The 71,564-nt window shown below is 38.7% G+C and overlaps 4 protein-coding genes across 10 annotated transcripts; 1 reads left to right on the top strand and 3 right to left on the bottom strand.

Moving 5' to 3' along the window:
- Positions 1-2,541: 2,541 nt before the first annotated feature.
- On the top strand, positions 2,542-16,358 carry LOC122043066 (ubinuclein-1-like). Of its 5 annotated transcripts, none has more exons than XM_042603517.1 (14): positions 2,542-3,087; positions 3,365-3,448; positions 3,573-3,662; positions 5,928-6,004; positions 7,050-7,445; positions 7,536-7,632; positions 8,949-9,045; positions 9,146-9,255; positions 11,016-11,102; positions 12,882-13,007; positions 13,240-13,377; positions 13,884-13,931; positions 14,185-14,286; positions 15,587-16,358. In XM_042603517.1, exons 1-14 carry the CDS (start codon positions 2,746-2,748, stop codon positions 16,067-16,069), a joined length of 2,277 nt encoding a protein of 758 aa, XP_042459451.1. In that variant the 5' UTR covers positions 2,542-2,745; the 3' UTR covers positions 16,070-16,358. The 5 variants fall into 5 exon arrangements, 4 of the variants coding, with proteins under 4 accessions (XP_042459451.1, XP_042459450.1, XP_042459448.1 ...); XM_042603516.1 differs by having other exon boundaries at positions 8,946-9,045; XM_042603514.1 differs by having other exon boundaries at positions 7,050-7,632.
- A 9,767-nt stretch (positions 16,359-26,125) lies between these two features.
- Positions 26,126-28,986, bottom strand: LOC122043065 (BTB/POZ domain-containing protein At4g08455-like). Its single transcript, XM_042603512.1, has 2 exons — positions 28,610-28,986; positions 26,126-26,776 (listed from the first exon to the last, which is right to left on the bottom strand). Exons 1-2 carry the CDS (start codon positions 28,874-28,876, stop codon positions 26,318-26,320), a joined length of 726 nt encoding a protein of 241 aa, XP_042459446.1. The 5' UTR covers positions 28,877-28,986; the 3' UTR covers positions 26,126-26,317.
- Positions 28,987-29,873: 887 nt separating this feature from the next.
- Positions 29,874-36,334, bottom strand: LOC122043063 (probable methyltransferase PMT26). Its single transcript, XM_042603511.1, has 9 exons — positions 36,140-36,334; positions 34,379-35,440; positions 34,146-34,295; positions 33,352-33,622; positions 33,167-33,277; positions 32,577-32,751; positions 32,200-32,472; positions 31,255-31,449; positions 29,874-30,193 (listed from the first exon to the last, which is right to left on the bottom strand). Exons 2-9 carry the CDS (start codon positions 35,393-35,395, stop codon positions 29,995-29,997), a joined length of 2,391 nt encoding a protein of 796 aa, XP_042459445.1. The 5' UTR covers positions 35,396-35,440; positions 36,140-36,334; the 3' UTR covers positions 29,874-29,994.
- A 2,076-nt stretch (positions 36,335-38,410) lies between these two features.
- Positions 38,411-44,028, bottom strand: LOC122043062 (receptor homology region, transmembrane domain- and RING domain-containing protein 1-like). 3 transcript variants are annotated; one of them, XM_042603508.1, is made up of 4 exons: positions 43,329-44,028; positions 43,017-43,241; positions 41,102-41,515; positions 38,411-39,140 (listed from the first exon to the last, which is right to left on the bottom strand). In XM_042603508.1, the coding sequence occupies exons 1-4, from the start codon at positions 43,474-43,476 to the stop codon at positions 38,527-38,529; spliced, it is 1,401 nt and encodes a 466-aa protein (XP_042459442.1). In that variant the 5' UTR covers positions 43,477-44,028; the 3' UTR covers positions 38,411-38,526. The 3 variants fall into 3 exon arrangements, with proteins under 3 accessions (XP_042459442.1, XP_042459444.1, XP_042459443.1); XM_042603510.1 differs by having other exon boundaries at positions 41,102-41,500; XM_042603509.1 differs by having other exon boundaries at positions 41,102-41,506; positions 43,329-44,027.
- Between the last annotated feature and the right edge of the window lie 27,536 nt (positions 44,029-71,564).

Genomic DNA, 71,564 nt, shown 5'->3' with positions numbered 1-71,564 from the left:
ACAACTCAAATGGGGAAAACTTAAAAAAATAGGTGCGTTTGGTACGTACATTTTTCATTTTCATTTTTATTTTTTGAAAAATGTACGTTTTCTAAAAAATGATGTTTGGTTTACGTTTTTTTTTTTACTGTTTTCTAAAAAAATAAATAGCGTTTTTTTAGAAAAACAGAGAATAACAAAAAATGATTTTCTGTTTTCTAGAAAACGCGCGTTTTTTTAAAAATGAAAATGAAAAACGTGCATTTTTCTTGATTCCAGATTTAACAATTTTTTTATCAAAAATATCTATCAATATTTATATTTTGGGATAAAATATTCCTAAAATTTTTATAACGAAAATTTTATTTTAAATTATAAAAACTAATTAAAAATAAAAATATGTAATATTTTATTTTAAAAAAGTTGTAATTTTAAAAATATTATTATTTATTATTATTATTATTATTATTATTATTAGGAAAGTAAAAAAATACTAAAAAATATTTAAAAAAATAAATTTTAAAAGAAAATAATAATATATATTATTAGTTTTGTAACTGAGAGTACTATAATAAAATATTAAATTATATTATATATTAAAATTTTAAAAAATAATTTATTATGAATCAAATTAAATAAAATAATATTAAGTTATCCAAATAAAATAAAATTGGCAGATCATATACATTTATTATAAAAGATACGCAAATAATTATAATTATAATGTCATTGTCGGCTTGTCTAAATCAAATTATATTATTTTTAATGAACAGATTTTCTTTTGTTTACAAATATCTAATGGTTTTTTATCACTCCACATTTCTTTATTTACCCTAATGAACCTTTTAATTTTAAAACTAAAAAAAAACATAACACTAAAAATAATATTATTCTCTTCGTTACGTAAACCTCCTAAATTCTCTCTCTCGTTATTTTCTAATGTCCATATCAGTCTCATGATAGATTTAATATTTTTCTATATCAAACCTACTATAAGTCTGATATAATCCAATATCAAGTTGGTCATATTTTTTCATATTAGGTATAATCTGAGTCTAATATTTTCTATATTAAGTTCATACTGGGCCTAATATTTTCCCATATCATATATGTTGAACTTGATATAATCTAATATCAGACCCAATATAGGTCTGATATTTTCCCATATCAGACTCATACATTGAAAAACACAACGTGAGATTTAAGAAGTTGGCGGGAGGGATAGAACGAAAATAATAATATTATTTGATCCCGTGGTAAGGACGGGCCGAGGACCCTCGTTGGCGGAAGGTCAATGACACGTGGAGGTCAAAGGTCAAGAGATTCAACCCTGAAACCTGACCGATCGGACTGAGAGGGCCGACCGGCCACCCGACCGACCGGACTGAGAAGGCCGACCGACCGGGAATCCCCCGAGTCGAATGAAAGACAACCCGACTAGGGGTCGGGTTTCCGATGCTCAAGGTAAAAATGTTTCATGGCCAAGCGGGTTGTCCGTTCGGCCGGGGCACAAGGCAACAAATACAGGCAGGAGCAATTTCATCCGAGCATACGACTGGAAGTCCTCTCAGTCGGACCGATACCTACAACCGGGGCAGAAGTGATATGACTGCCGAGCAGCCGAACCGCTCGGCCCTGGAACAGACAGGAAGCGCATGAGGACAAAGGAGACAGGGGATAACATCATCCTCGAGACGTCTGCCGCCGACAGTGGCAGGGTTGGCGACTGAGCCGTACACAGGATCATACGGTGGAAGTTTCCACCGTCACATTCGGGATATGCTTGGACGATTGCGGAATGGCGTCAGGGGTACTTTCCCTGACATGGGCTCGTTAAGGTATGTTTGAGGGAAGCGTGCACGCATTGAGAAGAGTGCCACGCCTCCCCGGGGTCATATATAAGGACCTCCAAACGTCAACGAAGGTAGGCACAATCCTCATTGTAGTTACAGTTACGCTGCCTCTCTCATTTCTCGTTGTCTGACTTGAGCGTCGAAGGGCCGCCGCTGGGAAATCCCTCCCGACTCGACTTCTTTGCAAGTTCGTCAAAGATCTACACCAACAGTCGAAGACAGTGGAGTGTGCCACGTCCCTAGTATCCGTCGACTCAACGTTCAAAAAGGATCATTATTATTGATACATTCTAAAAAATTCATAGAACTAGAAGAACTATTCCAATTGAATGAAATGATAAAAGAATATCCCGAAAATACATATACAAAAACTTCATATAAAAATATACAAGGAAATATGCAATGAAAGTTTTGAAATTAAGGTAAATAAGCTTGTTTTTTATTTTTTTTAATTTTATTTTTGTAAAAAGCCATATCTATCTAAATTATTTTTGCCAAAATATAAAATAACTTACAAGATGTGAATAAGTTAAAATACTAAATAAAATACAAAGATAATTTTTTTTCACGAATTAAATTAACACCAAACCTTCTAGTAATTTACTGATATTATGAATCAATATAATTATATAATTAAAAGTATGCCTAAATTTAATAAATAAATAAATAAAAATAAAAAGGTTTAAATTATGGAGAACTAAATGAAAGGTCCTCGTTATACTCAATTCGGGAGAAGGACAGTCGGGTTCGCTTCACGCGCAGCCGAAGGTCGGCTATTTAAGGCCTCCGGCGTCTGCTCTGCTCAATCCTCCCGATCGCCGATCTCCGATCTCCTCTTTGATCTCACTCCCAACCCTAATCGCCTTCTCGCTCTCTCTCTCTTCCGATGCCGTAGCAATCCCCTGCTCCTGCCATGGATGCCGCCGCTAGGGCTTCTGCCGCTGCCTTCCCCGCGGCGCCTTCCACTTCTGCTGCTGCCTCCGCCGCTCCGCCTCCGCTAGCGCCATCGCTGCCGACGCCGCCCCCGGCTGCGTCGGTGGCCCCGTCCTCTTCCGCTGCCGTCTCCCTGCAGAAAGAGCCGCCGCCTGCTGGCGGGGACCAGAGGCTTCGGTTCTCGGTGACCCTCAAGCCTGGGGAGACCACCATTGTGTCCTGGAAGCGGTTGCTTAAGGAAAACGGTAAGGGGCAAGGAGATCCTCCCGTTGCTGGTCCTGCTGACCGGCCACCTGCTGCGCAGCCCGGAGAAGTCGCTGCTGTAGGGTTTCCTTGATCTCACTACTACTTTCCATGTGCTGCTTCTCGGGCGAATTATCCTGCTTAGGGTTTGCCTGGTTTGCGAATTGCTTTCCTCGCTGTTGTGATTTATGCTTTTGGTTTTTGCCGACAAGAGAGCTCAATTAGTTTGCAATGCGCTACTTTCAACTGTGACGTGCATTTTATCCAGTTTAAATTTGTTCGAAAATTTGGATGTTTGTTACTTATTTAATATTTAATTATGTATAAATTTAGTTTATTGTTTGTGGGATAATCAGCCTTCAGCGGAAGAGCCAAAAGATGCAGTTCCGCCTCCGAATCGTTTTAGTGCGGTTATAGAGAAGATTGAACGCCTTTACGTGGTATGAAGTGCTTCTTACATTCAAGTTCCTTCTTGTGTGGTTTGTTTAGATTTTAATGAAATCATATTCTCCATTCTGTTACACTCTGGTTAATGGCTTGATAAATGTAAGTTTGTTGACCTAGGGAAATGAAAGCAGTGATGAAGAACTTGATGATATGCCAGATGATGATCAATATGACACGGAGGATTCCTTTATTGATGATACGGAATTGGTTAGTGACACTTATCTATCTAAAAATGCTATTTCCATAGTTAGCAATGAGATCCCACCATCACTTCTTTTCATTCCTATCTTTGTTATTTTTCAAATAATTGTTGCACCATGAATACGTGAAAAATTTCTCTTTTTTGTTTTTGTTTTCATTCTGTTGTATAATTGAATAACTGGATTTTTTTTATATAAAACCAGTAGATTTTGGTTCTAATTTAATTTCTTATAGTTTGAATCCAAATTTAATATAGTCTAGGCGATCTAACGCACCAGCTAGTATTGGTATTGGCTATTTTTCCATTGAACAAGTGTCATGCCATCCTCAAAGTAATTGTACGGGGAAAATATATGGAGGCTATCATGTTCAATTACATGTTTTAAGAAGTGGTCTATGCTACTGTATATGCACTTGAAAGAAATAATAATTGGATTGAGATTGATAGATCTAATTTAGGAAAAATAAAAAAAAAACTTCCTGAGCTAAGGTAACCAAGGAGGGACTCCCTCTAGAAGACTAACAATTATGCATATGAGCATATAAAGTTTGAACCATTACCACTCTTTGTTCCATCTCTCGGAACATTGTATTACATATGTGGACCTTATTTCCATTTTGTTACCGATTATGTGCTTGGTGTGCATAAGCCCTTAAAGATTTCTGAAATTATATCAGAATATGCACAATTAGTGTCAAATCTTATTAATGTACTCTATGATTTTATAGTCCTCATCTGCATATCTTCTAAAGCATTGCTACAAAAGTCATATATTAGATGATTAATGTCTAAATTGAGAGATATTAGTTTATAAAAATATGTGGAACTGCCACAGCGCCCTCCCCCCTAATTTGTTTTATGATTTTATTGATTGATTTGAAGTTTACCCCAGACCCTTCCCTCTATGTTATCCTTCAAGATCTATTTTCAAGTGCTAAAGTACTTAGTTGAAATCTGAATTAATATGTTCTATGATGTGAAAAAGCACAATTTTTTTTGTTAGTGATTCTCTTCAGTAACATTTCTGCAAATATCAAGATGAATGCAGTCCACCATTGCTTGGGATCAAGTTGGTGTCGCCAAAGATTGACGCTTATAATACCCACTTATAGTAGTAGCTTGTCTCGATGCTGAGATGATAGCAAAAATTCCTTATACTAGGTTGATTAGTCTGGTTCAAGTCAAATTTCAATTTTTCTAATTTTACTAGAATATATACTAATTTTTCTAGAATTCATAAAAACACATGTCTATGAAAAAAAATGATGATCTCGACTAATCGTATCAGAGTTTGTGAGAAGGAACATTTCTTGAGATTGACATTTAATGATAAGCTATGTATATTTCAAGTCATGTTTGTGTATGTCTTATGAACATGCCATTAGAGTAGACTATCAACCTTTTCCTATAAAGGATCTTAGATTCATTGCGCTTATTAATGTGTTTAGAGCGTTTGAGACTCACGAATTCGAAGGGAAGCACTACCCATTCATACAACTCTGATAATGTTCTAAAAACATCTTCCATTTGTCATTAATCTTCATTTTGATTGGTTGATCTATCGGAGAGCCGTTGTGATTCTACCATTAGAACTATGAAGTCTAGGTAGTGAATGTTCACTTTTGTTGATAGCTCTATTGTCGATGCACATTGTCCTTAAATCATCCTATTTTGGGTTCAATGGTACCAAAACAACACGAGCCCTTCCCTCAAGTCATTTGTCTTGTGATTTAATTTTAACTAGTTCTTGTAGGTTTATTTGAATGTTTAATACTTGCAAACCTGAAACAATATCTATTGCATGTTGAACCATTCAAAAAGAAGTAGGACATTAGGCAACTGATAGGGGGACCGAACTGGTCAACATCTTAGACACTGCACATACTAAGTGCTCATCTAAACTGTGACCACTTGCACCTGGTCAATGCGATGTTCAACCAACCATCTATCTTCTCGATTGTGATTGATGGCAATTCTCAGCCTATGATGAATGAGTCCCAACATGATCGACATATGTTTGTCTTTCCATTTATTAGGAGGCCCTGACTGGCAGCATATATCCTGAGCAGAAATTGAGCTAGCACCTACCTAACGTCTGGCAGCCAAGTTGTGTTTGTATGCATTGCTTGTTCCCTTTAAGTTCTGGATCGGAAGGTGCATCAAAGATTGTCTTCCATCTTGCATTTGATTAATGATGCCTTTAATTCTGTTTTCTTTTTTTTTGCTGGTTTAACATTGAAAGATTATATTGAATATGCTGTTTTTTGCAGGATGAATATTTTCAAGTAGACAAAATGTCAACAAAACATAATGGATATTTTGTAAACAAAGGAAAATTAGAGCAAATGTAAGCTTCTGCCACATAATTCGTTTTTCCTTGGTATTTGTTTACTTTATTTGCCATATTTAAAACAACTGTTTTGTTTTATGTTCTCTAAATATATCTTTTATTTAAAGTCATCTCAGGTGTTACTGCTGTTGTCTATAATTTCAATCAAGTATTATAGTTTTTGGCCATTGTGTTATCTGCAGCAATGAAATCCGAAATTGCAACTTTAACCAACATTCTTTATATATATATATATATATATAAACTTATTTATTCTTAACTGATGCAATAACAAAACAAACCCTCAAATTACATTGAAAATTGAGACAAAATTGATGAAGCACTGGAAAGCAGAGTACAAAAAATGTCACAATAATCCTAAACTGAAATATTAACATGGATATGTATAGAATGTTGGATATAATCCTAAACTGAAATATCAATGCAGGACTGAACTTGCTACACCATAATTCTATTAATACTAATACTTCTTAACAGTTATACTTAAGCATTTGAATATAATTTAGAATCTACAACTAGTTAGCTTTTCGTGAATTTCCTTGGTATGGTTGACTGCATAATATTGGCAGCTGCTTTGAACTATTGTAGTATGTCTTTAAAATGGAAATGTTTTCAAATCTGTGAACGTTGCTGCTGCAAACTCTTTTCTAATTTGTAAGCCTCTTGTCATTTTTTTTATGCTTGTCTTGGGACAATTTTTATATTATTGCATTATCCTTTTTAAGGGAGGCTGCTAAAAGTGACGTTAATCCAACATGTGGTGGTTTTTTTAGCTAAGATATTATGGCTTTCTGATTTATCTGCTCTTTTCTTGGGTGTTACCTTTGTTAGCCATTTATCTCAAGAAACACAGAAAATGGTAGAATATATTCCTAAAATGGTCTCTTCTATCAGAAATTTCTTGAAACTTGAATTATGAAGTGACAGTATAATTCATTGGCTTTGTTGCCTATAGTGAAATTCAATGAATGTTTAAGTTTTCTGGCTCGTAAATTAAATAATAATTTCACAAGATTTTTGCTATGATTTTCTCTGCAAACAGTGAGTCTAGCTTGTCGCCTAAAGAGGTGCCCAAAAAAAGGAGAAGAAAAGATACTCCCAAGCTGCATGGTGATGGTAGTCATGCCATTGTTTCTGATAACCCACCAAATGCTGGCAATGTGCGAGCTAAAGATGCTGCTAGGAGTGGTTCAGTGGTGGGAAGGAAATTAAATCCTGCAAAAGTTTATTCATCATATGGTGGACATTACAATGAGGAAGGAAGATCTTTAAAATATAGATCAAAAGCCACTACAGCTGTCAGTAAAAGGAAATCTGCTGATTTCACCATGTCAGAAGAACAATCAACCATGAGACTACCATACAAAGACATTTTGTCTACACCTTCTGAGTTGAAGGATTTTGATAAGCATAAAGCAGGCGCTGGAGCTACTCACAGGTCGAGAACCAGTGATTCATTAGATCAAGCATTTCGTGACAAAGTTCAAGTAGATTTTCACTCAAAAAAGCTGCTCAATGGTGAAACTAGGGAAGCATCTACAAAGGTTAGGCGTGTTGATAGATACAGTACCAGCGATGCCTTTTCCATGAATTCCCCTGGGAGTTCATATCCTGTACATTCAACGGTTAGTTCTCTGCTTTGGTGTTTGTTGTATTAGATAATGAACATCATTTCAACTTTCGATGACTTAGGTTTATCTGACTTTTATATTTGCCATGAACCTTCACATCTGATCTGAATCTGAACCCGGTTCACAGTGATCCTATGGGCAGAAGGGAGTGTCTCCTACAAAATAAAACTGTTGGTAGTTTTGTTTTTTTTTTGAAAAAAAAAACATTGAGCCTTTGTAAAGTACGACCTCCTAATCTTTTGGTAATGCATCTGCTAACATTTGGTAATTTTAAGAGCATGTCCATTTGACTTAGCAATCTACCTATTTCAAAACTAGTTTTTTTTTTAAACAAAAATTTCCTTTTAAAAAAAATGAAAAGTTAATGCTCTGATATATTAAAGAAAAATGATTTAAATTCACATTCTAAACCATAGGATTTGTAGAATTGAAAGTTGAAATTTATTATCTTGGTGGAGTACACCAAGTGAAATTTGCATGGTGAAATCAGCAGATGAAAATGTTGATTGTTCTTCTGACATGGTAGATGAACATTCACGCTCAATCAACCATGAGACTACCATATAAAGAGATGTTCACCATATTCAGAAGAACAATCAACCATGAGTCTACCATATAAATCTGCTAACATTTCTCTCTACACAAACATGGACATGGTGAAATCTGCACTTAAGAGCATTTGTTCTAACTGGTTCTTTAAGATGGAGTAACGATTTTCATCTTTTACACAAACGATCCCGAAACTAGTTTTCTGTGGGAATTAACTTGACATTTATGAATTGGTAAATTAGTTACATGATTAGTTGTTATTATGTAGTTAGAATACCACTTACTGGATGAAGAACTCTAGAGTATCTCTATCTGCTGTAAAAGTTTGGTGAATCAGCGAGTTAGGGAAAGATAAGCAGATAAATGCCTTAATTTTTTTTTGCTACCTTCTTTCCCCATTAAAGGATCACGGGCTTGCTAAGATCTCGTTAAATATATATTCATAGTGAACAAAATTTCTTAAAGATTAATTATGTTGCACACCAGCAATTCCAATAAGTGATCATGCTGCCAATGGATCTTCACCTTTAGTTTCAGTAAAAAAATTGTCTCATTTGCAACTGGTTACTAGTTATCTTTTACATTGTTTCAGTGCATCTTTACTGATGCAATTACTTAAGACTAGTTGAAGATATTTGAGTTTTGATTGTGGTTATTGTCCCTGCTGCTATTCTGTAGAGTGTCTGCTATGTGTTATTTGTGGCTGGAAATATATCTAATTCATTTTCTTTGCTTTGCTATTTGTTGATGTATTGCAGCAGCAATCATCCTCAAGGGCAAGAGAAGGTTCTTCTGTTAGACCTAAAGGTACAACACTTGAAAGGGCTATTCGCGACCTCGAAATGATAGTGGCTGAATGTAAATCTTCTGAACCCTATATTGCTTTTTTTTTTTGAACTTCAAGAAGCCTTCTTTCCATTATTTTTGTTTTGATAATTGGTTTGAAAACTCTCTGTAGGTAGACCACCAACCCTTCTTGTTCAAGATGCAGATCCTGCGTTCCAAAGCATCAAGAGGAGGCTTCCCCAGCCAGTCAAACAGAAGCTTGCTAAAGTAGCTCGATTATCGGTATTATTGTTGAATGAACTTATTTTCATTACCTTGTAGATGTCTCCACTGCTACTTAAGATAAAAACATCAACATACAGCTGCTTTTCTATGTATGTGGAACTTATACTGAGATTTTACAAAATTTTGTTTAATATGTTTTGATTTTTGAGTGGGCATATGGGATTTAGTGGTTTTTGGCTAGGAGAATGGGACTTCTCTAAATTCCGTAGTTCATATACCAAATCTAAATTCCGTAGTTCATTTACCAAATGTGGTTCTGTATCGAAAAGAACATAGTTCAATATATGTGTTAAATGCTAATAGGACAGTAAATGTTTTTTTTCCCTTTTCTGTAAGATAATTTATGGCTTTGCTAGAAAACACAAAAGTATTGTCATATAAACTTTGGTTATTTAATAGTTATGATCAGAGTTTTAAATACCTTTATGTGGCACACACAACCAGACACCATGTAGCATTATGGCCAATCTCCAAGACATGGAACACCTTGGGATGGCCGGCTCTAGCTCTAAAACAATGATGGAACTTCTTCCAACAAGCCATACCATGTGGCAATCTACCACCCAAATACCAACTCGGCTCCAACAATCCATACCAACACTTGGTATGGGTGTTGACATTGAAACCAATATTGTTTCAGCCATTCATCAATTTTGGCACTTAAACCAATATCATTTTGTCCATTCACCAAAATTGGCAGCTGAACCAATATCATTTTGTCCATTCAACAATATTGGCACCTAAACTGACATCATGATGGCCATTCACCAACATGCCACCTAAATTTTGGCTGTGACTGCTAGCCATCATAGTTCTTAATTGCTCTTTAATGCTTTATATAATAGTATTATTGTTAGGAATGCCCAGTAATGTTTCTTTGTCTTTTATAAGCTGCAAAGCTACCAAAAGATTGTTCATGGAACATGAAGGGATAAATTACAATGCCCAGTAATGTTTCCTCTTCATGCAGTATTGTTTTCTTCCTCTTCCTATCTTCATTTGCATTGCCAGTAGACTCAAAATCAGAAACAAGTAGTAGTCAGCATTAAATTTCTTATTGTCTATCTTACAGTGTATTTCAAATCTAATGATCACACTTTTTGCTTGTGATCTGAACCTTTTTTTGTTCATGAATAATGATCACACTTCATTTATATTTTGCTATTAAACAGTAATTATTTAATGTTACATATTTAAGATGAACAAACTATTTTGAGTTGGAATTTTAACCTATTTTATAACTTTTAATTTATTCTTCTGATTTAAACAATGATTCATGATAATCATTATTAAATGAGGCTTGGTCGTGTTTGTCTCAATTATATGGTTTGGACTATATATTGATTTCATCCATCCCTTGAGCTATTTGCAAAGCTATATCATCACAACCATTACAGATATGTTTCATGATACAGACTAACATTAGATAACCTTGAGTAACTGGAAGAAGAAAAAGGTTTCTTGCAATTTTTTGATGATACAATATTTGTGGGTCTGACTAAATTGATGCTTACCAAATGTTTCATGATACCTATTGTTGTTTTCTTTATAAAACTGATGAGCCAATTGGTACCAGCCACATCTGCTAACACATGATTGAATACCAACATACGAACAACATTTTGGCACTTTTCTCTGACTCTTATGCATTTCTTTTCTTGTTTACCTATGAATTATATGAAATGCTAAGTTATGCTTACCAAATTCTTTTTCACATCTGTATTAGCAGTAACCAAAAAAAATTTACCTTTTCTTAGGCAAGCCAAGGTAAAATCTCGGAAGATGAGTTGGTGGATCGACTTATGGGCATTCTAGGTCACCTAATGCAGCGCAAGACATTGAAGGTAACTTCTCTGAGAATTTAAATTATACTATTGGGTACTGTCAGGTACTATGATCCCCTTCATTTTTTCTTATCCTTGTTTGTAGTCATGAGGGCTGATCTCACATATTTTTCAATTATACCAACATGCTATAGGGTGATGATAAATTGGCGATTCTAATTATTTCTTTTAATGTGTCTCCTGAAATTTGTTGGGATTTTCTGTGCTCATTATTCTCACTTTTCTTGATGCTTCAACCAGTTCAATGGAGCGGAAAATTAGTTCTGTTGTGTTGATGGAGTATGAGTCTATGACTTACTATTTACCTAGTGTACTGAGATACCTTTTATTAAATTAAAATAATGACTTCAAATTTCAGTACTTGTGCGATAACCATAAGCTTATTAATAACACATTCCATGCTAGAATTTCGATCTTTTGCTAGAATAATATAGTTCCAATATTGTGGACACCCGTCACTCTTTTCATTATTCTTAGTAGACACTCCAACCAATTCAGTGGAGTAGAAAATAGTTATGCCGCTCTTTGTTGACTGAACATAGATATGATTTATGATTTCCCTAGTCTAATGATATAGTTATGCCACTCTATGTTGACTAGATATAGTTATGACATTATTTCCCTAGTCCAATGATATACCTTTTATTAATTGAATATAATGGCTTTAAATTGCAGTACTTGTGTCATAACTACAAAAGGTAAAGTATCATTTTTTGCTGAAGTTTCAATCAAATAAGCTGAAATAGTGTAGTTTCAATATCATGTCATGCTTCAGCATGTTTCAAAGTGTGCTGAGATTAACTCAAACGTCTTTTAATTTTGTAATGTACTTCTTCTTAATTGTTTGCCTCTAAATATTAATGAATAACAATTAGATTGTGAATTGGAGCAATAAGGGATAAGCATTTAAGCAAGTATCTGACAATGCCTTACAAATACCACAATGAATATAGATTTGAGCTTTGGTTCTTGTAGCATCCTATTGAATTCAACTCTAATTTTCTAAGACCTGGATGAAGTAATGCTCCTATGATATCATATCTCGATTAATCATCAGGAGTTAGAATTGGGAGATTAAGCTGGACTCACAAAGTTGGAACTGGAGCATGCACAATATGAGATGGATGCATGCCAGTCTCTTTGATTCAAATGTCACTCTTCATTATTATTGTTGTTGGTTCTCCAATTGGTGATTTTTTTTTTACTTCTGTTCCCCCTCTTTCTATAGTGTTTAATCTTTTCCTCATGACTAGCTGATGAAATAAAAGGTTGTCATGAGAAGAGTGCTCTTGTCTTGGTCATTCAAAATGATACTGGACAAGGTAGACCCTATCTTTATTGGTACATCAAAACTATATCGACACGTACATCACATTAACATACACATGCTGACACAATAACAGTATGGGTTAACAGTTGAAACAACACATTTTGGCTGTGCCGACTGATATGGATTAACATTTGAAATAATGGATAGCCAAGACTATGCAAAATGATGAATAAATCAAGGCTCACAGTTGCAATAAACTACTACATGAATTTCTCATGGCTAGAAATTGTAATCGCAGCTATTTCGTGCTTCAATAACTAATCAATTCTGCTTCCATCTTAATATTTTGTTATTGGTTGGGAAGAGATTTATTCTGTAAATCAATAGTTTTATGGATGAATTCTTGTTAATGTCTTTTTTTAATACATTTTCTCTTTTTGATTGGTGGATATTTTTTTGTGGTATATGTGCTGTAATGTTAATTCTTTTTCTTTCTAACATTTTATTAGAAAAATATGAGAACAATGGTTGAGGTAGGCAATTCAGCAAAACAGCAGAAAGCCGATAGATTCCAGCAAATAAAAAGGGAGGTTAATGAGATGGTCAGAGCACGTGTTTCTCAGTTGAGGCCCCAGGTAATAGTTAATTGATGGGCATGCAAATTTCTGAGATTGCATTTCATTTTTTATTATTCCATAGAGTTCATTGTGGGACAGATCCATAACCCCAAATTGTTGGGATTGGTGGCTTGTTATTGTTGCCTGTCATACTTTATCATCAACCTGTGAGGCGAGAAATTTGTCATATTATCAATGAATTTATTTCAGCTATTGCCTTTTCAGTTCTTATGTTGCATTTGCCTTTCAGTTGGCTGAGCAACAAGAAGGCTCATCGATTGACTTTAAGGAAATCAATAATGATGAAAAAAGAGCCCTGAAAGGAAAATACAGTATGGATTCCGCACTAGAAGACAAGATCTGCGAACTCTATGATTTGTATGTAGAGGTACTGATCGCTGCTGATGTTTTGTTTCTTTTTATGATGAGATACAAGTTTTGGTACAAAATTTCTCTAATATACTAGGACAGAAATAGATAGTCTGACTCTGAGGGGACTACTTTAAGATTAGATATTGTCGGTGTCAGTTTTAGAGGACTTTTTAAAAACCTGTGCTAGTAAGATTATGAACATATTGTTACATTATCCAGAGCAAGTTGAATACTCTAATAATCCATTTTTAGTCTGCACAAGGTTCGGGGTCTCAGTTTTGTGCCAGTGTGGTATTTCACTGGACAGAGAGTTCAAAGTTCCTACAAGTATACAAACAGTATGGGTTGTCACAGGTCTTTCCTGACCCGACCCATTCTGCCATGTCAATCTGGGCCCACACATGACCTTACACTCGAACCAGTACATGCTGCAGATCTTGGGTTGCACAACTAGGATTCCAAGCTCCAAGTCAGGTATTGGATGTTGGGTTAATTGATAGTTTTTGACATTATTCATTTCAGGGAATGGACGAGGACAAAGGCCCTCAAAGCAGGAAGCTTTATTTAGAGGTAGTACTGAATGGTTACAATGACCGCTTGATTAGTTACTGGCTTGTTGATATTTCTTATTAGAAGTCTCTATATTTGTTGCTATTTTTAATTGTTATTTTTATGTGCATCTTTATTCTAGGGAAGAGCTAATTATTGCATAAAATTTCTACATATATCCTTGTCATCTTGTTTCACCTTTGATGACTTTGATAATTATTATTATTATTATTATTATTATTATTATTATTGAAATGTTTGTTCTGCATCCCAGCTTGCAGAATTGTGGCCTAATGGTTACATGGATAATGTAGGCATTAAAGATGCCATTTACAGATCCAAAGAAAGGAAAAGAGCACTTTACAGGCATCATAAGGTCTTAATATTCCACCTATCTGTGACCTTACTTTTGCAAATTCTTTCATTAGCTGAACCATTTCTTAATTGAAAAATGATATGCTCAAGGAAAAAAACTCAAGGAAAAGTTCAAGGATAGACACATAAATGATGGGACCCACAAAAAGTGAAATGGTGGGCCATGACTTTATGTGTCTATCCTTGAGCTTTTCCTTGAGTTTTTTTTCCTTGAGCATATCATTGCTCTTCTTAATTTATTAGAATGTTATTTTCTCTAACGAGCATGATTATGTTTCATTTAACACTTTGTATCCAAGTGTTATTACTTTGTAAATCCTTTTTTTTTTTTTAAAAAAAAAAGAATGTTAGTAGATTTGGTAATATGCAGTTGTTTATTGATTTAGAGTCGCTGAAGCTGATATTCCCTTTGCCTGGAATTTATGATTAATTTTAGTGAAAATAAATATAAATTGAGAATAATGAATCTATCTTGAAGCTCAGTTCATTTGTTTCTTTCTAATTTTGATTCTTCAATAAGTACTGCTGTGTATGAAGTCATATGTTCGGTGAATCACATTTGTTAATTTGGATTAACCAGGTTAATTCCACTTTATTGGTCCACATCTCGGACAAGATAAACTGAATTACACCATCCTATTGCAATTCTATTAGTATCCAGTTATAGAAAAGCTGGCTTCAGCTATTATTTTTTAATTCGTTCACTGATTAAGGGACATCAAAGTGCATCCTTCCAATACATTTTGTCGTTGCCAAATGCTGGTCATAGGGATGAAGATGTTTTTGTTTGATCCATACATAAGATTCTCTTAGGTTCTGCAGTTGCTAGCAAATAGAGCTGCCGATTCACAGCGTAGTTAGTGCCATGTGGTAATGTCTATGATAATTGAAAACATATCGGTTGAACACATATGCTTGTAAATATTATCAATGTCCTTGTTATTGAAGTTTCTGAAGTTTGATTAAGATTATGAAAAACTCTTGCCCACAACCGAGCGCAAGTAATAAATAGTTTATAGGCAAGAATTGCCTGCTTAAATTTACCGGCTGAAGAGCAGGAGGATATTTTTTGCCTTGATATGCATTGTGAAAATTCATGTTTATAGATAGATCATTTGATTACACCCACTGACTGTTTCGAAATCAATATAAATCTAATAACTAGACAGTAATATAATAAATTATTAGAAATAGCATTGTTTGTGCTTGCATCATTTCAATCCTACTCTTTCTGTTCCTATTGTACTTTTTTTGTTTTAAGCATGTGCCTAAAAATTGACATTCTTTCGCATTCTGCTCAGGTTCGCGACGAAGAGAGGATCAAAAGAAAAAAGTTGGCTTCTGCAATGAGAGCAGACGAGTCTAATCCAGCCTCAGCTTCTCAATTACGGAGTGTGCAAGAGAGGACACCTCCAGCCACTGATTCAGCTGCGAAGTACCTCCCGCCCACCAAGCTTGTTCCCAATCAAGTTGTCAGTTCAACCAGCGCATTTGTGGATTCGGCACAACCTTATACCGATCCTATCCAACCTGTATCGAAAAATCCTGACAAGACTAGAGGTGTTGACATGAGAACGAACCCTGAGGATGCGAAGAAAAAGCTAAAGAGGAAGGTGGAGTCCGAGTCAAGTGAGACTCGCGGTCATCCCGAGAGGCTCCCTTCTCAGCATGTCACGGAGAAACAGAAGTCCTTTAAGCATATGGATGACACAAATGCGAGTAACCAGCCTAAGCTGAACCTCCTCGAATCATCTGGTGTTCCAAATCTTGACCAGGCAAGCTGATTTGCTAAAATAAGGTTAGAAAGATCTAAAATTAGTTAAGATCCAAGTTGTTTTTTGTTCTTCTTGATTTTATAAACGTTTACTCTGGATGATAGCCCTCTTGCTATTGTCCCCCTACCCTACCATCGTAAAATCCCCCTGAACTACCATTCTATGTAAACTGCTGTCATGACTTAATCTCTTACCATGAGATAACAGATGATCCAAGCTGTGGTTCCCAATTTCGTACTATTTTAATCTGTTTTTACAATTACAAAATGATCTTTTTACAAGAGGAGCATTGAGTTTACTTGTTTGTGGTCAGCTCACTGCCTTTCTAGTTTTTTTATGCAATTTGTCTAGCTATTGTTTACTGGTAAAATGTTATGCTTCTACTATCGCCAATGTTTTTTTTAATGAAATTACTAATTGATAGAGTTTCTTAACATGAATTGTATTAATCCGAACTCATAGGATTTTATTTTTGAAATTTATAGCAAATTCATAAAATAAAAATCGACAATGAAAATTATAAACCCAACTTGAATCGAGATTCATCGTCGTCGTCGCCGGAAGAATTTGGAGATCAAAAAATAAATGTTTTATTGGGCAGATTGATCTAGTCGTATCTTCTTTAAAATGAACTATTTATAGCTTTAGATTTATTTTTATCGATAAATTTGATATGCAAGTCCACTGAATAATTTCTTTAAGATTAGCAATATAGGTGGGTTTGCATTGAAGAAGAGATATGTTGTCAAGTCCAAGGGTTTCCGCCATGCGTTTCTAGAATGATAAATCTGTTCGTTATAGACATGTTGTCAGTCCAAGAGTTCCCGCCATGCGTTTCTACAATTCATAAATCGGTTCGTTATGAGTATTCCAAGAGCCCCCGCCATGCGTTTCTCGTTAAAAAAAAAAATTTGTCCCTACCATAACTCATGGCAATTCACAGGTTTTAAAAAATTCACATAATGTATAATTCAAATGCCAAATATATATATATATATATATATATATATATATATATATATATATATATATATATATTGAGTAATATATATATTCAACTTTTTGAATTGATTAATCAGATAAATTAAAAAATACTTATAGATATTGATCCAAATGACTAACCTTCTTAGATCTATTTTTTATAAAAAATTCTTTGTAATACCCATCGAGATGACCATCATCTTAAGCTTGTTTTTTATCCGTGGAAAAAATCTCCTATGATATCATAGCAAAATTAAAATCCTAAATTTCTTGATTATTAATTAGAAGATTTAACTATCGCATCATTGTCTTGTAAGCCAAATATTTTCTAGAGGATAATTTGTGTGTGGTTTTAATGATTTAGAATTATTATTTCATGATATTAAAAACGCATGTTTATAAATCCTTTAATTCTTTACATTAATCTTTTTTTTTTGTCCTGTATCAATCTCAGTAATTTAAGCTTAATTATAAATAAAATAAGGTAAACTAATTTTTTATATTAATTTAAATAAGGCTAAGTTTAAGAAGTTATTAATTGAAGAAATAAACGGTCAATTTTCAAAAGTATAAAATATTATATTAAATTTTAGCAACGGTATAATAAATAAACATTCTTGATTGATTACTTTATTTATTTGGTATAATTTTAAAGATATAATGTAATGTAATTTAAATTATAAAAGATAATAAAATTTTATAATTTGAATTATAATGCCAACAACATATAATCCAATTATATTTCAAGTCTAATATTTAATTAAAATTTAAATGTCAAATATATTTTTAATTTTAATTTTCATTCTTTCAGTCAAGGCCCTTGAAGTTGAGTGCCAACACCACCTCCCTCATCAAAGGCCTCTGCCTTATGTCCAGATGCACACACCACAATCCCATCAGCATCAGGCACTCTGCTTGCTTCCCGTTAGAAGCCTCGCCAAGAGTTTAATCTACCATCTCCATCAACAACAGACAAACATCAACTTCACCTAATTTCATTGTGAGGATCATTTGGAAAATAAAGATATGTTTTTGTTTAGGTGTATGAAGACCCTAATTCCTAGGTTTCAGTGATGCATTTTTGGTAAGATTCACAATTCTAGGGTTTGCACCATTTGAGATAGTTAAAAACCAATTTTGTTTGGATTTAGGGTTTAGGGTTTTTCTCATATTATATTTGTCAATGTGTAATATTCTAAGTTTTGTCCTATGTTGATCAACATAATGAATGATTTGTAAGATGATAGGGTTTTCTTTGTTTTCTCAATTCGATTTTCATTTTAGAGGAGTTTACTTTGATTTTTCTCAATTTGATTTCTATGCATGTATTTTTTTTGTTAGTGTAGTTTTAAGTATATGTTACTTTCAAAACCTGTTATATGTTTTTTTATCAAAATTAATATCTCGTTGAGCTCAACTTTTTCATTTATTAGAATTATTTATTTTGTAACCATGACTCATCTTAATTTAAAAACAAGTAATATAGCCCTAAGGCGTAATACAGACGGTGGACGTATGATATCTCTAGCATAATAGTCAAGGGTCGATTCTCAGGAACTGACGACCTGAGGTTTACCCCACCATGTGTCTGACGCCTGTATACCTACATGTACCTCCCTCTATATTCGTAGGGCCAACAATAGGAATACCATTAATGTAGTGGATCTACATGTAAAGGCAAGTAATATAATGAGAAAAAATAAACTAGTTATTGTGTTAATGCTTTGATTGGAGATGTTGAATATAGTGAATTGATTTTTTTAAATGTGTTGTATTTTAGTGGAATGGCGTAATAGATTGTATTGCTTAAAAAGACTATATGTGAATGACGTTTTGCTAGGAGAAGGATGATATATAATTTATCATATGAGAGTGATACTGCTTGCATAGCACAACTAAGAATGAATAGGCATAGTTTTGAAAATCGTGTTGTATGCTCGAAAGTGAAGGGGGTCATAAAGGAACAAGATATATGGAGGTAGATGAATAAGTAGATGTAGGTCCCAATGAGGTCAGTTAGAGGGGGTGAATAGCCTGCAATAATAAATAAGAACTTTCTCTTGCTACTTACTTAGCAAGGACACAACACCTGTTAATTAAAAGCAATAATAACATAAACAAAATAAAGAAGAGGCAAGAATTACTTGGTTTGCAACCAGAGAGGTTGCTAATCGAAAGTAATGAAAAATCTCCGCTAAAATGATCTCCTTCCAAGTAGGCGAAGTAGTCTCTCACAAGCGTTTAAAGCGCAGAACACTAAAAACAGAGCACAGAAGTTAAGAATGAGTGTGTTGTGTAAACTTCGAGGAGCAGTACTCTATTTATAGTTCACTAGTCGAGTGTAGTCATTGGCTAACGTGGCAACTCCGGGTGCCTAGACTTGGTCGCCTCAATTTACTCTACAATGGCTCTTCATCAACCGCTTATCAGTTTCCGAGCGCTTGGAACCAGTCCGGGCGCCTGGAGTTTTGCTAACGTGGACTCTAATCTGATCCTCACTACAATGGTGATCCTCCTAGCCATCCAAAGTTGAACTCAAAACTGTAGAGCCTAACTTAACTCAGTTGATCACATCAAAACTCACCCGGGGTATTTACAATAGCAGTTACATTTGCTAGCTCATCATGTCAAGAATAAAACTATACAATTTTGATTCAAAAGGTCTGGTGAAACAATCAGTAGGCATTTTTTTCTAATTTTTGAATACCATTATTTGTCTACAAAATGTGTTTTTCGAAAATCCAAAGTCAATTGCAGCAAACTCAACAGATTGGAGATGGAAATGATTTAAGGTAATTATTACATTTGTTTTTAAAGTTAGGATTTAGGATATTTTTTTCTTATTTTATTTTGGTTGTTCTTTTTAGAATTGGTTGAGAGCTTTGGATGGGACACACATTAAAGTTAGAGTACCAACAGAGGATAGAGATAGATATCAGCAAGAAAGATGAAATTACTACCAATGTGCTTGCTGCTTGTTCCCAAGATATGCAATTTATATATGTGTTGTCTGGATGGGAAGATTCAACAGTAGATAGTATAGTACTACGAGATACAATCACTAGGAAAAATGGATTAAAAGCCTGTGTTAATTAATTTTTCAAAATATCCTAAATATCTTACTATTTGTTGAGTTTGCAATCTATTTTAATATATTTATTCAATTTATATGATATTATTACCTTATCGATGTCGGTTACACAAACTTTGAAGGCTTTTTAGCACCATATAGGGGTCAAAGATATCAGTTAAATGAATGGAAAGAAGATCGAGTACCTAGAAGTCCTCAAAAGTATTTCAATATAAAGCATTTAGATGTTGGTGCAATTTCCCTCGGTTAAGGTTGATCAGGTTGACTAAGCTTGAATTGGCTCAAGTATGAATCTTGATGTTTAAGTTTTGATGTTTGATAATATATGGAGATTGCAGGTGCAATCGTCCATTTAGGGAGATTGTTGGAGCAATTCTCCTCTGGTCAATGTTTGACCAGTTTAGTGTGAAGAAGAGTCAAGTAGGTCAAGGTTGACCGAATACTTGACCGGAAAATCCTAACTGGAAGTTAGATAAGGGCAAGTCCAATGGGAAGGTTGGCAGAGGATGAAAATCCAAGTGGATCAGTGTTGACCGGACACTTGGTGCGGAAAATCCTGGTGAGTGAAGTCAGGCAGATGGAAAGTCCTAATGAGTGAAGTTACGCAGTTGGAAAGCCTTGGTGAGTGAACCCAAGCAGATGGAAAATCATAGTGAATGAAGCTAGACAGTTGAAAAATCCTGACGAGTGAAGCTAGGTAAAAGACATAGTGAGTGAAGGTAGGAAAATGAGAAATCCTGGTGAGTGAAGCCAGGTGAACGACCTAGTGAGTTAAGCTAGGCAGTGAGAAAATCCTGGTGAGTAAAGTCATGCATGTGGAAATCCAGGTGGGTTCGGGATGACCAGACACCTGGTGTTTGGAAGTCCAAGTGAGTCATAGAGGATCAGACACTTGGCACGAGATGGTAAGTCTAAGTGGGTCAAGGTTAATCGGACACTTGGTATGGCTAGAAAAGTCCAAGTGGGTCAAAAAATTGACCGAACACTTGGTAACGAAGTCCCAGCAGGTCAAGGTTGACCAGATCCTAGGCATGAGCGAGTCTCAACAAGTCACGGTCGATCGGATGTTGGGTTTAAGACCCTAGATTTGAGTTAATCAAGTTAGGGGCAGTCAATCGATCAATCGATCGATTGAACCAGAGCCCAATCGATCAATTGATCGATTGGGAGAGCTTTACAAGCAAGGGCAGCCCAATCGATCAGCTGATCGATTGGGGCTACCTGAGGCCACTCGCGAGAAGAGCACAGTGTGCTGCCAAATTGATCAATCAATCGATTGAGGTACTCCAATCGATCGGTCGATTGATTGAGATTTATTTTCTCCCGAGATTGTGAGACAACTTGAATCAATTGGCTAATCGATTTAGGGTTTATCTGCGAGAGCACAGAGGTGCTCTGAATCGGTTAGTCGATTGATCAAAACCTCCACAATCGATTGAAATATGATCGTTGCGTAGGATGCAAGCTTTGGACGTCTGGGATTGCGTGGATCTGACGTGGGCCAATCGATTGGGAGCCCTAGATCGTGACAGGAAAAGACCGTTGGCGAGGTTCAAACGCGCAAAATTTCTCCCGTTCTCTTCATCGAGCTCACGACTACTCGTCGCCGCTTCTTGAAGCATCTTGGAGATAAGTGCAGTTGCACTTCCAAGGTCAAGGGGCATCTACAAGCTACACGAGTTCAAGCAAGAAGGAGGTTTTCTCTTGTATGTTTGTATTTATTTCTTGTGTTGAGTTGTATGTGTTAGTACCCCAAGATAGTTTTGATGTGATCAACCAAGTCAGGTTAAGTCCTGCTGGTTTTTAACCTCTGTGTCTAAGTGTGCAGGAACTTAGGAGCATAGGAAGTTGAGCAAAAAACGCAGCTAGCGAGAAGGATGACATGGGAGAGAGTCGACGAGCTCGGTGCGTCTGAGGGATGAGGTGCTGTGGACGAGTACATGGGTGGACGGGAAGGAGGCGCGCGACGTTTCCGAAGCCGGAGCGAAAGCTTGCTCGAGAAGACCGAAAGTTGGGTTCGGGTGAGCTCTATTCCTGATGGCTGAAATCACCCAAACGAGCAGAAGAACTAGAGCAGAAGGCCCGGACTGAAAAGTCAACTGGTGAGTTGACTTGGTCCTGGCATCTGGACTGAGTCCAGGCACCCAGATGGTTTGGGCGCTCTGAATAGAAGTTTTAGCCATTTGTGACATGACATGTCCTGTTGTGTCGGAGATAAACTTTTATCCCATTCTAGGCGTCTGGAATCCTTCCAGGCGTCCTGAGCAGGGCTATAAAAACATCCCTGCTTCCAGGAGCTAAGAATAACAAGACAAAGAGAGAAACAACACTTGTAATTGATTCAGTTTTAGTTTAGCTTTCTAGCTATGAGATTTAACTGTTGTAAGAGGCTTATCCGCCCAGAGGAAAATTTTAGTGAGCTTTACATCTTCCATGGATTAACAACCTTTCCGATTGTAACCAAGTAATTTCTTTATGCCTCATTTTTTTAGTCTTTTAATTATTTTTATACAAGTGTTTATAATTATTAAGCTATAAAGTTCGAGGAAGGTTGTTTTTCTTTGCAGAGCTATTCACTTTCCCTCTAGTCGGCCGCCAAGGATCCTATAGTATGCTTGTGTGAGTGTTGTAAGAGGTTCTCCACCTCCGTTTGTTCCGAGAAGAAGTTTCTTTCTTAGTGGAGAGTGTGCTCGGTGTGTGGATCCTTGGATTAATCACCACTTTTTGAGATAGATATCAAGTAAATATAAGGAGTTAGCATTGATCTCAAGTTTTCGCTGTGCAAAATCAAGTTAACCAAGAAATCGAAGTGACAATTTACCCTCCCCCCTCTAGCTCAACCGGTCCTAACAAGCACCATATAAGAGTCAAAGATATCAGTTAAATGAATGGAAAGAAGACCGAGTATCTAGAAGGTCCTCAAGAGTATTTCAATATGAAACATTAAGCTGCTAAAAATGTGATAAATAGATACTTTGGACTATTTAAAATACGTTAGGAAATACTTAAAAGTCTAGCTTATTATCTGATCTGAACTTAGAATCGAATTATTATAGCATGTTGCCTTCTTCACAATTTTATAAGGAGAGAAATATCTGAAGATCTTGTAAAAAGAAAGTTGGAAAGAATGTTAGATAGTCAACAAGATGGAGTTGATGAAATTTGTGAAAATATAATATTAACTATTGGGACTTCGAATAAATTTAGCGACTGACGAGATAATTTGGCCAATGACATTTTTAATGAATGGAAAAGATCTAGATGAGATCATTTATGTAATTTTATTGAATTATTAGATTTTTATAAATGGGCAAATACCACTCTTTACTTGTTTCTTTGTAATTTACATGTGACATATCTCACGATTTTTAATTTTGTGGTTTAATTTAATTTAATTTTTTTTTTGTGTCTTGCGATTTCTTGTTATTGTCATCTTACAAGCACATTCGATTCAACTATGGAAAACATACCATCTAGCATTAGACATTTCAATTGGTAAAATATGATTCAAATAAGGGGCTGATCGCATGTGAGCTATTTCTGTAAGTATGGGATTTTTGACTTTTAGCTATTTTATGTAACTTATGTTAACTTTTTAGGTGGTTGTAATTCAACTTCTGGGACTTTTGAATTTTGGCTATATCTTTCTATTTGAGTTGTTAATTTTTTTTCGCTATAGGTGAACATGACTTCTAAACCTTAAGAAAACACTTACAACTCAAAAGGAATAAAAAATAAAGATCAATGATCTACTAAAGAAGATGCTACATTTATCAAAGAATTGATGAAAATAAACAATCTCGGAGAGATTAGAAATAAGAATGAGAAAGATTTTAGGTTAGGACATGGATAAAAATTATAACAAATGTTTGAGGTTAGCTTACTTATATATGAAATTAAGACAAAACCACACATTGAATTAAGGTTAAGAACTTTCCAGAAACTTACAATCATATGCATGACATGTCGTATGGTGTTGATAGTAATGATTTTCGTTGGGACTCAGAAAAAAATATGTTACACCTGAAAAAGTAGTGTGAGATGAATATCTTAAGGTTATTTATTTATTATTAAAATATTTTTTTTATTTTCTTTTATTTAGTTGGTAATATGATTTTTTTATAGACTCATGGAGATGCAGAACAATTTAGATACAAGTCATTCTTTTACTAGGAGGAACTTTTTGTCATCTTTGGTGGAGATCGTGCATCTAGGAAAGATGCTCAAGTTCTTGTTGATATTGTGAAAGAATTAGACAAAGTTGTCGATGAAAATGATGATGAAAGTATGGGTGTTGATGGGGATTCTACTTCATATGCCCAAGATATCATGTTTGAATCAAATGAAGAGAATTCTAAGTCAAAAAAGAGAAAGAGCAAGAGTACTAAAGATTTGTCTCGAGTTTTTAGAGAGACGACTGCTAATTTTAGGGAAGAACTCAACAAGACAAGTAACCGATTGACTTAGGAATTAGAATATGACGAAGGCATTAAAAAAATAATGAAAGTCAATGAGGTTTTAATAAAGTTACTTGGCCTTAGTATGTTGGAACGACACAAAGCGGCAAGAAAAATTGATTGTGATCGTGAGACTATAGATATTTTCTTCACCATACAAGATGATGAGAAAGAAGTTTGAGTGAAAATATTATTGAGTTGAGAGTTTTGAAAGGTAAACGTAGTCATTTTTTTTAACAAGTTAAACTTATAATTTCTTAGAGGTTAAACTTTGTTTTTTATGCCACAATATCTTAAGGTCTGTAGCAAGTTCCTTAAAGCTGCTACAACTGAGTATTGCTTGATTGCCTTTTGCAATTTTCCCTTGCATTTTAATTTGAGAAGGTTCGGATGAATGCATGTCTGTCATATGATATATTTTTTGGCCATGATAATAGGCATTATGATGGATGTAATAACATCTGAAAATGCAGTAAATGGCCACGTCTGGAGGAAAATTTTATTTAACTCACTTGGTTTGATCCCAACAAAGTGACTCATTTGATACCGGTTAATTTTATTAGGTTTGATAAAATTCAATTTGATTTAGTTTAGTTTGATTTTTTTTATATTTGATAAATTTAGTTTGGTTTAATTCGATGATGTTTAATTTAATCTGATTTAATTAAGAGAAAAAATAAAATTAATTATAAGTTCATTTTAGAATAATATGAATTATATTATTTATTAAAAATAATAGACATTAAACAGAACTCATTCTTATAATCAATATATATATATATATATATATATATAAATTAATTAATTACATTATAAATTTTATTATATTATAAGTTTCATAATATTATTATTAATCAACATAGCTTAAATATTTTAAGATATATTTAACTGTCCTAGGATGTAGCACAGACAATGAATATATGACATCTTTGATGTACTTAGGATTTATTCCATCAGACCTATAATATATTTAACTCTAGATTTCTTAATTTGGTTAATTTTTTTTTTTAAAAATCTAAATTAAAATGTTCTTAAAAGAAAATCAGTAAAAACAAAAAATAATACTAATTGAACATATAAAGCATTGGAGAATTTTCGAAGATAAAAAAAAAAGAAAATTAAATCATGGTTGAACCCTTTGGTTCAATTTTAAAATGATATTTATGTAGATTTTAAAATTTCTCATTTCGTATATCTAACTCTCGTTATAATTATAATAAAATTACACTGAACCATTTTAAATAAAAATTAATATAATTATGAAAATCTCTATAATATATCAATATCTCAACATTAAGAATAATAAATTTTAAACTAACTAAATAAAATTTATCACAAATTCATTATAAAACATACTCACTAACTAACACTATTAATAAATTCCTAATCTACCATAATTTAAAAAAAACAACAAAATTTTAAAATTTTGAATTCCGAAACTATTTAGAAAAATTCCAAATCACTAGAGAACCGGTCATCTTTTTACAACAGACCCCGAATTTCAATTTCTTACAATAAAATCGGTCCCCAAAAAACAATCAATTAAACCGGCCAAAATGTAATTAATTGGGTGACTTGTGTTCATGTACAAAATAGCAGCTGAATCAGCTCAGTTAAACCGAGCATGACTTGTGAACAGAAAGCTTCGAAACACCATCTTCCTTCTCAATCAGCAACATAAAACCAAATAATCCTTTCGAAAAAGAAACATTTAACTTCCCATCGTTGCTAAGTTGTCGAGTCTTTCGCAGCCGTATTGACTTGCCTGGTGAGGTAAGCTTCATAGATTTCCACCACTAGCCGTGGGTCTTTCTCCACGAGTTCCTTGTACTCTTCTCGTTCCGTCAATGTGGCCATGTTTTCTATTATCAGCGACAAAGCTGCCTCGAGCAGTTGCTTAGCACTATGCCGATGAGCAAAGGCATAGTTTCCGATAGCATTATCGTTGTTCACTTTGGACGTCATGAACTTCTCGCAGAAGATCTTCAGATGTTTCACTTGGTATTTCTCTGCCAAGATCAGCAGCTCACAGGCCATATGCTCGTCAAGAAGCACCTCTGCCGTGTACAGGTAATGGACAAACGACCGGAGAACATAGTATGAGACATCGTGGATCTTGATTATGCCACTTCTACTCTCTTCCATCTCATTTTCTAGCATTGCCTTGAAGACAGGAGACCTGCTAATCTATACAGTGATCAAGCGGCAAAGTTGTTAAGTAATAAAAAAACCTATATGATATCATTAGTGAACAAAGTTAAGTAGCCATCAAGGAAAACAAATAACTAAACATCGATATTAATTGTTTGATTCTAGTAATAAGACAGACAACTACAATGAACTTAGAAAGTCAATAGCATCACATAGGGCTAAATCAACTGTTTATCTATATAATATTTACCAACAAGATTGGATTTAAATATTGCTTATGAAGTGCATGATCAAATACTTCATTGCTTCCATTTACTTTGTCATATTGTAAATGATCAAACACTGCAGTAAACATGAAGAATGAGAAAAACAAAAATCTAAATCTGAAGGCTCAATTGTTGTTGTTGTATAAAAAAAAAAGGACAGCCCGGTGCACGAAGTTCCCACTATGTGGGGTCCCTGGGAAGGATCCATTGTACGCAGTCTTACCCTGCTTTTTGCAAGAGACTGTTTCGAGGATTCGAACCCATGACCTTTTGATCACAAAGCAACAACTTTACCTTACCCTGCTTCTTGTTGTATACCAGGGGAAAAAAACAGTAGCAGAGATTTTCTAACAAATAATTGGCTTCTAACTCAATTGTTAGAAGATCAAGAGAACCGTGTCCATTTGCCACACAATAAGAGAAACAGGACCTAGCGAGTGGATCTCATCGAAGACGTGGTGATAGATAAGTTCATTTCCTTTTTGGACTTACATAACATGTGTATGTCTTGATGCACTCTTGCTATTACAGTGCACCATGGTGTTTCTAGTTTGCATTTTGTTTTCAGTAGTCTCAAACGAAATTAATTTACGTGTCTGATATATTAATAAGTCATGTTAGACCCAACTATTTAGGGTTCACATGGATCTTATTCCACCATTGTATTCTATGCAAAGTCATATCATAAAAATCATATCTAGCTAATGTCTGATAAGGGACAATGTGTGTGCACAGTAATATCCAAAGAGAATTTAAATTTAGGACCAATATACTCTAGTCAAACAACATGAACACAAAATACACGCTGCCAATTGGAAACAAATCTATATCTAAAGTGAAAAAGGAACATATGAGAGAAAGTCAAGGGCAATTGACAATCAAAAGAGGAATTTAGGACCTCGGAACAACTCATCAATCCAAACTCAAGAATTATGAATAGATTTTCCCTTCCATTGACCATCATAATCCTAGTTACATTTTCCTTAACCTTTGTAAATGATCCCCTTGAAACTGAAATGGTTCGGATGCAGTGGCTACAGCATGCGTATTTAGAATGTTAATTGCCTTCCTATCAAGCAACAAATGGGAATCCCTTCAGAAAAGTTTGCACCAGAGACATAATCAGGCAGCAATTTTTAAAAGAATCAAGCAACAAGACTTACTAAAAATTCAATTTCCACCCACCAAATGTTAGGTAATGGCAACAAGGCAAAGATGATCAAAGCATTGACAACAGAATAGATTCTCTAGCAATACTCAAAGTTGTCAGATCAAAGTTTACAATTTTCAAGATAATGCTCACCACGGACCTGGGGGGTGGTGGGGGAGGGTGGAATCAGCCAAAAGGAGCAAACTCTCGCTGATAAATTGCAAGATCATGTCGAGTATAAGAAACCATTAGCATCAAGACGCCTAGATCCTAAAAAAAATCGAAGATATTGTGCACAGTTGTAATGGGGGGCGAAGCCCTAGACCCGACGGTAACACAATTCCGCGGAACCTTTAGCTATAATTTCAATCGCTAAATCGTGCGATGACAAATTGCCAATTATACGTTGTGCAACATGTACAAAAGAAAAGAGGAGAGGAGGGGAGAACTAACGAGGATGGCGCGGTGGGCGGGGATGGCGGGGGTGGCGCAGGTGGCGGAGTTGGAACCGGAAGGGGAGAGGACGGCGTGGAGGAGGAGGTCGGTGGTGGACGCGAGGTCGTCGAGGGGGGACGCGAGGCGGAGGAAGGCGACCTTGGATTTGAGGTCGTCGATCTCGCGCTTGAGCTCCTCTTCCGTCTCGCTGGCCTCTTCGTAGCACTCCTTGCAAGTGCCGGCGTCCCGCTCCTCATACGCTTCCCGGCAAGACTGGCACCACATGGCGATGATCGACGACGACGACCACCGATCGATCGATCGATCCCTCGTCGATCTCCCTCGAGTTGCCGCTTCTATCTCTTTCTACCCAAAAGCAAAGAAAATAAATTTAAATATAAAAAATAAAAAACAGATAAAAATGATAAATTTTCACTTCTACCTCCTATATTTTATGAAAATCTCCACTGCACCTTCATTAAAAAAAAATTCTATTTGACCATCTATTTTTATAGTTTTTCAAAATACCCTCTCTAATCACTCCTAGATTCTAGACAAAAAACAAAAAGGACTTCTTATATTTTTATTATTCAAATACTTTCCTATATTGAAAAATATTTAAAGCTCATACATCCTATTTTTTTCATCCTAAAATACTTTTATTTTAATTTTATTATAATAATTTCGATCAAAATTATTATAATTTAGAATGATTTTAACTAAAATAACTCAGAGTAATTTTGGTCCCAACGATGAGTTAACCCTTGTGCTAACCATTTTCACAAACAAATCGAGTGAGATTGGACAAGACGGTCAAGCTAGGCAAGTCATAGAAGCCATGAAAATAATTTTACAGCAAGCAAAAAAAATTGATAATCTTGAGAATAAAATAGCATTCTCGGTCTACTCATCATATTTGAGCTTATGCGTAGGCTAAAATCACACAATTTGTTCGAAGTATAGAAATGAACTGACCGAAACTAACCCATACGGACCGAACAATGGGTCAATAACCGAGAAAATTAATCACAATAGCAGACATTATGGTCCATACCAACTTAAGATAGAAACATAATCGAAATAAAAATTAACAACAATGTTGCTTGCTCAACGTCGAAATCCAACGAGATAAGAGTACCCATTGCCTAAAGCAAGCAAAGAAAATATCAAAAATAAAGATAGAAAAACTTGTGTTTATCTAGTTCACTAAACAAATAAGATTCACACAATTAATTTAATGTTTTTTCCCTCTCGCGCGTGCGCTCTCTCTCTCTCTTTCTCAAATGAATCAGGAACTTATGATGCAGTCTGAGCTTCTTGAATCTAAATCAAGAACTCATAATATAAACTAATACACATCTGTACCAGAATTGGCAATAACTCGTAATAATAGTTTGTCTCGCTTAATTTGGTCGCCACATCGTCTTCTGGGCGCACAACAAGCCTTCGTTGTCCTTGGAATATGCCAGCCGGATCTCCCAGTGGAGAGATTTGAGTGTGTTTTCTAGTTCGCTGATGATATCAACATGATCTCTCACAATCAACTTTCCTTCGGGCCTCACAATTCGGTCGACCTCGACAAGTATTGGCAGTAATTGGCACCTAAAACACAAAATATCGGGCATTATGCGAAAGCAATGATTGTGGTTAGAAGGGCATACGAAAAACTCAAATTCAAATATCCAGCAGTCTTGTAAACATAAGTGATTTGAGAAAAATGTAGTTCTCTAGAAAGATGCAACTTAGTGTGAGAAGATATAATTTGCGGTAACGAGATCGTGTATGATTGTTATAAAAGATTGTACCTTGTTAGCTAATTGACCAAAGTATTCATAATCGCCATCATCATCAAGTTGTGCTATATAAGGATATAGCACTACTAGTATTCATATTAATTAAATCATTTCTGTTACATTAACTATTAGTAGCTTCTTGGGTATCCCTCTACCTTAACACCTCCACATAATAGATTCAACTTTTCCAATTATAAAACTTTGCTCTTTTTGAGCATAATCACTATGATATTTATACACAATTAGGATAGAACTATGCAATTACTGATTAGGATTTAGGCTTCTTACGGTGGTTGAGGCCACTCTCTAGCATCACTAATTGATACTGACGGTAAAGAAAAATCACTGGAAGGATCAACTCTATTAAGGTAGATGTCCAATTGTTTGCCTGAAGCCACCCTCTAGATCAAGCATGGTGCATTTAAAATGCTAAAATCGGTAACAGGTATAATACCTTGATTGATGTGGTGTTTATTTACTCAGACACAATTTAAAGCCATAGGTGTGGTAGTGATTAAGGGGGCATCCAAATTGTGATAAGCAAACCCAAAGAGGAGAATCTGAAAAGCAGTCGAGAAGTTCATAAAGAATTAACTATATTTAACTGAGTGCTGTGAGAATTTCTTCTATTTACCACACCATTACTTCACTCCATCAAAGGCAACAAGATAATTTTATTCAAGGCATAATTATTATCTATATAACATGTTGCTTGCTGGACGGTATATACTGCTTCAAATTCAAATATCAAAATTTGTTATCCTTTTGAACCAAACAATTGCACTAGTATTTTAATTAGAAACATTAATCTAGCATCCTAGAAAGACAAGCGATAATTAGATCATGGAAGTCTAATGGGAATTTACTGACCTCTTCTTAGTTTTTGAGAATAAATGGTCTGCATGAAGAAGATCATATGATCTTGGGTAGGTGCTGAAAGATTCACACCAATCATGATACATGCCGAACAGGCCCCGCTCATAAATAATAGGAAGTGTGTCTGGTGAATCAATTGAGACAACATTCATCACCCAAATTTTCATCTCTCTCAATGCTGCAGCAAATCTGAAAACAACGGCAAAAATAAATAATGTAGAGTGAAATATCAAAGGTTGCTAAGGCATGATATCATGATATAAAAAATTAGGTATCTCTTTGAATTGCTAAACTAAAAAATGTATATTTTACAATATATAGCGAGGACAATAAGTGTCAGAAATGAAAAGAACAGTCTCAAGCTGTGAGGAGACAGATGAAAATTAGCAATCACAAGGTGCAACAACAAACAAATGTCCTACAGAAGGAAGAACTAATATGTAGCATCAACGACGAGAACAGTCAAGCCAACATGGAAATCCACTCAGATGTAGTTGGACTATAACTATGCCAAAATCAATTTGGGATCATCATTCAACATAAAAGAATATACAACGATCTTGGTTAACCTATCAATTCAATCATAATATCTTGTTTGTCATACAACCTTCCACAGAAGGAAATTCATATTTAAAGTAATTAAGTCATATTTAAGAGCAGCTCAGTAATCTTATAACAAACAAACTAGGCAATCTCTTGTTTGCATCTCATATCAGAGCAGTAGGTTTGCTATCAAAGGAAGCGAGGAGTTTCATTTGTCTGAAAGGATTGGAGGGTTGAGCGGAGTAGATTTCCCTCCTTTTTATTAATGAATGAATTTTATCAAAATTATGGACTTTAGAGCTCAGATTAGCCTTTTTTTTTTTTGAATTAGACATTATAGAAGAAAAAGACAATCTATATAAAAGCTAAACTAGAATGATACTAGTATCAACTTACCCTCCATACACAGATCTCATGTCCATGACATTTCTCACAGTAGACCAATTAATTCCCATTCCACTGACATATGATTTGCTAACAACGCGTTTCCAATGCTCATAGTCTGATACAAAGTCTTCTGGTGCAGGTTTCCCATAAACCCCAAGTTGAGAATTGTTTAGCCAGTAAGGTACTTTCTCTAGCCTTAGGGGCCACTGCACTGGCCACTGATTCCCTCGACTAGTAAGATCTACTGGCAGCCGGTGCATGCATGCTTGGAGTGTGATATTCCTGTGTGCCAAAAGATGCAAATGGAATGAAGATGAATACAGTTTAGATGGAAAAAAACACGCCGATGAGAGTCCCCTGTCCATCCTACAAAGCAAAGATCATACCAGGCTGCATCAGGATCATCAGATGATTGGCAGAGTGGAGGATTATCTTCCTTTCTTTGCTCATAGCATTTGTTGTCAGAAGGCTTTTTATAGATAGCTAAACCAACTTGGTTAAGCGTATCATTTGTCTTGCTGACCATTGCCCAGCACATGGATTTTGTTATTGCAGTCATGGCTAGTATAATGTTAATAAAATAGGATTAGGACAATCCAAGTCTACTTAGTTTTCCAAAATAGGTCAAGAGGAAGAAAAGAATAGATGTCAGATTGTCTTCATATATGACAGCATCTCGTAGTGTTAAACAATTAAAGATTTTTAATATAAATTAATGGAATCATGATCACAAGAGAATTTCTCATTTTGAATACCAGAACAAGGTTCCTCGAGAAGAAATTGCAAATAATTCCCTCAAAACAAGAAACCCAAGTTTATATTTATGCCAAGTGAAAAACTACATATTGATCTTGTTGATTGATTTTTGAGACATTCAATTACCTGTTAAAGATCATTTTGTCTAAATTATTTGTTAAAACAGTATAGTCCCTCAAATTTAATATATTTGAACTAATAAGAAATTATTTCTTTGTACCTTGCCATATCTCAACATTTTCTGGATCAGTTCGGTAAATTGGTGTTGCAGACCAGACAAAGTAACCACCAGGGCGCAGCAACCGATTCAACTCCAACAAAAGCATGCCACCTGTAGCCTCCACTTTAAGATCAATAATTCAATCCATAAAACAAAACAAAAATCATATTGGACAGAAACAGTACCTTCTCTATGCCAAGGTACTCTGCACCGGGCACAATGAATAACGTCATAGACCTTACTAGGGAAAGGCAGTCTTTTAGTACCCATGACTGCCGATATAGCTGGGATGCCCCTCTCCAAAGCAAACTGGACTTGAGCCTCATGCTCATCTTTGGGTGCAAATGACATGGTAAGCACATCTCTTTCAAAGAGATAGCCACCAAAGCTAGCTACTCCACAGCCAACATCCAGAACCACACGACTGCGTTTTCCCCATGCTATATCAGGCAAAGACTGCATTTATTCTCAAAAAGCAAAGGATCTTTCAGTGTTTCTAAAAGTGTTCCCAAGTACCAACATAAATCTTTTTATATTTTGTAAGAATAAAAAACTAGTGATCATTACAAATTATTCTATCCTATCAGAATCTAGATATCAGGATCTGGAAAAGGAAAACAACAAAGATATCGAAGTCTTTGCAGCAAATTCTTTAAATCTATGAAATTACTTTGGGATTTCATGGTCAACCAAATTTAAGCAAATAAGAAATAAGCAATGATCAAGTATAGTAGTCCACAAGGAATAAGTTTAAGTCAGATGGAAACTTAGAAATTATGCATACAACCGTAAACATTCAGATTGGTACGTGATTGCAGAAATCCTAAAACAAGAGCACATGACAATCAAGGACAGTATTAAGATTGGTAGGCATAAACCACAAGGGATACAACCCAATCAAAAAATAGGTTTCACTGCTGCACAATAGTACAGAACCAATAAGAATTGAAGAAATCAAATTGGCCAACATATTTATTACCTCTTGAATGAAATCAATATAATGAAGTGCACCATGTATAAACTGTGTTCCACCTCCAGGAAATTCAGTATATTCTCCAGAAACTTTCACCCAATTTTGGTGTCCTTTCACTTCTGCAAGTTTGGCATGAGGAGCATTGTTGTACCATATCTACACAAAGTCACAAATCTTTACTACAGAAGGAATTTAATGCAGAAGCAAATAGGAGAAAAGGCAATGGCCAAAAAAATTACCTTTTCCCTGCTCAGAGGCCACCTAATTGGTGGCCTGTATCCATTGGGTAGCGGAACAAGACAGGTTGGGGGTTCATCAGGGCAATGTCGTTCTCTGTGTTCATAATGTCCAGTGAGATGAAGTAACTTAATAGCTGCTTCATTGTCAAGGCAAGGAATATAGTCTATTCCTGCAGTGACTTGACAAATCTTCCAAGTGGAATCTAAATTTTCTTCTTTGGAGGAAGAAACGTTTTGCATCTCATTCTCATTCTTTGATTCTGCAGCTTGTGTAGACCATGTACCATCCTGGGTATTGGTTTCATTTAAAAGTTCTGATTGAACCCCAGAAGGAAAGACTTCATTGCTGCCAGTGGCCCTAAATTGATCACCCCCCTCCTTGCTCCCATCAGAATCTTGTGCAATGTTTCCTCCTTCTGGATCCAACTTTTCCTCTATTGTACCATGTTTTTCACCTTGAGTTTTGTCATCATCTGATATCTCATCTTGACTTAATTTCTTCTCTTCATTAGCTTTTTCATCATTTTCATCTTCTTTGGGATCGACCTTATCACCTGTTTTAGTATCCTGATCTAAATCTCCAACCTCCGGGATCGTCTCTCCTGTTTCCTCTCCATTAATATCACTAAAGCTCCCAGTTTTAGAATCATCCTCTGACTCATCTTTATTGTCTTGGCTCTTGTTTAAAGAACTCTCCACTTCTACATTTTCTAACGATGTCTCAGATGCTTTCTTTGTAAACGAATTGGATTCATTTTGGACATTATTGTCTTTGTCGTCACCGTTTGACTCTTCAATCATGTCTCCTGAACGACTTTCAAAGGAGGTAGGATCCGGCACTGAAACCTTTTCGTTAGTATCAGGCTGTGCATCAGATATAGCTGCAGGAACAACCGTTGAGGACGTGATCATCCAAACTGCTATTAAGCCAAGGGCGACAAATGTGATGATTGTAGTAGTCGAGCAATATGAGGATGCTCTTCTACCATCCATCCTTGAGCTAGCTCCAAATGGCATGTTTTTTGCAAATGGATCTATCCAAACATTGAAGGGATAGTCCTCCTGAGTATCTCAAACGAAAGTATCTCTTCAGCACATTAACAAGTCAATAAACTATTGAGCGATAAATATTAACATGGATGGAATACAAAAACAAACAATAAGATGAAATCAAACTAACAAGCCGAGAAGCAATCCTATCTGAGCATAACCTAGTCAGTAAATTCCACGACAAAAAGATGAATCAAAACATCATGAACTATTTTTTTTTTAAAAAAAAAAACTCATTGAACTATTGAGTGGCCGTCAAGAGGCGCTACTATCTAAAATCATAGACTCAGATTTGAGAATTTTGCACTTCATCAACCAAATATGAATAGAAACTAAAACGCAATAATAGTAGTATCTCCAACCATCAATAACAAAATCCTTTAGCTACCTTCGAATATTAATGAAACCGGTTGCTAAGATCTACCTTGTAGATCTACACCAAACAACAATAAAAACGGTGAATGGTATTCTCAAATGCATACTCTCGTCATTTAAATGCACAAGCCTATGCACGGTGACAGATCTGAAGAAAACCGACATTGATGGATGAAAAATCGAGCTCGAAAAAGAAGCCAAAACTCCGTATAAGATCTAACAAAAAGATAGCAAAAACGCAAAAAGAACTCTCCTTTTTTGGGAAAAAAAAAACTTTAAAGCAGTGACCCTAGGTCGGTGATCCACGGAAAGCGAAGCAGGGAATTTGAACAGTACCACTCTGCGGCCAACAGCAACGTCCGGCTATCAAAGCGGAGCAGCAAGCGGCTCCTCCTCCACCGACGAGATTCACAAACTGAGATTGAGACCAGAGCAGCAAGCGCCGAGAAGAGTGAAGCGAGGAAGCCGCGGCCAAAAGAAAAAAAAAACGAGATCTGATACGCGAACCGACTTGAGCTACCCCCTTAAGTCACGGCAGAAAAACGCGGCGCGTTCTGATCATGTAGGCCGAGGTCGTGATTTCCGTCGTATCTTAGGTCGCGATTTGACGTCCACCTGTCCCTGCTGTTCGGTGGGAGAACGAACACTACGGAATCATGTCGCTTAGACGCTTATAACGCGTGTTGTTTTATTTAAAAAATAACAACAAAAACCGTTATAAATGGTCTGACAGGCGTTCAAAATGTAAAATTCTTGCACATGTCAGCCGTGACGAACAGTGAGGATCAATATCGGATATAACGGAGGCGGTCCACTAACGAGGTACGCTTTCAACGCAGAAGTATATTTATGTTGACCGTCAAAGGGGTAAAAATGTAAATTGATCGATTTTGTTTAATAAAAAAAGAAAAAAAATTGAGAAATTGGATGGAATTTAAATCTCAATTAAAAGTCAGTTTAATATATTTTAATTATATTGCCTAATTAGAATTAATGTGTAACATGATTTGATTTATTAATTTAGTAAAAAATTAAAAGGTAATTGAAAATTTTCAAATCTGAATTAAAAATATTTTAGTATTGCTTAAATCTGTAAATATGAAATATTCAGAGCAAGTTTAATGATCCATTAATCTGGTGCAAACAAACCGATTTTCTCAAATTTTTGAAATTTATTTGAAAAATATTTAATTTGTATTTGAAATTAATATATCCGAATTCAAATGAAACATTAGTTGTTTTTATACCATTTTAATTTAAATATGTTCCAATTAAATTTTAAATAATTTAAACTGAACTCGGTGATTTTGAATTATAGTTTAATTATGCTTGAATCAATGTTGAAACGATTCAAACCAAACTTGAATTTAATGATCCACTAATCTTCACTAGGGTGCAAACAAATCGATTTTCTTAAAATTTTGAAATTGGTTCAAAAAATATTTAATTTATATTTAAAATTAACATATCCAAATTCAAATGGAACTCTAAGTTGTTTTTATAGTATTTTAATTTAAATATGTTTAAATTAAATTTTAAATAATTTAAATCGAATTTAATTATTTTAAATTATAGTTTAATTATGCTTGAATCAAAGTTCCAATGATTCAAACTAAACTTGAATTTTATTTCGAATTATGCTTAGTTGACATTATTTATATTTTAAAACTTCAAATCGAATTAGAATATTACGTATTTTTTCTAACTTAATTCAAATACTAATATTTCTTATATTATTTAACTCAATTCGATTCATTTTCATATTATTTAAATCAATTCGATACATTTACACCTCTAATATAAAATTAAATCCCCACCCCTCCCTATTTACACCTCTAATATAAAACTAAATCCCTACCCCTCCCTATGAACTAGCCCGATGAGCTCATTGATAGAGGTGTATAAACAAACTAAGTTGTTCACGAGTCACGAGCTATTCAGACCTTAGCTCGAAAAAAAATTTGTTCGATTAAATTAACGAGCCAAGCTCGAGTTTAATAGAGTTTCTCATCGATAGAGGTGTATAAACAAACTAAGCTTTCAGATCTTAGCTCGAAAAAAAATTCATTCGATTAAGTTAACGAGTCGAGCTCGAGTTTAATAGAGTTTAATTTGTGAGCACACGAACATATATACTGAATTCGAACTAAAACTCGAGTTGAACTAAAACTCGAGTCGAACTCGTATTATTTAATTTTACTACAAGTTAAATTAAAATTTAAGAACTAAAATTCGAATCAAACTCGAGCAAAGCTCAAACTTAAGAATAATGAACCGAACCTGAGCTCAAGCTTTTTACTATTCGACTCAGCTCGTTTACAGCTTACTCACCGATAGTCAAGCTATTAGTTGACTAACATAAAAATAAATTAGGGTAGCCCACTGAGCTTACTGATAGACTAATGAGCTTATCGATAGCTGGCTATCGGTTGCCCAGCGTCACCAACTAAATAATCTCCAGTTTCATTCGATACATCCTTTCCTTTGCCCCGTAGGAATAAACTGGGCATTATCACCATCAGTGAGCTTCGATTAGCCCGATAGAGCTACCTGTAATCCGATCAGGAAAGAAACGAGGATAAACAATTGTAATAGAGATCAAAACCATATAACCCGAATAACCAAGACATACTCGAATAACATGTCTCTGTCATTCAACAAGAAAAATCTAAGGTTTTCATAACCAAGAATAATATACATCAAAACTGCAGCCATTGTATAGATCAGCATCCCGGTAAAGAATTTGTCGAGGCTAAAGCGGATAAACTTGCTTCTGATTCAGGACAATGTCTCAAGTAAGATTGTCTACTGGACGATGCCGCAAGATAGCTGGAGGCTGCATTACTCGAGCCGGGCATGTATGAGGATCCAAGTCTAGAATTCATAGGTGAGTAAATGGAATGAGGAGATACGAGGTACGAACGAGATCTATGAGACGATGAATTTCTAAGGTCCAGAGAGTTTCTACTTATACAAATTGATGGTGAGCGACCGTAGGAACTATGCAGGTTAGGGATATGCGAAATGCTTGATGTTAAACTCGAATTAGACTGGAGATGCAGTGGCATTGTTCGCGAACTGTTAGGACTCGCGAAGGAATGAGGTCTGGAATTTGAATGTGACCAGGGAGGCATTGCCGATATACGGATGGCTGGAGATGCTGCCACAGGAGAATGAAATGATGATACAGGAATTGTGCTCGGAGTTGTGCCAGAAAGTAATGGCGTGCGCTCAGAAGCCGGAAGATCAGTTACGCCTGCCATAGCATCTCGCTTGCAAACAGGGCAGAATGTCCTCCAAGTAGTGAGCCAGGAATCGACGCAGAACGCGTGGAACTCTGTTCAATGATTCAACAAAGATTAGTGTGAGACAACAAATTACCTGATCATGAGTTACAAGTACTTAGGAGAACGACTAGAAGCAATTATGAATCATGAAAAACTACCAGTAAACACACAGGATCGGCATTTTGTCTACATAAGCTCGGGAGACCAAATCGTTAAGAAACTATCAGATGATAAGGAAAGTGTGCAGTTCTGATTGTCAAAACTAGAAAGATGGTATAATAGTGATTATGAATGATACATTGATTCCCTGAGAGGATCTCGGTGGTAAAATTCACCAGCAAAAAGTAAATGATTTTACAGTTATAAACATCTCGCGTAATCTCCAAACAAAGAATCACCGAATGCCATTCAGATTAGACCTCATGGATTCTATGCATGTTAGACGACTTAGCTTCTGGGTTAAAGTAGAAGATTAATGTCGAGGCATCCGGCGACTCCTGACTTGGCTAACCATTATGGGAGTGTAGCTAAGTGGGTTTCAGTGACTGACATGCCAATGTGCAATCTTCTACTGGTAATGGCATGTGTAGTAACTCAGTTATTGGGAACAATGATTACTGCCTTTGCCTACAAACGACACACTACAAATGGAGCCGGAGCAAAGCAAGATTACATTTTCAAGTTAGCTAAATGGTTTCAGTGACTGACATGCCAATGTGCAATCTTCTACTGGTCATGGCATGTGTAGTAACTCAGTTATTGGGAACAATGATTACTGCCTTTGCCTACAAACAACACACTACAAATGGAGCCGGAGCAAAGCAAGATTACATTTTCAAGTTAGTAGTTACGAGAGGGATTGCTCGCATTATGAGGGGTTTATGAGATGTAGCACCAAAACTAAATACACCAAAGTGAAATATTAATATGAAGAAGATCAACAAGGGGTGATTAAGGTTTCTTTTAAAGGCCCCAAATAAACACAAAACTGAAATAAATTATATTCTCTATGAAAGAAATAATCCTATACCCAAAAGTAGTCCATCAAATTTGGAAGAAATTCGCTATTCTCTAAGAAGACAAGATAATTTCTAATAAAAACATAAAAACTACTACCTTAAAAAGATCTACTAAAAAAATTCCTTGCGAAGTTTAAAGCTTCAAAAATTAAATTCATTTTAGCATCACAATGCCCTTACTAAGTAGACTCGACCAGCCTACCTATCGATGTGAAGAACATTTCAGAGTTTATAATCCTCCTGTAACACATGAGACGTAGAACTCTAAGAGCTCTATGCACCGCCTTTTCTAGTGATTTGAATTGTTGGAAAGTATGAGTAATGTCTTCATCAATAACATTTTGAAATTGTTTTCTAGATATAGGATTAAAGACAGGAGTGTGTTTACTAGGATGCAAGGAATTGGTGAAGAGGAGGAATTGAAAAGGAAAAGAACGTGAAAATATTATCAATCATTCACCATTAAGCAATGAAAGAGGAAAAGTAAAAGAACAAAAACTTAGTCAACTGTCCACCAGTTTTTGTCCTGTCGAAAACTAAAAAACAATCAACATCAGTCTTTCCTTCTCCATACGTCCTGTTCATTTGCATGGAACAGACTGGCTGGAAGTTCACAAGAACTTTCTTTTCTACATTTCTTTCCAAGTGAAGGAGGATTAATCCTATCCTGCCTTTCTTTCCCTTCAGTTCTTCTTCACACCTTTCCAATCGAGTAACCAGACGATAGGGTCCTTAGCTTATGTATATTGGACATACAGTTCAGATGATTTATTGTTTGCTGATCATAACAGTTTGTTTAAAGTTTTAATGAAGCTTTCTAAGAGTATTAGGACTGTTGTTTTAAGATGATATTTTGTCTGGCCCTTAGTGGAGTTGAAATGCCACAAAATTATGCAGTTCCAATAGAACGAATCATTCAGATAGATTATGGAAGACACAAACATCAAGCAAAACAGGTGATAAGACTGAATTATGATAAAAGAAAAACTCACTATGCCGACATGGAAGCACGCGAAGTTTATCCCCAACACAGTAGTCTTCTAGGCAAATAGCGCAAGTTGTTGAGGTGCAATTATCTTCAACAGCTGAGGTGAATATGAGACTTGGCATAGCTTTAACTAATTGACTACTCATTCCGTGAAACTCACGCACATTAGGAAGTCGATGCTGTTCATGCCTTATAACATTTCTGCGGACAAAAAAGCACATGGCAAGCACAGCAGAAATGGCTAGCAGTGATATGAATGAAATGACCACAATTGACCATGCCGAACTGTCAATGGTAGGTAAGATCCACAACTCCAAACCAGCATAGCCAACATACTTCCGCAATGTTTCACCAGAAGCCATGGAAATGAACACAGCATGGATATGGATGCCAACTGAATTTCCTGCCACTGCAATATCTTATTGAAATATGGATCATGAAAAAGTGAAAGAATAACTGCTGACTACGATATATTAGAACAGCTTCCAATAATTAACTGCAAAAGAAAATCAGAAACAAGGATCACCTCTAACATGCTCAACTAAGCTAAAAAGAATACAAGTGTTAAATAAGATCATTAAGGGTAGAAGTGGAAATGTATATTTCATTTCATTCTATCCAAAAGCCTATAATTTTCACCAGCATACAGCTTGAGTTTCTGCTGCAAAAATTCAACTATTTATTCCTCTCATTCTACTAAATTCTAATCATAAATAATTGGAAGAATAACAGTGACGCTAGGCTAACTACAAAGGGTAACCATGATGGGATGACAGGTGATGAACTCAATCGATCCCCAGACAACAAATCATTGTAAAAAATAAGAAAATACCAAAAGGAAAACTACACAAAAGGTCATGTATTAACCATTTAGGAACTTGCATGGATCTTGCTCCATCATTGAACTGTAAGGCCAATTATCAGTAAAATCTAGGTTACTACTCGACAAGTTTTCTTTGAACTCCTACTGCTTACCTCTAACTCTAAATGATTCAGCTAATCCATTTGGACATACACACTCTGTTTTATCATATTCTCTCTTAGTTTGTCATAATAACATCTCACAAATACTTGTGTTCTATTTATCTACGTTATTAACCTTATGCCTTCATCTCAATAGTCTCATCCTCGCTACAAAGTTTAGTAAGTTTTATTATTTATTAGCTACATAAACCCATGACCCATCTTTTAACCTAGAAGGCATACGACGCTCCATTAACCATCGAGTATTCAAACAACTATGGGGTTCTGCCCTCAAAAAAGCTAAATCTTATTAATGACGGATTGGGTATCAGAATCCACCAACAAAGGACCCTATAATTATATATTCGTAATCTTGAAAATTGCTCATGTTTGTTTGACCACCAATAAAATTGCTAGCAAATAAGAATTTGGGCAATACCAGTAGTATGGAAAATTAAAAAGATAAGAAATGAAAGGAAATATGATAATAATTTGTGAATAGTGACACACGTACAGTACTCGTTTGGAAAAAAGTGTTGTGATTTAGTACTGAATCCATTAGGATTTATACATTTGGAATGCTTTCTAAACCCTACCATTACATTCCACCTCAATGATTTCTATTCATTCCAAAAACTTCTCATGGGAATGAAAATCAATTACAAAATTGTTGCCAACTCCTCCATGACACCTCGTTGTGTGCTCCCAATTCTCATCACAGTTAAATTATTTGAGATAAACAAATAAGGCCTTAGTTGTTTTATCATGTAAAGCAAGGTATGATCGCCATTAGAAATTAAAGTAATTGAATTTTTAATGAAATTGGCAAATATCATATTGCTTTGACCCATTACAATGCAACTGCACATTTGGTTCTCTCTAACCAAGACTAGATTTTTTAAAATGCTCTACTAAACATCCTAAAGTTGCAATACTGCAAACTATAAAAGTCTTACTTGAAATCAGGGATCCTCTATCCTCATTGTCAAATATGATAGCAGCTTTGAAACCAGCATATTGTGCGTTCCTGACTTTAGCTTCAAAAGAACATTCTCCTCTTCTGATCAACACAAATGGAGCACCTAAACCTTTAGAAATTTCATTTGTTAACTTAGTGCACCCCTCTAACGGCTCTGCGAGATACAATACTCCAGATTCACCTGATCTTTTTACTGGTGGAGCTGCACATAACAACATATGAGAACCAATAAGCCATGATACAATTGCAAGACGCCAAATAAACCTTGCTAAAAATACGAAACACTCACCAAAATTGGCCTCGACATCTGGAAACGACAAGGACACGTTTTTTCCGATCAGCACCACATTACTCACTGCCGTGGGAACCAACAATCCAAGAAGAAGGAAAAGAGTAAGCATTTGTTTCCTCTCAATCTCATGCTTGAACGAACCCATAGTAGGCAAACCAGGCGCACACAAGAAACCCTTAAGAGTATCTAAAACCCAAACTTTGTCCCTTTTTCCACTGCCTTAAAGCTGCCGCAATCCAAAAATCCCTCAATCACGCCAGTTCCGAACCTCAATCCTCAATGAAAGAGACCAAAGCGCGGGTGTCCGTATACCAAAAGCAGAAAGAGAACCCGGAAAAGAGATTCCGATCCCTAACAACACCAATCCGCGGTGGAAGAGCCAAAGCACGGGTCTTATGCACCAGACCGCAAAGAATCCTCAAAATCGAATCTTTCGCAGAAAGAAACGCCGGAAAAGAGAGCTCCGGTCCGGAAAACAGCAGAGAAGGGGGGAATATCCACAGATCAGAACTTAAGGGAAGCAGAAGTGAAGCGCGACGATGGAGACGTCGGATTCCATAAAGGTCGAAGCCGAAGTCGGCAAGCTCGGATCTCGTTGCCGCGTCGTCGTCGAACCTATCCACCACCCGCCAGCTAATAGAGATAGCATCACGATTTCCGCCAGATTTTGCCGCAAACAGATGATCATATCAACACAATAATCACATTACATAAATGACTTAGGTTTCCAATTGAAATTATCATAATTAATTAGACAAATAATTTTCATGATACTCCCTAATATATAGAACATTTTCAGAGAACATCCTGGTGTTTATTGTAAACTAAAACTTAGGTGGTATTTTGATATTAATAAAACTTTAGAGGTTGTTTTGACATATTTTCTAATTTGTAAAAGATGACAAAATCTGGTTGTGGACGCGTGTCCGTATCTCAAAGCGATCCGCGCGAATCTTTCAGGACGGGAAGGGATCGAGAACGCTGATCCGTTACGGTGCGTCCGACACAACGCGAAGTTTCTGGCCGACGGAGTGACGTCATTGTTGCGGTTGCGGCTGGAGTTGGTGAATGACGTCAGTGGTGTCCGTTTGTGAGAGTCCAAATGGGAATTTGCCACGTCATCTCTGCTACAAGTTAAAATGAAGCCAACGAATTGATTCATTTAAGTAACCTAAATATTTTTTTTCGATTTTTAAACATTAATTTATTCACACTTATATATTCATTCTTATTTCCCTGATTGCTTTACTAATATATAAAAAAATATTAATTTTATTATCATATTTATTATGATAATAAATAAAAAAATGAATAATATGAAATTATCTTTAGGCATTTATTATCTTAAATGGCAAGATATTTCTTATAAATGACTAGACAATGTTAATAAAGTAAGAGAAAAAATTTGGATGCTATTTTATTAATTTATTTTAATCTATATAAGTTGGGAAAAAAATCAATTTAAATCATCCAATAAATATAAAAAAATATGTGTCATTATTTCTTTCCTTCCCAATTATCTTGCTATCTTACTATTTTTTATTAAGAATCATTATCCTTTATTAATTTTGATAAAATCTAAAATTAATTTAATTTAATATTTTTTTCACACTAAAAAAAATTAATTCTTATTAATAATTTTTTCTAGTTGTTTTTATATAAAAATATATATATACTATAATTCTCTTTAGTTCAACATCTTAGAATTTAGAATTGACAACACCCGTGAGAAGAAATTGTTGGTGCGGGTAGCACTAACGGTCTAACCTAGGTTTTGATGAATGACAAATGGGTTAAGTTAGTTTTGTTGTTGTCTGACACTTTGATCGAGTGTGCAGGAGAAGTACAGACAGGTCGACGGGCTGACCGGATGTCTGGCAAGAAGTCCAGCTAGGTCGACGGGCTGACCGGATAGCTGGCGAGAAGTCCAGACGGGTCGAAGGGCTGACCGGACGTCTGGCAGGTAAGTAAGGTAAGTCACTGGAGGGGAGTGATTGCGAGGACGCGTTCCCGGGAAGGGAACATTAGGCGTCGATCCGGCTTAGATCCATTTCGGATATCTAAGTCGAGATCGTGATTAGATTCCGGTCTCGGAAAGACGGAATCTAAGTCATACTTTTTCTGTTAATTCATTGTGCTAACAATCTGTATTGCAGGATATATTTTGCCTCGGACTAACCTTGTTTTGCAGGAAAAGGAATCTCTGGAAAAAGGTGGTCCAAGCGCCCGGAGGCAATTTTTATCCTCTGCGTCGCCTCGCCACGTGGAGCATCCTGACTGGACTTGCCACGTCGCACCAGGGCGCCCGGAAGGGATCCAGGCGCCCGGAGCACCATATAAAAGAAGCCCCAGGGGTGGAGCTTCTCAACACACATCTCTCAGAATTCCCAGATTGCTTTGCTGCTCTGTGCTCCAGCGACGCTAACAAAGCTCCGACAACGCGCCCTTGCTCCTTAAGTTTTCTTTTCTATCGGTACAGCTTTGTGCTTTGTTTCATTAGCATTTCTTGTACTCTTTTTGTAATCACATTCGAATTGCTAGTGATCGCCCAACGAAAGTGGTCAAGGACCACGAGCCTTCGAGTATGAGTCGTCACAGGCTCCGAACGAAGTAAAATCAATTGTGTTCATTTACTTTTCCGCTGCGTACTTTTACACTCGAGTTTTCAAATCGATATTCACCACCCCTCTATCGAACGATCACGGTCCTATAGAAATTTCTATAAATACTTTGGGCTAGCGACTTTAAAAAGTATACATTTCTCAGTCTTTAATTAAAATCAAGTATACTATCTATCCTTGTCAATTTTATATTTGATAAAAATAAATAAATTAATTTTGTATGAGGGAGAGTACATTACAATAACTTATTGTTAGGATTCTCAAATGTTACCCTTATATTATTGTATGCACCCTTATTTTATTAAAAAACATAGAAGTATGATATATCTTTATTTTTAATAATTCCATTATCTAACTTTAAGATCTAATTAATTTTAGTAGTGGACAATTTGACCTCACGGATATATCATCAAATAAATTTGAGAAACACAGATAGATCATATAGAATTCTAACTTTTTTTGGAAATATAACTAGTTTTGTGAATTATTAAAATTTAATTAATTGATCATTTTAATTTTTTATTAATCAAATTAGATTTTATTTACTCATCACATTAAATTTGATTAATAATTTTTTTTCTGTTGGAGTAAAATGTAAAGTTGAGTCTCACCATGACAACCCCACACTCTTTGAAAGGATATAAATCATGAAAATTATACGGAGAGAGTTAATTTTCTATCACTTGAAGTTAGATTTAGATTTAGTTGATAATTTATTTTTATTAAAATTTGATTTATAATTTATAATTTTTAATTTTTTTATTGATGAATTTTAGGGGCACGTGTGTCCACGTCAATAAATGTCATGTTGCTGACAATTCTACAGCCTATTCACACAAAATATTTATCCCTATTTCCTCATTAATTATATTCCCTAATTTTATATAAAAATTGTCATAGTTGCTACGGATTCCCCTTCCCATTTTCAACTCGCAATTTCCTTATTAATTACCTTCCCTAATTTAATATAATATTAGGCAACCTATTTAATTATATTTTATAAAATCTAATAACTCTTTCCTTTATAATATCTCACAAAAAAAAAATCTCAACCGATCGCATTACTTTTTTTTCAATGCTTGTGCCATTTTCCTTCCTTATCAGCCATTCTTTCTCCTTATTTGGTGATACTAATATTTATTTCTCTTTTTTTCTTTTTCTTTCTTAATAAAAAATTAATTAAAGATTTTTTACTCATACAACTCAAAATAGAATATTAAAAAAGTCAGAAAACAAAATTTTAAGTTCATCAGTGTTTAAAAAATATTAAATAATTTTATAAGTTGAAAAAAATTATTATCAAAACTTAAATATAAAAATCCATTTTTTAAAACTAATATTTTTTAAAAAAATAAACTTGTAATTGTCATCTCAAATCCGAATAAAAAATGGGTGAGAACTTTTTTTAAAAAATTACCTAAAGAGTTATGTTTTTTTTTACCTATGGCCTCTAAAAATCTTGAGATGTTCAGTGGCGAGCACAGATCATCTTGGATCTTAAAGTACAATCTAGAGAATAGCCTACCTCACTTATAGATAGGAGTTTCATAGACTTTACCTGTTATACAGATAAGATCCATAGAATTTCATCTATGAACAATCTTTAGTTTAGAAATAGACTAAGGGTTACGATCTAAAGGATCTCGACTGCCTGATGGCAACCTCGCTGTGCACGGCAATGAATGCAGAGAAGAAAGCGCCATTAACCTCAATCCCTGCTCTTCTTCTCTCAATTAACGGATGGTACCAGAAATGAACTTAGCTTGGTAATTAACTATTAATCTCCAATTAATATTTTTCACTTGCACATAAATTAATCATAATTCATAAAAGTTTAAAAAAAAAGTATTTTAAATTTAAACGGCCTCATTGTCTTTTCAAATCTTAAAGGGCCTCACTCAAACAATTTGAATTATCAAAATATAACACAAGGTATAATTTCAATGGCCAATTCGTTAGCCGTTAATTATTTTTATATCAAGTTGCAAAAAAGTACAATGTACAGGAATCATCCTCAAGAGATCCAATAGAGATCCTCTAGTCCGTAAATTACGGACCAGATAATGATCCACTGTATGAGGACCCTTGATTTGAATGGATCTCATCTTTAAATAGGTGGGGTTCATCCAAATCAAGGGTTCTCATCAATGAATCATCCCCTAATCCGTAATTTACGGATTAGAAGATCTGCTCCCAAAAAAAAATATAATATATAGGGAACATCCACAAGAGACAGAATAATATTACATTTCAAATTATACGAATGAAAATAAAATATGTGAAAGGAGATTTTATGAGTACATATACCTGAGCTTAAATAAGCATACGAGAGTACAATAATTAAATTAAACTATTTAATTTTTTAAATTTCTTGATTTATTTTTATGAATTTAAGTTTAACTTAATTTAAATTTGATTCATTTAGATTTTATCGAAATCTTAATTTAAATTTATTAATTATTTATCATATTAATAAAATTTTATTAATGAATATAATTTATGATAGAATTGAATATCATATTTATTCATAAATATACATTTAATTTATTTACAGATCAGATGGAAACAACTCACTGCTACAAGCCATTCCTTTGCCTTGGCTGCGAGTCTCTATTTTTATTAATAAACAATCAATGTTGTTCTAATAATTTAGGTCTGATCAATTAAGTCGTCAATATTTTTCCTTTTTTCTTAAAATGATATTGACCGACTAAGATGCTTATGATTTAATGGCAATGGTACGACGTCGTTTATTTTGGTTGAGATATTTATTCTATTTAATTAACGGCAGAATATAATTTTTAATATAAAAAATAATACAAATTAATCTGATGACGAAAATTTTATTCCGTCCAAATTTTATAGATGAAAATTAATTTCTGTCACTAAATAAGTTCTATTTGTAAATATCTCGTGATCAATTAAGTCAAGTTAGGTCTTCTTCATTTCGAACAACACACTCCTGTATCCATTCCATTTTTCATTTTCGAGTTTCATTTTTTGTACGAGTCTTCTCCGTCTCCGACGTTTTGTTCAAGAAGGATATTTTCACAGTGCGCTTATAATCCGGTAGTAAGAATGGGCCTCCCCCCTCTTTTTTCTTGCAAAGTCAACGCCAAGGGGAAGTCACCGGAATAGCCGCCCACCCAGAGGAGAGTGTGGTCCGACCGGACGGACGGCCGTAGACGGTCGGTCCGATTGGACTGTCGGCCGGTCGATGGAATCGAGTACCTGGAGGGGTCCGTCTGGCTCGCACTTATAGTTGGGAGGTACCCTGTCAAAACGGGGTTCCGACGCTCAGTTAAAAAGGTCATGGACCGAGCTGACCTTTTGACCGACCGCAGTCATAAAGCACCCCTGTTTGTTAGTCTCCACAAAGCACAAGTAAACCACTGCGGATTTCCGGTCGGATGTTTAGGTATCTGTCCGCTCGGACTACAAGTTTGGAGCAAAGGAAAAGGCCAGAGGATTTCTTTCTTTGACAACCTGTAGGTTTCACGTGTGTGCCATGCTCCAAATCTTGTGACAGGGGATTCTGCTGTCCCATCGAGGGCATGCTTTGACTGTAGCGATATGGGTCAGGTAAACTTTCTGACAGCCGCGTACCTAGGAAAGGACAGGTAAGCTTTCTGACAGCCGCATACCTAGGATAGGACAGAGGACACTTATGCACCTTGGTACGCGTGCCCAAACCTTTCACAGCTCTATATAAAGAACCTCAGGTTTCATCGACAGAGGATTCTGGTATGTACTCTGAGACTTCTGGAGCCACCTTGTTCATCGTGATTTACCTGACTTGAGCGTCGGAGGGTCGTCGCTGGGAATCCCCTTCCCGGCTCGACTTCTGTGCAGGATAGCCGGAGCATCTCGACACTAGTTGGAGATCTACATCAGCGAGCCTTGGAGCGCCACGTGCCCAACGTCTGTTGACTTCTGGTTCGGACAGGATCAAATTGGCGCCGTCTGTGGGAACGCTCCTGCATCCGATCGAAGACAATGGACGAGGCTGGACGACAACACACGGTGACGCTTTCAACAGAAGAACTCGACGCCCTGGTCGAGATAAGGGCCGCCAAACTCATAGAGCAAAAACAAAAAGCATCCGCCGAGCGGGCCGAGCAGCAAGCAACATCTGCGTCTCATGGCCGAGCGGAAGCACCTCAAGCCACCGTCGCATTTCACCGAGCCTTGTTTCGCACTCCTGAAGCTGCACCAGCTCGAAGAGATAGAGGCTCCTCTTCAGATGAAATGCCAAGGCGGGATGACAGAAAAGGGAAAGCCCCCCGGGCAGACTCATCTCCCGAGCGGACCAATCGTCAATTCTCGGAAGATATTTTACGAGACCCTCTGCCCAAGCACTACGTGCCTCCGACGATCGGCGAATACAATGGAACAACGGACCCGGATGATCATCTGGGTAAGTTTGATAATACAACCACGCTCCATCAATACACCGATGGAGTGAAATGCCGCGTCTTTCTTACCACTCTCTCGGGATCGGCTCAACGGTGGTTCCGTAGGCTGCCGGACGGATCCATCACAAGCTTCAAAGACTTCCGAACGGCCTTCCTCCACCACTTCGCTAGCAGTCGGCGTTATCAGAAAACAAGTGTTAGCTTGTTCGCCATCAAGCAAGAACCAAAAGAATCGCTTCGAGCTTACATCCAGCGATTCAACCAAGTGGCGATGGACATCCCAACGGCCACATCGGAGACGATGATGAATGCCTTCACGCAAGGCCTTGTGGATGGGGATTTCTTTCGGTCGCTCATCCGAAAGCCGCCCCGAGATTATGATCACATGCTACATCGGGCCAACGAATATATAAATGTGGAAGAAGCGCAAGCCGCTCGGAAAAAGGAAACTCCAGCCGAGCGAGCCGCTCAGCAGCCACCCAGAGGACCGAGGGCCGAAGCAATTCGATCCCCTCACGTCAGATCGCACGTACAAGAAGTGGCTGCCGCTCGGCCCAAGCCAAAGAAGAGGTGGACCCCTATGTTCTGCAAATTCCACCAAACGGATACGCACAACACGAGGGATTGCCGAAGCCTTCCCTTTGTGTCCAATCCTGTTCCCCGGAGAGCCGAACGACGGTCTCCTCCCCTCGACAGGAGGCAAAGGACCCAGGAAGCCGACCGGACCCGCATAGAGAGGCGACATCACCAGACGTCCGATCGGCATAGATCCCCAAGACAGGAGAGTCGCCGGACGTCCAGAGAACGGTCCCGACCGTCCGCTCGGGAGGAGGAAAATAGGAGCAATACTTCCCGGGGCGAGTGCTGGCGGACCGACCGGAGGAGATTCCAACCGAGCCCGAAAGGCGGCCGTCCGGCAGCTGCAGATCCACACGGTCGGCTGTAGCCAAGAGCGGGCAAGTGGACCGGAAATCACTTTCGGGCCTGGAGACTTGGAAGGAGTAGAAGTGCCCCATGACGACGCGTTGCTCATTAAAGCGGTAATAGCAAATTACACTATTCATCGCATATTCGTTGACACAGGGAGCTCGGTCAACATCATATTCAAGAAGGCGTTTGATCAGCTGCAAATTGATCGAGCCGAGCTGCTGCCCATGACTACCCCGCTCTACGGGTTTACGGGCAACGAAGTTCAGCCGGTCGGACAGATCCGGCTGGCCACCTCACTGGGGGAAGAGTCGCTCAGGAGGACCAGGACAATAAACTTCGTGGTGGTCGACTCTCCATCGTCCTACAATGTCATTCTGGGACGACCGGCGCTCGGCGAATTCCGAGCGGTTGTTTCAACCTTCCACCAGAAGATAAAGTTCCCCGTGGAAGACAAAGTAGGAGAAGTGCGTGGAGATCAACTAGCAGCTCGGCGATGCTATATAGAGATGATCCGAGCAGAAGCTTCTTCCGCTCGGAAGGCCCCCCGAATCGAGGTACACGCCATAACCGAGAAACCTCCTGCTTTAATTTATGATGAAAAGGAGGAAGTGCAGATCCATCCGACCCGATCGGAGGCCACCACTTTCATCGCCTCGGATCTAGAGGAAAAACAGAAGAAGAAGCTGATCCAATGCCTCCAGCAAAATCATGATGTCTTTGTTTGGTCGACACACGAGTTGCCCGGAATTTCGCCGAGCCTAGCGCAACATGAGTTGCATGTCCGACCGACGCTCGCAGAAAAAAAGAGATTTTAGCGCCGAGCGTAATGCCATAATGGGAGATAGAGAAACTGGAGGCCTACCACATACGCGAGGTGCAGTCGAGCTGGCTAGCTAACGTGGTATTGGTCTCCAAGCCGGGCGGCAAGTGGAGAGTTTGCATTGACTTCGGGACTTAAACAAAGCATGTCCCAAAGATTTTATCCTCCCCGGATAGATCAGCTGGTTGACCGGCTGTGAATTAATTTGCATGCTCGACGCCTACCGGGCTATCACCACCGCTCGCCAAGATCGTGAAAAGGTTAGCCGTGATCGCCGACCACTTACCGTGATGCCGCTTCGATTGAAGAATGCCGGGCCACCTATCAACGCTTGATGAACAAAGTGTTCGGGGAGCAGATAGCGGAATCTGGAAGTTTATGTGGACGACATTCTTATTAAATCCGTCCTAGCGGCGATCTCTTTAAAGACATGGAAGAGATATTCGAGCAGCGCAACACGGAGTCAATCCCGAAGTGCCTGTCGAGCAAAGGGAGGACGCTTGGGATACGAGGACCGAGCGGGAATCAAGCCAACCCCAAGGTGAAAGCTCGCAAGACATGCTTCCTCCCGAAACACAAGGGAAGTGCAACGGTTGACCGGTCGGATAACCGCTTTGTCCAGATTCATCTCCAAAACAGCTGACCATTCTTCAAGATCTGCGCAAGGCTACTAAGTTCCAGTGGAATGAAGAGTGTGACCGAGCATTTGAAGAGTTGAAAACATATCTGAATTCTCTGCCTATACTTGTCAAGCCGATCGGGGGTGAGTCACTTTATATGTATCTATCGTCAATCGAGCATGTCGTAGGCTCAGCACTTGTGAGGGCGAACGGTGAAGAGCAACCGGTGTATTTTCCGAGCCATATTTTGAAAGATGCTATCTCGCTACACCGGCTCGAGAAGTTGGCCTTTGCTTTGGTTCTAGCCGCCCGCTTCGACCGTATTTCTTGGCTCACACAATCATTGTCCGGACGAATCCACTCGGAAGAGTCCTGTTGAATCCAATCGTCCGGACGGCTTATCAAGTGGACGGCTTAGCGAGTTTGACATCCAATACCAGCCCGCTGGCGATTAAAGCCCAATCCTTGGCTGATTTTGTGACCGGAGTGCAGAGCCAGAAGCTCCGTGGAGGATATATGTGGATGGGTCTTCCACTCGACTCGGGGGATTGGGATATTGCTTATCTCACCGCAAGAAGAAAAGATGCACCTATCCGTCCTACGGACTACAAGGCCACCAACAATGAGGCGAGTATGAGGCCCTTATAGCGGGATTACAGGCAGCACGTCATGTGGGAGCTGGTCGGGTGACTCTCTATTCGGATTAACTTTTCGGCACCTTTGAAATCAACTGCGCGGCTTAAACTCTCTGAGGCCTTTGAAAAACTCAAAGCTACTTTCCGAGAAGTGCTTATTCAGAAAATTCCAACGGAGAACCAGCGGCCGATGAGTTGGCCAAACTCGCGAGCTCAATAACGCCGGTCATTCAACAACCAATTGAAAAACGCGATGGTGGCGCATGTCGACCGGATGCAAGGCTTCGCGTTTCCAAGTGACTGGAGGACACCTATTATAGAATTCCTCCGTTCGGGCACCACCATCCGATGAATATGCAGCCCGGCTCCTCAGAAGAAGAGCCGGTCGGTTTACACTCATCGGAGATCAGCTTTACAAGAAAGCTTTCTCGCGTCCTCTGCTAAAATGTGTAAGCTCGGAGGACTCAGCTTACATCCTCCAGGAAGTACATCAAGGATCATGTGGAGGTCATCCGGGCGGACGCTCGTTAGCCAAGAAGATCCTCTTGGCCGGATACTTTTGGCCAACTTTACAAGCAGATGCCGCTCGGACAGTGTCTACATGCCTTTCATGCCAGAAGTATCACAACTTCTCCCACCGACCGGCAGAGGAGATGAAGGCATCAACCATCTCATGTCCGTTCGATCAGTGGGGAATGGATATTGTGGGTCCATTTCCGATGGCGACCGGGCAGAGGAAATTTTTACTAGTGGCGGTAGACTATTTCTCCAAGTGGGTGGAGGCCGAGCCGCTAGCAAAGATCACTGAGCAAATGGTTAAAAAATTCATCTGGCAGCACATCATTTGTCGGTTCGGCATCCCTCGCCGACTGGTGTCCGACAACGGGCGGCAGTTCACAGGGAAGATGTTGGAGGATTGGTGCCAAAGCTACGGCATTGAGCAACATTTCACGTCCGTGGCCTATCCTCAGAGCAACGGTCAAGCTGAAGTCGCCAACCGTGCTCGGCTCGACCATTTGGGAGGGAGTTGGCCGGATGAAGTGCCGAGCGTCTTGTGGGCTATCCGAACGACGCCAAAAGAAGGGACGGGAGTCACACCGTTCCATTTGGTATATGGCGGTGAGGCTGTCATACCGGTCGAAGTCGGCGTTGAGTCAGCCAGGATCCAGAACTATGATGATGACAACACCGAACGAAGAAACATGGAGCTGGACTTGGTAGAAGAGGAGAGGGCAAAGGCGTCCGTTCGGCTGATGGCGTACCGTCAGCGGATGAAGCAAAACTACAACCGTAGCGTGATCCTTCCAAGTCGGCGATCTTGTCTCGAAGAAAGTCAAGCCGGTCGACGTCGGCAAGCTTGAAGCGCCATGGGCGGGCCCTTTCAAAATCATCGAAAGGCTCCGCTCGGGCGCGTTCTGGAGGATGAGGACGGACGGCGGCTAGATAGGCCGTGGAGCGAACCACCTCCATTACCGGGCGGGGTGAAAGGTGTATCATCGAATCACCCTGTGTATTTCATTTTTCAAATACTTGAAATCGAGATGAAAAGTCAAAGGAGCGAATATAAGGCATTATCATCGTAGCGCGAAGGCCCCCGAGCCGATCGGCCGGGAGGTTTATGTGGTTAAGACTTGTAAGCAAATAACCCGTGCCGTTCGGCCGGAAGTAAATTGGTCGAGCCGTTCGGCCGGAAGTAAATTGGTCGAGCCAAACGCTCGAAGCACGAAGGCCCCGCGCCGTTCGGCCGGAGGTATATTATCCGAGCCAAAATACTCGATGAAGTAGATCCTGAGCCGTGCGGCCAGGAAGGCATTATCCAAGCTGGGGGAAAGGCAAAGAGCTACGCCGAACGGAAGTGTCAAAATTAGCCTTGACGGTCGTCTAGCCCAGACGTTAAACCGTAGAGCCGCGCCGACCGGCTATAAATATCCGCGCCGACGAGCACCGTCGTTAAAGATCAAGAGACGAGCCGGCGTCTATAAACCCTCCGAGCGGAAGACCGACGAGCACCGTCGTTAAAGATCGAGAGCCGCGCCGACCGGCTATAAATATCCGCGCCGACGAGCACCGTCGTTAAAGATCAAGAGACAAGCCGGCGTCTATAAATAATCCGAGCAGGCCAACCGTCGAGCTCCGAGGTTGAACATCGAGAGGTTCGGATCGTCTCATAACCAGCGATTCTTGGTAGCAACACAGAATTATGTGCGGCCGAACGGAAGAGCTGGAGAAAATACTCCAGCGATTCTCCAAAGGTGTGATATGACAGGAGATGAGCGGACAGCACAAGTGTTAGCAAGGGGACAGTGCAAGAAGATAAAATACACGAAAGGAAAGCATTTCATTAAAATTAAAACCTTAGGCCGAGTGGCCTAAATACAAAAAGGTTCATGATCAGCCGAGCGGCTAAATTACAAGAATTACTCGATGTAGTCGTAGAGGTCCCTCGGAATATTGCTCAGCAGCTCCACCTGATCGCCGGCCGGAATATTGGTGGACTCCGGAAGAAGGCCCTTCGACTTCAGATAGGTCATAGTAGCCGTAATTGCCAAGTCGAAAGCCGAGTACATCCAATCGCAAATTTTCTCCGAGAACTCGGGCGATCGGATGTGGCTTTGTCGGAGAGCGGCGACTCGGCTCGGCTCGGCATCCTGGTATTCTTTGAAGGTTGCCTGGGAGCTTGTGAGGGCCTCATTCAGACGTTCGATCTTCTCCGATCACCGAGCTGCCTTCTCCCGATCGAGCCGTCGGCTCTTTATCTTCGACTCAGGCCCGGGCCTCACGCTTTCTTCTCCGGATCGGAGATGGCCGTGTTCTTCCGAGTGGTGGCTGAGTTATCTTTGTGTCAAGCGACTTGACCTGTCACTCGGACTCGGCTAGGGCGTGGGCCTGGTCGACTTTTTCTCGGCCGCCAGCAGAGTTTGAGCTTTCTTGAGCTCTTTTTGTAGCTTGGAGTAGGAAGGTCCTTGGGAGCCGCTCGGACCACCTGCCGCCCGCAGTTGCCTTATCTCCTCGTCCGCCATAGCCAGACGGCTGGAAACTGCTATCTCTTCCACCCACCTCTGAAACGAGAAGGCGCAGTTGTTAGAAGCCGAGCGGAAATATTTTAGGCAAAACAAAAAACAAAAAACAACGAAGAACTTACCCCCGTAGCCGCTTGCATGTGGCTGTTGGCTAAGTTCTGGAGAGGGATCAGTGCTACGCGCGCCCGAGCGTCGGCCCACATCTCGGCGAGGGGCCCTTTCAAAGTAATAGTGTGCTCGGGCACGGTTGTCCGGTCAGCTTCTGGCAGCAACTCTTCAGTAGGGAGATGAAGAGTAGCCCGTATTGTGCGGCCATGACCAGGGATCGCCCGACCGGGATCAGAAGCTGGCGCAGAAGATCGCGAATGGATGGTCGAACGTTGGACTGAACGGCGAGCAGGGGGGAGAGTGTCGACCGGAGTGGCCTCGACCGGAGTGGCCTCGACCGGAGCAGTCAGCTCGTCCCAGTCAGAAGGCGTCAGTCGAGGCGGCCCGGTCAGAGGGTTGGACCGCGGAGGTAGCCGAGCGTAGCGGGGTCTCCACTCGGCGTCTCTTTTGCAGTGGCTGATCCTCCTCCCGAACGGACCCTTCCTCGGGGGCCGTTGGTTCCCTGGAGGGGGTAGCTCCGCTGTCCACCTGCTGTTGAGAGGCCTGAGCGGCCGATTCAGCCTGGGTGCCGCTTTCTCCTTCGTGAGAACCGACCGGCTGAATACCCAGCACCTTCATTTCCTTGGCTGCCACGGCCTCCAGCGCCGCTGCCTTTCTCTTTAGAACGCCGGCCATCACCGAGTCCATGACGATGTCAGCTGCAGGAAGAGAAAAAGAAATCAGTTAGCAATTAAAGCAAGTGCCAAAGCAAAGTTCTTACCGAAGCCGGTCGGAAGTGGGGTCCGTATAGGACTCAGCCCAAAAATGTACATCACTCCCTCGTGAAGAAGCTTGTTGATGTCAAGCCGTAGACCGGCTAGTACATTTGCGGCGTGAAGATAATCCGATCGGGTCTTGAATTTCTTCAGTTCGGGAGGGGGAGGTAGACTGACTTGCCACTGGGTCGGAAAGTTTGGCTGACTGGGCATGCGGAGGTAGAAATAATAGTCCTTCCAATGTTTATTGGAAGTGGGTAGTTTATTGAAGAAGACCAAACCGGGCCGAGCTTGGAACATAAAGGTGCCCGGCTCGGCTTGCTTAGGATAATAGAAATAAAAGAAGACCTCCGGTCGGAGGGGGATGTTGTGAATCTTAAACAAAACGACAACGCCGCAGAGCAGACGAAAGGTATTTGGTACTAAACTGCGGAGCGGCACGCTAAAATAGTTACAGACGTCTACTATAAAAGGATGTACGGGGAACCGCAGACCGGCGATGAATTGGTCGCGAAAGACACAGAAACCGCTGCGCGGTGGTCTGTGAGGCCGAGCGGCAGGACCAGCTAGGCGAACTTCGATATCCTCGGGAATTTCGAAATTGTCAGCCAAAATATCAAAATCCCGTTGTTCGAAACGAGATCGCATGGTAGTATACCATGGGCCTAGGGATTGTTCTTCGGGATGAGAAGAACTGGCCATGATCGGGACAGAAGAAATCAAAAAGGAAGTTTCAAAGACGAGGAAATGGAGTTTCACAAACTAGAGCAGAAGTGCGAATTAGATATCGGAAAGGAAAAAGGAAAGATCTAAAACCTTACTGGGGGAAGAGGGATCGAAGAAAGGCGCCGGATAGCGTCAAAGGGCAAAAGCGAGATCGCCGGAGCTCCAGAGCGCAGAAAGCAACAGTAGAGGTGACGGAGGCGTGTGAAGGTGAGGAGGAAATGAAGAATTTATAGGGTGAGGGCCGGGCGGCCTCCACCGTCGGATCCAGGTCACGGGAATCAAAGCATACATCTAGCCGTATATTTCGAATTGCTTCGGTCACATCAAAATATCACGCTGCCGCCTCCGTATTCCGAGAGCATCGCTCCACGTGGCAGTCAATCGTTCGGAACATTTAATGAAGGTATGATCAACCTTGATGGCGAAGATTGGCGCAGAACGCGAGGAGATCCGGTGAAGGCCATCGCTGACTCATTCAAGGACATCGCTACGGATGACCGGGCGGAGAATACCATCATGAATGAGCCGTTCGGCTAGACTCACAGTCCAGTCAGTCGGACTATGCGCCTCCTTCGACTAGACTTGAAGGGAAGGCAAGTGATCCGGTAGTAAGAATGGGCCTCCCCCCTCTTTTTTCTTGCAAAGTCAACGCCAAGGGGAAGTCACCGGAACAGCCGCCCACCCAGAGGAGAGTGTGGTCCGACCGGACGGACGGCCGTAGACGGTCGGTCCGATTGGACTGTCGGCCGGTCGATGGAATCGAGTACCTGGAGGGGTCCTTCTGGCTCGCACTTATAGTTGGGAGGTACCCTGTCAAAACGGGGTTCCGACGCTCAGTTAAAAAGGTCATGGACCGAGCTGACCTTTTGACCGACCGCAGTCATAAAGCACCCCTGTTTGTTAGTCTCCACAAAGCACAAGTAAACCACTGCGGATTTCCGGTCGGATGTTTAGGTATCTGTCCGCTCAGACTACAAGTTTGGAGCAAAGGAAAAGACCAGAGAATTTCTTTCTTTGACAACCTGTAGGTTTCACGTGTGTGCCATGCTCCAAATCTTGTGACAGGGGATTCTGCTGTCCCATCGAGGGCATGCTTTGACTGTAGCGATATGGGTCAGGTAAACTTTCTGACAGCCGCGTACCTAGGAAAGGACAGGTAAGCTTTCTGACAGCCGCATACCTAGGATAGGACAGAGGACACTTATGCACCTTGGTACGCGTGCCCAAACCTTTCACAGCTCTATATAAAGAACCTCAGGTTTCATCGACAGGGGATTCTGGTACGTACTCTGAGACTTCTGGAGCCACCTTGTTCATCGTGATTTACCTGACTTGAGCGTCGGAGGGTCGTCGCTGGGAATCCCCTTCCCGGCTCGACTTCTGTGCAGGATAGCCGGAGCATCTCGACACTAGTTGGAGATCTACATCAGCGAGCCTTGGAGCGCCACGTGCCCAGCGTCTGTTGACTTCTGGTTCGGACAGGATCAGCTTACTTTCCTTGGAATAACAATCTTCTGATTGCAAACCAAATCAAATAAAATTGTTTATCTCGTACTCTTCTTAATTATATTATCTTTGTGTTAAGTGTGTAATTGTTTAAAGCTCAATAGTTTGAGAAAGGTATACTTGTTTAATTTTGAATAGGGCAATTTACCCCCCTCTTACTAGTCGCACATGATCTACAATTGATATCAGAGCTCAACTGCTTCAGAAAAATTAATTGCCGACCGAAGCACAAAAGAAGATGGTCGGAACAAGTATTCACTCGCCTAAGTTCAAAAGAGACTTCGCCCACCAGAAGAAGAAAATAGAGGTATATTTCAAAACTGATTTTGATATATTTCTAATTTTAAAAAATAATTTTGTAGTACCCACCGACAACAATGACAAACTAAAGAAATAGGAAAACTGGACAAAAAAGGAACAGACTAAATTTGTGGCCAACAGAAAAGAAGAATTCCATCCACTAAATGCACTCTCACCACAAGAGGTGAACAGGATCGGAGTCTACAAGTCTGCAAAAGATCTCTGGAAAAAAATTTTGGAGCTTCACAAAGGATCCTCCAAAGTTAAGCTCACAAAAAGAGATCTACTTTAAAACCAACTGACAAATCTTCGATTGAAGGAAGGTGAAACGATCCCTCAACTGCACGCCAAGCTAAAGGAGCTAATCACCAAACTCACGAATCTCGGAGAAAAAATAATCAACTTAATGTTTTTTCAATAACACCGTCAACTCTAATAGATGCATATTACATCTCTAGAGACTTAGAGGTAAGTAATCTAGAAGAATTATTTTCTACCTTTGAAATTCATGAATTTAGATGTGCAAATCTAAAAAATGAACCGAAACAAAATATTACCTTAAAGGTAAAAATGGACGAACTAGATTTCGAAACATTTCTCGACGATGACAAAAAGACATTTATTGTAAGATTTTTTTTTAAAAAAAAATAGATCTAATAAATTCAATAAGTGTAGGCCAAGAAAAGAAAAATAAAAGTGAGATGCTATCACTACAATGAAGAAGAGCATATCAAAGACAACTGCCTAAAATTGAAGAATATGCACAAAGATAAAAGACCAACCCAGAAAAAGTATAAAAATCTAAAAGCGATGTGGGACGAAACGTCGTTAGAGTTGGAGATTGAAGTCTATGCCGGACTTGCGCTAATGGCAAGTCACCAAGAAGATGACGAAGCAAGCTCATCCAAAATGAACATCGAGAGCATCAATAGAGGGGGAGCAACGTCAGAAGGAAGCAACACTACAAGGGGAGCATCAGATAATGAGATCGACAAGGTAAGTCAGGTACGGTCTATACAAGTTTATTAAAATGCTATCTAAAACTTTTTGTCAATTAGAAAATGATAAAAAAAAATATTATTAAAAAAAAACAAAGAGTTAAAAGGAACTTTAGCAATTTATATGGGAGAGAATGATCCTCAATCAGTGTAATTGATATTGATCTTGTCTGAAAATGGGAAGATGAAAAGATAGGGATATAACTGCTGCATTGACTGGATGTAGACTGCGTCCTGCTCTGTAAAATAAGCAACATCAGTGTCGAACCAGGAAATAGTCCCCAGAATTAGCCCTCCGATGCTCAAGTCAGTCACCAGAACTGTAGAGAAAACCAGAGCAACACTAACGCAAGTGCAAACAATGAATAACACGTACTTTCTGTTAGAGTGTACACTGAAAGCATAAGCTTTTGTAAACATTTATTTTGAATAAAGAATCACATTTGGTCAAATTATCTACATTTGTTTGTAGTTGTTCAATTAATTTATATTGTAGATAACATAGTATGTGGTGTCACATACAGAAGATAATGTTATCAGTACCTTATAAATTATAAACAGTAGCTCACGACTAAAATGGAAAGGAACAAATCATTGGAAGGTCGTAGTGTAATTAGGTATTAGTTTATCTTAACTATATAATTACACTAGTACACTTAGAGTGTATTGAGTAGGATCATCAGAGGTAGTTTCTTTTATACTGACTTTATAAAGGAACAAAGATCTCAGTTATTATGGAAGTGTGTGCTCTTAATCCTAATATAATAACAAGCACATATATTTGATATTTATTTCTTTAATTTATCAATGGGTGAGATTTAGTTCGATAAATCAATAAGTCCGATAAGTTGGGAAATAATATCACTTATAGTGTGTGTTGTTAATTATAAAAGGAAATTGTGTCCTAGTGATCTAGGTTGATAATGTCCCCAAGAGGAGCTCATATGGATTGTCATGTTAAACCCTACAGGTGGACTTAGTCTGGCATGACGATAAGGTTGAGTGGTACTACTCTTGGATTAAAATATTAATTAAATGAGTTGTCAGTAACTCACTTAATTAGTGGACATTCGACATCTTAAACACAGGGAGACTAACACACTCATAATAAGAAGGAGCCCAAAAATGTAATTTGGGATTGGTGCGGTAGTTCAATAATAGTTCTTTAGTGGAATGAATTATTATTGATAAAATTAAGTTGTGTGTTCGGGGCGAACACGGGATGCTTAATTTTATCGGGAGACCAAAACAAATTCCTCCTCTCGGTCCCCGTCGTAGCCTCTTAGTTATAGAGTACTATACCCACCTATTGTTGGTTGATACTCGGAAAACCTAGAGGTTCCACTGTACAAAAATTTTGTACAAAGGTCTGAACTTTTTCCTAGCTACCATGTGTTCTTTTAAATTAAATTTTGGATCGCCTGCGGAACTTAACACGTTCGATCCAAATCACCTAAGTTATTAATTCCATTAAATATTAATTTCCATAATTGGTTCCCAGTACTAACGTGGCGAGGCACATGACCTTCTTGGATATGGGAACAACCACCACCGACTAGACAAAACCTTTTAAGGAAAGCTAATATTTAATTTCCTAAAATAACTTTAGGTTAACCGAAAGGAACAATCAAATCATAAGGAAAAGAAGAAAACATAAGTACACTACATCGAAAATAAATTCGAAATACTAGAATCATAAGCCTCTTGTATTTGGTATTATTTCCAAAAATAACTAGTATGATGCGGAAAAGGAAAAATTACTAGTTATACCTTTTAGAAAGACCTCTTGATCTTCTACCGTATTCCTCTTCTAACCTCGGACGTTGTGTGGGCAACGATCTTCCGAGATGAGAAACCACCAAAGCACCTTCTTCTCCTCCTAGCTAGGTTCGGCCAAAACAAAAGCTTCACCAAGGAAGAAGAAAAACCACCAACCAAACTCCAAGGGATGCAAGCTTTCTCTCCTTCTTCTTCTTCTCCAAGTAGTATCCGGCCACTACAAAAGCTCCAAGCAAGAGAAAGGATTCGGCCACCATAAAGAGGAAGAGAGGGAGAGAGGATGGCCCGCCACAACACCAAGGAAAAGAGGGAGAAAATAATAGAGGTTGTATCTCATGAAGACACCCCAACCCCCTCTTTTATATTCCTTAGCCTTGGTAAATAAGAAATTTTAATTACAATAAAATTTCCTTAACTTTCCTTGACAACAATTAATTAAGAAAAATTAAATAAAATTTACTAATTAATTGTATGTGGCCGGCCATCTCATGTAGAGCAAATAAGATAATTTTTAATCAACAATTAAAACTTCTTTAGTTGTCTTTGGAAATTTTTAAAAATAAAATTTCCCTTTAAAATCCCTTCATGGTTGATAAAAAGAAATTTCTATAATTTTAATTTTTCAATATGTGAATAATTTTCAAAGAGAAAATAAAATATCTTTCCAATCTACAAATAAGGAAAGAGATCTAATCTCTTTCTTTAATCTTTTGTAGATCCTTTTAAGAGAGATATTTTAATTTTAATTCTCTTCAATAAATTATATTTTCCACATAATAAAAATTAAAATTCTTTTTAATTTAATGGGGGCCGACCCCCTAAGCTTGGGTTCAAGCTGGGGCCGGCCACCCATGAATCAAGGCTTGGCCGGCACTAGCTTGAACCACAAGCTAGCTTGGCCGGCCCCCTTATCATGGGTATGAAGGTGGGTATAGGTGGGTATAGTACTCTATAAATAAGAGGCTATGATAGGGACCGAGAGGAGGAATTTGTTTTGGTCTCCCGATAAAATTAAGCATCCCGTGTTCGCCCCGAACACATAACTTAATTTTATCAATAATAATTCATTCCACTAGAGAACTATTATTGAACTATCGCACCAATCCCAAATTATATTTTTGGGCTCCTTCTTATTATGAGTGTGTTAGTCTCCCTGTGTTTAAGATATCGAATGTCCACTAATTAAGTGAGTTACTGACAACTCATTTAATTAATATCTTAGTCCAAGAGTAGTACCACTCAACCTTATCATCATGTCGGACTAAGTGCACCTACAGGGTTTAACATGACAATCCTTATGAGCTCCTCTTGGGGACGTTATCAACCTAGTATCTCTAGGACACAGTTTCCTTCTATAATCAACAACACACACTATAAGTAATATCATTTCCCAACTTATCGGGCTTATTGATTTATCGAACTAAATCTCACCCATTGATAAATTAAAGAAATAAATATCAAATATATGTGCTTATTATTATATTAGGATTAAGAGCACACACTTCCATAATAACTGAGGTCTTTGTTTCTTTATAAAGTCAGTATAAAAGAAATGACCTCTAATGGTCCTACTCAATACACCCTAAGTGTACTAGTGTAATTATATAGTTAAGATAAACTAATTCCTAATTACACTACGACCTTCCAATGGTTTATTCCTTTCCATTTTGGTCGTGAGCTACTGTTTATAATTTATAAGGTACTGATAACATCATCTTCTGCATGTGACACCACATACTATGTTATCTACAATATAAATTAATTGAACAACTACAAACAAATGTAGATAATTTGACCAAATGTGATTCTTTATTCAAAATAAATGTTTACAAAAGCTTAGGCTTTCAGTATACACTCCAACACCTATACCCACCTTCATACCTATGGTGTAGGGGCCGGCCAAGCAAGCTTGAGGATCAAGCTAGGGCCGGCCAAACCTTGGTCCATGGGTGGCCGGCCCTAGCTTGAACCCAAGCTTAGGTGGCCGACCCTATTAAATTAGAAAAGAATTTTAATTTTAATTTTTTTATGTGGAAGATATAATTTATTGGAGAGATTAAAAATTAAAATATCTCTTTTATAAGTTTCTACAAAAGATTAAAGAAAGAGATTAAATCTTTTTCCTTATTTGTAGATTGGAAGGATATTTTATTTTTCTTCTTTGTAAATTATTCACATGTTGAAAAATTAAAATTATAGAAATTTCTTTTTATCAACCATGAAGGGATTTTAAAGGGAAATTTTATTTTTTAAAATTTCCGAAGACAAATAAGGAATTTTAATTGTTGATTGAAAATTACCTTGTTTGCTCTCCATGAGGTGGCCGGCCATGACATGATCTATTAGGAAATTTTATTTAATTTTTCTTAATTAATTCATGTCAAGGAAAGTTAAGGAAATTTTATTGTAATTAAATTTCCTTATTTGCCAAAGCTAAGGATTATAAAAGAGAGGGTTTTGGGTGCCTTCAAAGTGAACAACCTCTATTATTTCCTCCCTCTTTTCTTCCTTGGTGTGGTCGGCCTCTTCCCTTTCTCTTCTCTCCATCCTTGTGGCCGAACCTCTCATCCTCTTTGGAGATCAAGTGGTGGCCGGATTTTAGCTTGGAGAAGAAGGAGAGAAAGCTTGCATCCCTTGGAGCTTGGTTGGTGGAAAAAGATCTTCATCCTTTGGAAGCTTTAAGCTTGGCCGAAACTTGAAGGAAGGAGAAGAAGATGCTAGGTGGTCCTCGTCTCGGAAGATCGTTGCCCCACACAATGTCCGAGATTAGAAAAGGAATACGGTAGAAGATCAAGAGGTCATTATCTACTAAGTAAGGTATAACTAATATTGTTTTCCGCATCATGTTAGTTTTATCTTCATGTAAAAATACCAAATACAAGAGGCATGCGATTCTAGTATTTCGAATTAGTTTTCGATGTTGTGTTCTTTTATTTTTCTTTTCCTTGTGATTTGATTATTCCTTTTGGTTGACCTAAAGTTATTTAAGGAAATTAAATATTAGCTTTCCTTAAAAGGCTTTGTCTAGGCGGTGGTGGTTGTTCCCATATCCAAGAAGGTCATGTTGTCTCGCCATGCAGTCCTGAAAGTCAATTTTGGAAATTAATATTTAATGGAATTAATAACCTAAGTGATTTGGATATAACGTGTTAAGTTCCGCAGGAGATCCAAGTCTAAACATAAAAGAACAAATAAATTAAACTTAGGATCAAACGTGTTAAGTTCCGCAGGCGATCCGAGTTTAATTTAAAAGAACACATGGTAGCTAGGAAAAGGTTCAGACCTTTGTACAATTTTTTTGTACAGTGGAACCATTAGATTTTCCGAGTAGCAACCAACACTTCCGCCGGTGCTTGGACCCCCCTTTATATAGAGCCTTGGTGGACGACGTGCACACTTCTCAAGGCATAGACATGCTCTCTAATGTGTCCTATGAAAGGACCTATCAAGAAAGTGCCTTTGCCACCATACCTTAATAGGGTATGTATATCCCTGATAAGACAGTAGAAGTTTCCGCCGTACGATGCGCCTGTTGACTATGCCTCGTGTCAGCGACACTATCTCCCAAAAGGATATCGAAAGATATAACAATGGTCTCACTGCTTGGCCGAGTGGGGTAGCCACTCGACCGGGACATCTCCACTTTGTCGCCCTCAGCTGCTCTTCCTTGCGATAACTGGGAGTAGTAACTTGTCTCTCTCGATCGGACAAGCTCTTCAGTCTCCCCAGTGTCCTACTGTTTCACACTTAGCGTCTGACTATCTTACCATCTTATCCTGAGCTAGATGGTTAACCTGCTTGGACAAGTCTCTTGTCGATCGGACACTGCTTGCCCCGACTGGCTGTTGTAGTCGACCTCCACTCGAACATTGTAGGTGAGTCTTTTGGCACCCTGACATTGACCACCTTGACTTTGACCTCTCAGGCGGGATCCTCTAGTCCCGCCTGCCCTGGTCCACCCCTGGATCAGGGGCAGTGATTGGAGGGATTCAATGGTCCCCCACCTGTTTAGCAGGTAGGGACCATTGAATCCCTCTAATCAGTGTAGAGGACCAGGGCCTGGTCCGTTAAAAGCGGACCAGAGGAGCCTTGCTCTTGACCTCCACCTCAATATTAGACCAGCGCTAGGCGGGCCCTGCTTTATCGCCGCATCACAAGCCTCCCCCTCAAGTCTAGTCGAAGGAGACTGCAAATCCGACTGACTGGACCAATAGAGCCTTCGGTGGTTTCCACGTCCGATTGGACCATATACACTTCCAAGTTTCTGATCGGAACAAATGTTTACGCCGTTCGGCTTTATTTCGTTAGCTGGGTTTGTAGCTGCCGCTTAGATCATGCCACCTAAGGCAGATGGTGCATCGGTCGCTCAGCTATGTGATAACCCACTCTTTGCGCTGATCAGGACAATGGGTGACAACACTTGGCGAAATTTCTCCTCTCCTTGCGCTCCCTCGGATGAGCACCCTTTCATAGTAGCTGACATCATCCAAATTTCTTTAAGACTATGCAAATCTCTATTCATTATGGTTGAGCACGCAGTCATACCTTTTAATTAAGCCTCATTAATGTCTTTTGATAGCCGAACGCCACGTGCCCCACTTTCTGCCGTCGCATATTTGACGTAATAGGCGGATATCCGTTGGGTGATGTGACAGGTGCCTTTTTTTAAATTCTATGGTTGGATCTTCTCCTAATTTTTCGAACCCTAGATCAGACGGCTTAGGGCGATCGACCACAATAAACCTTACTTCACGTCGCTGTCATCTTCATTCCTTGCACTTTTGTCTTCAAGCCTTCTCTGCTACGCTTCATCTCTTCTTCTCCGACGATCGTTTTCTATAAGTTTATTCGCTCTTTCGTTATCCGAATCCGTTCATTGCTCCTTCTTGAATCCTTTATTTTCGATAGCCAGTTCCTCGCAATCCCCTGTTCCTGTCCCTGAGCTCTGGTATACTTCCACCGAGTTCAGGTTCGATGGGGAAGACATTGAAAAGATGAAATCCGCCTACTATTTTCCCTCCAATTACCAAGTTGTCATTCCATCTACTTACGACCGGCCACACGAACCACCAGCAGATTTTCTGTGTTTGTTTAAGGATCAGTTAACCGCTAGCATTTGATTCCCCGTTCATCCTTTTTTCCCGCTATTTGTAAATACTTCTATATTTCCCTTAACCAGTTAGTGTCAAATTCCTTTAGACTGCTATGTGGGGTCATAGTTTTTTTCCGCCTACACGACATTCTCTTGACTCCTCGAGGTTTTCATTATTTTTCTTATCCTAAATTATCTGAGCTGGGGACCTTCTTGTTTCAAGCCCGAGTGGGCTCAGTCTTTTTTAATAAAATGTCGTACTCCAATAAGCATTGGAGGGAACACTACTTCTTTCTTCGTTTTCCCGAGCGGCCAGACTTCCTGACCGGCTGGCAGATGGAAGTGATGAATCTCCCATCGCTCAGGAAGTACAAAAGTCGATCGAACTTTCTCCAGGCAGCTTCCAGTTTGGCCGGTCAGAAATACCACATTCACTGGTTGCTGTTGGAGGACGTCCTTTACGTGTTTAGCTAGAGCCTGATCTGCATGCGGCTTCCGTCCAGCTTAGGTATACTCTTTGTTCTCTTCATCCTTGAATCTAACTTATTTTGCTTTCTTTTTTGCAGCTCACATTATGTTAAGGGCCCATCTGGCCGGCAAGAGCAAACTCGCGGACACAAAATTTAATGCCGCGACTGTGGACGAACTAGAGAGTTGAGGCCTACAACTGGTTGACTCCCACGAGGATCCGCTTAGCGATACCGAAGGAGCCGAAGTGCCGGCCAACGAGGGTGGAAGAAGTCAAACTGCGGCTAGTAATGCAATAGCTGCTACAGCAAACCTTCCTCCAGAACGACCCTCGATGTTGCCAATCGCGGTGGCTTCTGAGTCGGCCACTTCCGGCGAACCACTGCAACGACACAAGAGGCATCGTGCGGAAGAATCCTCCCACTCTGATATTTCTGCTCTGCAAACTCCAACCCAAGTCGGTCAACGACCATCCTCCAAGCGAGGTGAGACATTAACGTCTGCTCTTCCCGAGCAAGGAGCCACATCACTCTACACCTCACAGTCATTTGACTGGACACTGTCATTGTCCCAACTGCTGTTAGGGATAATTTGTGCACCACCGGTTGCCTTCCTGCCACCCCAATCCTTACCAGCGGCCCATGTGCCCCACATCCGATCAAACTACCCCAGTCTACAAGCAGAGCGACCTCGAAACCTTCTCGTCTGAGCGGCTAGAGACAAATAACGACAATTATCCATTTGTCGATCGATGAGTGGCGCAGTTCGGATGATGATGCTTTCTACACCCTCGAGCACTAGATACGAATCCAAGGGCTACTCACGTAAATATGGGTCGATGCGGCGGTCATTTCTCCATGGGAGCTTGCGAACAACCATACCCAAATGTCCACTGGGGTATGTACGTTACCTTTGTACATACATCTTTTTATCCGCTCGACCCTTACCATTTCCTTGTTACTGCAATACTGGGTCGAGAGTCTGGTCATATGCTAGAGGCTTGTATTTTTAGAGCATGAAGTCCAGCAACTGCGTGCTCCGAGCGGCTAGTCAGTGGCTTTTGAGACGCACTTGGAGCAGCTGATTGCCGAGACGACCCAACTAAAGGCCGCTCTGCAAAAGAGCGCCAAGCTGCTGGAGGCAAAGAGGGGCAAGAGCGCCGAGCAGGCTTCGCAACTGGTGAGGCTCAGTAAGTATGCCAGCTCTTTCCAGTTGAAGACCTTTCGACCAATACCAGGAAGCTTCAAGCCATTTAGGACTTAGAGATCAAGAACAAAGAAGTTAGGATCCTAGCTCAAAACCTGAAGGAGGCGGAGACAGCTTTGAATGTCTAGCGGGAGAGCCGCTCGGTTGAACAAGCAGTGGCGCAAGTATAGCTCACCGCTAAGGATGCCAAGCTGGCTACTTTGAAGGCTGAGCTAGAGGCTTCCCGAACGACCTTGGAGGAGCATCAAGGCACAGAGTCTAGCCGATTCGAGATTCTGAAGCGAAATTACCTCCCCTCGGACCCTTTTAATGTCCAGCTCACCGAAAGGGCGCTCCGCCTCTTTAACCTCGCCATTGATGGGACGCTCAACCAGCTGAAGGGCGGCGACTATATCCCAACAAGGTCATCAGTCGAGACAAGTTGACCGAGTCGCTGCCCGATGATGTGCTCTACCTTGAGTGAACTCACCCCTTGCGAAGCTCGCCTCCTTTTGTACTTCCCTTCGGAAACTTGTAAAACTTTTCTAAGTTTCAATGCATGATCGCTCGATCGACATTTCTTTGCTTTGTTGGTTGTCGCATTTGTTCATGCATGCTTCGCCGCTCGGCTTAAGTAGGATTACGAATCACTTACCATTTTGAGAAAATTTTCTAAGTGTAGTTCCTTGTCCTCCCGATCGTCAATGTAACCAGTCGTTGGGATGCCTGAGTGATCACTTCAATGCCGTCGAACGACCTTATTTTAGTGAAAACTGTTGTTTCTTGGAGCTTCTCCACAAAGTTCTCACCGCCAGCTCTTGAAGGTTCTTGGAGATATTTCCAAGTCAAGAGGCAGATCTACAACAAGAAGAAGAAGCTAGGATTAGGGTTTCATTGTCCAAATCTTGTAAGCTTTCCCTTGTATTTGTTTCTCTTTGTTTCTTGTTGTATTGAGAGTATTGTAGGGCTTCTCCGCCTTCGGTAGTTACCGAAAAGGAGTGTTTATATAGTGGAGGGTGCGTGGGTGTGTGGATCCTTAGATTAGTCACCTCTTCTTGAGGTAGATACCAAGTAAATCCCTAGTGTTAGTGTTGTGTATTTGTTTCTTTGTATTTTCCACTGCACATCATCGCAAGAAGCAAGCAACGACGAGCACGAGATCGCGCCGAGCTATTCACCCTCCTCTAGCTACATTTCGGTCCCAACAACCCTAAACTACTGCTTTCTTTCAATGTCGCTCCCCCTTCATCGATGCCCTCGATGCTCATTTCGGATGAGCTTTCTTTGTATTCGTCTTGATGACTTACCATCAACGCAAGCCCGGAGAAAGCCTCAACTTCCTATTCGGATGACGTTTCATCCCACGTCGCCTTTAAAGTCTTGTACTTGTTCGTTTGGACAGACTTCTTTCCTTTGTCCTTATCCTTGTTCCTTAACTTAGGGCAGTTGTCCTTAACATGTCCTTCTTCGTTGCAGTAGTAGCATCTGATTGTCCTTTTCTTTCTACCCTGCGGATGGTTTGTTTTTCTTGATTTAAATAATTTTATAAAACATCTTACCATCATTATCATTTTATCGTCATTGAGAGAGGATTCTGACACATGTTCGTCTCTCGTTGCCTTGAAAGCGATGTTATGCTTCAGCTCCTTCGTACCTGCACATCTCGATTCATGCACTTCAAAAGTTGAAAATAATTCTTCTAAGGCAATAGAATCTAAGTCCTTAGAGATATAGAAGGCATCTACAAGTGATGTTCATTTTGTATTTCTAGAGAATGCATTAAGAGCATACCTTAGCGAATCTCAGTTGCTTACCTTTTCTCCGAGATTCGAAAGTCCGGTGATGAGCTCCTTAATCCTCGAATGAAGGTGTGCAATCGTTTCATCTTCTTCAAATCGTAGGTTGGTGAGCTGGTTGCGAAGTAAGTCCCGTCTTGCGAGCTTGACTTCGGACGTCCCTTCATGTAACTCAAGGAACTTCTCCCAAAGCTCCTTTGCTAAGTCGTAGGTGTCGATCCGATTAACTTCTTGTGGCGGAAGGACGCTCAGCAGATGGAACTCTGCTTTATCCTTTGCCACATAGTCGTCATGCTCCTTCTTCGTCCGCTGGTATTCTTCCTTACCCTCAGGTGCTACAAAACTGAACTTCATTATTAAAAGTAATTCAAAGTCAATTTTAAAGAATACCTGCATTCACTTTTTTCAGCTAGCAAACTCCCCCTCGAACTTCGGTGGGTATATGCTCGATCCGGCCAT

Source organism: Zingiber officinale, chromosome 2A, assembly GCF_018446385.1.
Source record: "Zingiber officinale cultivar Zhangliang chromosome 2A, Zo_v1.1, whole genome shotgun sequence".
NCBI lineage: Eukaryota > Viridiplantae > Streptophyta > Magnoliopsida > Zingiberales > Zingiberaceae > Zingiber > Zingiber officinale.
The sequence above is the reverse complement of the archived record's forward strand: the minus strand, read 5'-3'. Positions and strand labels throughout refer to the sequence as shown.

Excerpts from the sequence above, each read along its gene's own strand:
- LOC122043066 (XM_042603513.1), top strand. The coding sequence starts at position 2,746 with ATGGATGCCGCCGCTAGGGCTTCTGCCGCTGCCTTCCCCGCGGCGCCT. Across the intron at positions 9,046-9,145 it reads CGAAATGATAGTGGCTGAAT|GTAGACCACCAACCCTTCTT; the intron begins GTAAATCTTCTG and ends AACTCTCTGTAG. Across the intron at positions 13,378-13,883 it reads TCTATGATTTGTATGTAGAG|GGAATGGACGAGGACAAAGG; the intron begins GTACTGATCGCT and ends TATTCATTTCAG.
- LOC122043062 (XM_042603508.1), bottom strand. The coding sequence starts at position 43,476 with ATGGGTTCGTTCAAGCATGAGATTGAGAGGAAACAAATGCTTACTCTT. Across the intron at positions 43,242-43,328 it reads AGATGTCGAGGCCAATTTTG|CTCCACCAGTAAAAAGATCA; the intron begins GTGAGTGTTTCG and ends TGTTATGTGCAG. Across the intron at positions 41,516-43,016 it reads TAGAGGATCCCTGATTTCAA|ATATTGCAGTGGCAGGAAAT; the intron begins GTAAGACTTTTA and ends TATTTCAATAAG.
- LOC122043065 (XM_042603512.1), bottom strand. The coding sequence starts at position 28,876 with ATGTGGTGCCAGTCTTGCCGGGAAGCGTATGAGGAGCGGGACGCCGGC. Across the intron at positions 26,777-28,609 it reads CCGCCCACCGCGCCATCCTC|ATTAGCAGGTCTCCTGTCTT; the intron begins GTTAGTTCTCCC and ends ATCACTGTATAG.
- LOC122043063 (XM_042603511.1), bottom strand. The coding sequence starts at position 35,395 with ATGCCATTTGGAGCTAGCTCAAGGATGGATGGTAGAAGAGCATCCTCA. Across the intron at positions 32,473-32,576 it reads GATGATCCTGATGCAGCCTG|GAATATCACACTCCAAGCAT; the intron begins GTATGATCTTTG and ends TTTGGCACACAG. Across the intron at positions 30,194-31,254 it reads TTCTCAAAAACTAAGAAGAG|GTGCCAATTACTGCCAATAC; the intron begins GTCAGTAAATTC and ends TTTGTGTTTTAG.